The following is a 72,089-nucleotide window of genomic DNA, read 5'->3' on the forward strand; positions in this document are numbered from 1 at the left end:
ACTTGTATATTATAATATGAACCTGAATTAAAATGTGATTTATTGGATCCACCAGTAGAGGAACTGCGGTAGGTAGCTACGTAGGAGAAGAATTTGGCGGTCTAAAGTTGTTGTTTTGTTGGCCATTGGCTTAAACGTAAACGCTGTTGGCAAGATCACTGGCTATTATTATGTGTTTGGGTCCAATTTATCTAATTGGGTCTAGTCATGTATTTGGGTCCAATTATCTTATTGGGCCTGGTCACTAAATGACTCCATATTCCAAGGTCAAGGCCCGAGCCTCCAATCAAGTCAAGTCAACCAATAGTCCTTTGGTTCAAATTGCCATGGTCAGCTCATGACTATTTAAAGGCCCAATTACTCTCCTCTCATCATGTGCAAAGGTATAAAAGCCTTCAATTCATTCATTTGTAGATGACAACACAACAAAGCCTCAAGCATTAAATCTCTTGCATAGCTCTCTCTCTCTGAACACTGTTTGACTTCGGCATCGGAGGGGTCTTCCTCGGATCCACCCCCGAGGCCAGTTTACGTGTTTTAGTTGTGCTGGAAACCTACGGCCCAGCTTCAATTGGACCGGACCAGTCTTCAGCCACTTCAGCGGGCCTTTGGCAAGGCCCCATTGTTTTCATCCGAAACAATTTGACGCCGTCTGTGGGGAAGACTTTCAAAAATCTTTAAGCCAAATCTCTAATCAAAATCATCTTGCAATCATCTTAGTAGCAATGGCTAAGAACCGCAAGAGCAAAAGCCTCCGTCAAGGAGCAGGCGAAAAGCCTAAAACTCCTACACCATCACCCTCACCGGACCGGAACTCTCCCAAGGGTGCCAGTTCGGGGGGAGGATCATACAGGGAGGATTCCCTTTCTCCCGTAATTCACAACTCTTATCATAGGCCGAGTCCCTCTCGGTCTAGCAGAGGTCAGTCCGATCATAGGACTCATTCAGTGCCCCAAAGCCAACCATCGACCATCCGCTCTCATTCCCACACTCAGCCGAGAACCCTTTGGCGGGGTGATAAGTGTCATTTATGTCGCTATTTTTAAGAGTTTTCTAGTTATTTTTTCATAGTTTTTATATCTTTTTACTTGGTTTTAATAACGTTTTATTACATTTGTCATGATTGCGTGTGAAATGTCGTTATTGCTCAATTTTGGCTTTCCTTGCATATTTTAAATGCTTATGGCATTAGATTAAACTTTATTGGTTTATTCTTATGTTTAGGAACCCTTGGATAAGTTCATTGCTCAAGATTGAAGAAATATAAAACATAAAAGAACAAGTAATGAAGAAATGTGCACTTGATTTGCAATGATCAAACTTCAAACGCCTATATCTTTTGATCTACAAAACATTTTGGGGCAATTCCAATTGGAGATGAAATCTTATCTTGAGAGCTTTCCAAAGACAGGTCATATGCCCAATTCCGTTGTAAAACGTGGGAGATATGCTCATTTGAAGCTGAGCGGTTTGCCCAGTCCGATAGGAGCGGGCGCGCATCCTATGAGGAGCGCTCGCTCCAAACTTTCTGGAACGATTCTGCCATATTTTGCTGCAGCTAGGAGCGCCCGCGCACAAAAATTGGAGCGCCCGCTCCTCTGCACGCTGCTCGACTTTTTGCGGAGCTTCCTAGACAATTTAGTAAGGGGTATAAATAGATTTTTTGCTCATTTTAGAGGGGGGAATTCATATTTTCAGTAGTTTCAGGATAGTTTTAGGTTTTTAGAGAGAGAAACTCTCAAATTTTGGAGAGAGAAAGTGAGAGAAACAATGGTTTTCATGGATTTTGGATAATCAAAGGAGGAATTTGATGATTTGAAGATCTCCATTTTATATCAATGAGCATTTCTTACTCTCTTCTCTCTTTATGCTTTATTAATTGCTTTTTTAATCATGTTTGAGTAGATTTCCTTCTACTAGGTGTTGAGTGAAGCTTTGTTATGGTTAATTGAGTTATTTGAGATAAATCTGATGATAATTGTGTGATTAAATTGATTGAATTGATGATGGCATGTTGTTTGTTTTAGATTGGATTGATCTCCCAAGATAGCAAACTTAATTGCATGTTAGTTCTAGTTTGACAAGGGATTGTGAATTAGAATTTATATATTTGATTGCATTTTGGGTAAATTTCTTCTATGCACCTAGTCAATGAGGGATCTAGGCTAGGAATTTGAGAGATTGCTCTTGATGGTAATTAATTCCCATTTTAATTCTTTCTTTGCATGATTGATTATCAAATCGATTCCCATTAACTTGTTAATTGTTCAAAGTGGATCTTTGCCCCTAGTAGACTTTGTAATATCTTTATCTTTATATGTGTGTTAGTGTAGTTGTAGTGTCCACTATCCATAAACCGACTTCGGCGTAGCTTAAGCATTAGATCGAGAACAATCCAACATTACCGTTCCTTGTGGTTCGACTCCGAACTTACCACTAGACTTGTTTAGGGGTTAGTTTAGGATTATAATAAATTTTGTTTGGCCGTGAGGAGGTTAGTCAACGACATAATTTCCCCGCGCTCACGGGGCCCAGCTCGGAGGAGGTGGCGAGAGCGCTGGCAGTGCTCATGGAGGCAATGAGGGCACAAAATATGCCTCCACCTCGCGATCGAACTCCTCCGCATACCAGGCATCGAACTCATCTCCCATAAGCTTAACGTAGACCCAACGTGTCAACCAATTAAGCAAAAGAAGCGGAATTACTCCGCTAATAAGAATCGAGACATCGCAGTCGAGGTCAAAAAGTTGCTGGAGGCAGGCTTCATCGAGCCTTGTCAATATCCAGAATGGCTGGCAAATGTGGTGATGGTTCAGAAGGCCAATGGTACCTGGAGGATGTGCGTTGACTTCACGGACCTAAATAAGGCTTGTCCGAAGGATTTCTATCCCTTGCCGAGGATCGATCAGCTAGTCGATTCGACAAGTGGCCATGCCTTGCTTAGTTTCATGGACACATTCTCGGGGTATCATCAGATCTTCATGCACCCCGACGATCGAGCAAAGACGGAATTCGTCACGAACGCCGGGGTGTACAATTATAAAATGATGCCCTTCGGATTGAAAAATGCGGGGGCAACCTATCAAAGGCTGGTGGATCAAGTTTTCGCCGATCAAAAGGGCCGAAACATGGAAGTCTATGTTGACGATTCGATCGTCAAAAGCAAAAAATCTGAGGACCATGTTAAGGACCTGACTTAAACCTTCGCCACCTTAAGAAAGCATCAAATGAAGCTGAATCCGAAGAAGAGTGTCTTTGGCGTGAAGTCAGGGAAATTCCTTGGGTTCATGGTCAGCAAGAGGGGGATTGATGCCAATCCCTCCAAAGTCAAAGCAGCGCTCGACCTTCCTGAGCCGAAAACAAAGCGGGATGTTCAGCGGCTCACCGGAAGAATGGCAGCCCTCTCGAGGTTCATTTCCAGAGCTTCGGATAAAGGGTTACCTTTCTTCAAAGCCCTGAAACTCCCGAAAATAAAAGAGCTCGTTTGGGAGGAAGAGCAAAAAGAAGCCTTCAAGCAGCATTGGGAGCATCTGGCTCAACTCCCAATGCTGGCTAGCCCAGCAGAGGGAGAAACTTTGTATCTGTATGTGGCTGTTAGCCCAGCCACCATCAGTGCAGTGCTGCTGAAGGAAGAAAGCAAAATTCAGCAACCGATCTATTTCGTCAGTCACACTCTGACGGATGCCAAGACTCGCTACCCTCTACTCGAGAAAGTCGCCTTTGCAGTAGTGGTTCAGCTGAGAACTTTTGAGGTTCAGCTGATCTTGCCAAGATCAAATCAGTCATTGCAAAGCTGAGAACTTTTGAGGTTCAGCTGATCCCAAGGGGTCAGACTACTCAAGTCGATGCACTCTTCAAACTTGCCAGTTCAACTCTCACTGAGCTGAACAAATCTGTATATGTGGAAGTGCGTCGAGAAAGAAGTGTCGACGAAGCACCTGAAGTGTGCTGCGCTGACCCAGAGCCTAGCTGGATGGACCCCATCCTAACTTTCAAGCTTCGGGGAGAAATTCCCGAAGATAGAATTTTGGCCTCCAAGCTGAAGAGAACCAGCTCAAGGTTCATTATCTTCAGGGGGGAGCTTCTAAAAAAGTCCTTCTCAGCCCCATTGCTGAAATGCGTGGGACCAACAGATGCAGATTATATTCTACAGGAGATTCACCTCGGCATCTGCGGGAACCACATCGGGGGAAGGACCTTAGCCCACAAGGCATTGAGGGTCGGATATTACTGGCCCACCATGTTCTCAGATGCTAAGGAGCTGGTCCGGAAATGCGAAAAAAGTCAAAAAATCGCACCAGTTATCCATCAGCCAGCTAGGGATCTTCAGCCGATCCTTAATCCACTCCCGTTTGCCCAATGAGGACTGGATATACTGGGACCATTTCCAGATACTGTGTACCAGAAAAAATGGCTGATAGTCGGTGTTGAATACTTCAGTAAATGGATCGAGGCCGAAGCAGCCTCGAACATTAAAGAGCAAACTGTCAGAAAATTTATCTGGCAGAATATCATCACTCGTTTCGGCATCCCGAGAGTATTTGTCTTCGATCATGGGAGGCAATTCGATAACTTACCGCTGAAGCGATATACAGATCAGTTCGGCATCAAACTGGCATATTCAGCGGTATGCCACCCGCAAAGTAACGGACAAGCCGAAGCTGCAAATAAACAGATCCTAAATGCCCTCAAAAAGAGGGTGGAAGATCAAAAGTCCAAGTGGCTGGAGGAGCTCCAAGAAACCCTTTGGTCCCTTCGGACAACTGAAAAAGAGGCAACGGGCTATTCACCTTTTGAACTGGTGTATGGTGACGAAGCCGTTCTTCCAGTGGAAATCGGCTCTGAGAGTTTACGAGTGCACCACTTCTCGGCTGAGAAAGAGCAACTGATGAAGGAATCTCTCGATTTCCTCGACGAAGTAAGAGACTCAGCCCGAGACAGAATGGCTGCTTATAAGCAGAGAATCAGCAAATTTTACAACCGGAGGGTCCATGCAAGGCCTCTCAAAATTGGAGACCTTGTTCTTCGGAATGCTGCTGCAGTTCAGAAAGGCCGAATCCATGGGAAACTCTCAACTGCATGGAAAGGGCCCTATGAAATCTGTGATGAGCTTCAGCCAGAGACATACCGACTTCGACAGTTGGATGGAACTGATTTGAAAAATTACTGGAACGCTGATGTACTGAAGAAATATCATGTGTAAACCCTTCGGGGCAGAACAATCTTTGCAAGTACATTTTGAATTAATGAAAGGCCTTGGATCCACCATTTATATAAATATTTGCAACTTTTTATTCTTTCAAATTTTTCTTTGTTCTATCTACACTTTAAGGGTTTTTATTCAGCCTCGTCTGAAACCTTCGCCTCCGGGTAACTAGGTTTCAGATTGCTGACAAACTCGTCTTTTTAAAGAACACTGGTCTTTCAGCTGAAGTCAAACTTCAGTAAGACTTGTTCTCCAAAGACATGAGTCCATGGACAAGTCTGGGATATTGCCTTAACTGAGCCTTGTATCCCAGAAAGCCATTATCCAAAACATTGCCTTCAGTTGGCCCTGTGTTTCGGATATCCATTTTTTAAAGATAGAAAATCAAGGATAACAGCAACTGTTGGAAATTTTTTATTCAGCCTCGTCTAAAACCTTCGCCTCCGGGTAACTAGGTTTCAGATTGCTGACAAACTCGTCTTTTTAAAGAACTCTGGTCTTTCAGCTGAAGTCAAACTTCAGTAAGACTTGTTCTCCAAAGACATGAGTCCATGGACAAGTCTGGGATATTGCCTTAACTGAGCCTTATATCCCAGAAAGCCATTATCCGAAGCATTGCCTTCAGTTGGCCCTATGTTTCGGATATCCATTTTTAAAAGATAGAGAAACAAAACCCAACTCAATAATCCAAAGACTTGAATCTTCAGATTTCTGGGGGGCAAGAGGCACTACCAGTGCAAGTTTATGTTCAGCAGAATTCTTCAAGCCGAAAGCTCAGAAACAGTAAAACACTCAAAATAAGGCAAAGCAGTTGAAGAAAGGAACATCAGATTAATGATTCATGCTCAGAAGGGAGCTATAAGTTCAAATAAATTAAAGACTATATCGGCAGCCGCCCACAAGCGGAAAATAACAGCTGCCGAAATACGTACAGAAACAAAAATAAATTGTTTGTACATCAAGGCAAGCTGAAGCAAAAAGATAAGGCAAAAAGAGATTCAGAAAGCGGTGAGTCTGAAGTTAAGCACATGTTGATCCGCAAGATTCTGAAGACGACTTCCCGATTTCCTATGCTTCAGTTGGAGGATCAGGCTGATCAGCCGGGCCAAGCCCCGGGGCAGTCTCTGTTCCAGCAGCAGAGGAGGCAGGTTGGGCCCTTGCCTGAGCTTCAGCCTCCAACTCCTGCCGCTCAGCTTCCTCCTCGGCTTGTTCATCCTGAAGGATCTCATGCTCAGCAGGAGTGGCATACAGCATGTGCGGATCTTCGGGGTCCTGAGCCCAAAGCGCACACTTGGACCAATCCAGCGAGGGCTCGGCATGGAGAGCCAACCTCCGAGCCACCTTAAACCCATTTATGTAGCCCATCTCATACTCTTCTTGGGTATAAAGGCGGACTTGGAGTAAGGCTTCAGCGTCGGCCAACTTCTTTTGACTCTCCTCCAAATCCTTTTTAGATTTTTCTAACTCTTCTGAGAGTTTGGAGGAAGAAGTCTTCTGCTTAGTAAGCTCCATCTGGACGTTGGAAGCTTCGGTTTTGGCCTGGGTTGGCTCATCTCCCTTGACTCTCAGCTGATCCTCCAACTCCTTCAGCTTCTGGTCCTGGCTCTCAGCAGCAGCTTGGGCAGCAGAAAGGTGAACATCCCTAGCCTGTAGAGCCTCTTCAGCAGCCATCCTGCTGACTTCAAGAGCTTACAGCTTCTGCTTCACTTCAGCTTGTGCAGCAGCTCCTTCTTGAATTCGGCTCTCGATGGCAGCTTTAAATTTGGAGATGTCCACTCCCATTTGCTCCTGAAGGAATTTCTCCCCTTCCATCAGCGGTGGAAAAACTTCCTTCTCCATAGCCGAGCAGAAGGTTTGAATGGCTTCAGCAGCCCTCTTTTCATACTTTTCGCTCTGCTGCTGCTTCTCTTCAGCAGCCTGCTGCTTTAGCTCAGCAAGCTTCGCCTCCTCCCGAGCAATTTTTGCCTCCTCCCAGGCATGCTCCAGCTTGTCTTGGAGGGTGTCAATCAACTCTACAGTAAGAGTCTGATTGTGCACAACCTATTTGCAGGGGCACATCAGTTAAAATAAATAAAGTAATAAAAAAGGAAAGAGCCAGAAAGGAGAAGAAGTGCTGAACGAAAGCAAAGCAACTAAAAGGTTAAGTACCTGCATCAGCAAACGCTGGTTGTCTCTTGCAGGGTCAGGGACCCTTCGGCTGGATTCTCCCATCCCAGCCGTGGCCTTCAGCGACCACACCCTTTCTCGGTCCACTTCGGACATGCTAATTAAGTCGCCGAAGTAGCCTGCAGCCCCTTCACGGTTCTGGCCCCAAATTCGTTCCCAAACAAGTTATGGGACTGTGATGCGGGGGGCTGAGAAACCCAAATCTCCAGAGTTCAGCGTCTGGAATGAGGGGAAGGAAGAAGAGGGAACCTCCTGAATCTTCTCAGGCTCATCATGACCTTCTCCTTCGGCGGAGCCCAGTTGGTCTCCACCAGGGTCAGCAACAACGACCTTCTCTGCTTCATCCCCCAGATCAGGTTGACAAAGAAAAGCGTCAACCTCCCTATCAATATCATCTGAGAAGCCTTCAGCAATCGGCTTCTCAGATTCTTTAGCAGGGTGTCCCTGAACCCCCCCCCCCCTTCGGATCAGGAGTTCTTTGGTCCACCTCCATCTCTTGAGTTTTGGGAGGTGGAGGGGGGGTTTGAGGATGCAGAGCTTTCGGCGGAGGGGGAGCCCTCGGCGAGCGTCTACCTTCATCAGGCTCCCATATGAGGATGCCCCCGGTAGGCCTCATCCCCATCTGAAACTGCCAAGGCCCCAGCACGGCCAACCTCCTCCTTCTCTTTGCTAAGGGTTGCTCGTCCATTTCTTCAGATTCTGACGAAGATGGATCTTTACAACGAGCAGGCGTCTTTCCTTCTCTTCTTCCGCTCCCTTCCTCAGACTGCAGAAAGGGGGGGCAACAAAGTATGAGTAAAAAAAAAAAAAAAAAAAAAAAAAAAAAAAAAAAAAAAAAAAAAAAAACCAAGCAAGTTAGGAACTTACTGGAACCCTCGGCTGAACTCCAGGTGCAGGGATATCCCTCTCAGCAGCACCAGACGTCCCAACACCTCCTTCCAAGGAGTTGATTACTCGGGACACGTCAGCTGTTGTCTGAGCAGCATGTGCTTCCTCAGGTAATAAAGGCCGAAGGGGATCTCACTTCTCCCACCAAGGCTTCTGCTTGGTGTATTCGGCAGCGACTTCAATTTGAAGACTCGTTTCGTGCAGATGCAGCGGACGGTTCTTCGGAGCTGTGATTGCCGGAGCCCGATCTAGAATGACCTATTCGGCGTTCACCCCGAGCCGGTTATAATCAATTCCCGAGGTAGCTTCGCTCAGCTCTGAAAAGAACAGACGAAGGTTAGACTAAGGGAATAAGCATTCGGCACCAATGCCCATCCTCTTCAAAAATGTCGTATTGCAACTCAATTTGCTCGGCGAATCGGTAGGTTTCGGCATGCCGAACCCACCATGAGTATGGGGTATTTCTCACCATGGCGTCCTGGGTCGCGGCGTCCTGCCATTCAGCATGCCCAGGAAGCAGGTCCCAGAGCACAGGGGGAAAATCTTCAGCCTGCCCAGCATGTTCTCTCTGCTCAGGTTGCTCCGCCTCGCCGGCCTCGGCGTCCTGCTGAGGCGGCGCGGCGTTTAAAGGAACTGTCGGAATCCCCCTTTCCAGATCTTCACCGGCTCGTTCCCCGTTCCAAACGTCGGCGCGGTCACGGGGATCCCTAGACTGACCCCGTCGACCCGGCTGACGCCTCCTTTCTCGAGCCATAATCAAATTCAGAGAAGGAAAGAAGGGAGAAAAAGAATTTCCCTAAAAAAAGGCAAGAAAATCGAAAAAGCTCGAGGAAAATTACCTTCAAATTGGCCGGAATACGCCGGTCAAATCAGTGGAAGCGATAGATTTGAGTCTCGAACTCGGATTCGAGAATGGTACGCTGGAAATTCAAAGCGAAAATGGGTTTGCGAGAGAATTTGAGTGTATGTTGGTGAAGAAATGAGGTTGAAATGCGAATCAGCCCTTATAATTCCAGGAAGGAGAATCCCAAAGGTCGAAAAGTTCAAATTTCTCTTAAACGCCTCCTTAATTAACCGTTAAACACTCTCCCTCTTGATTAACCGCCCACTATCCACTCCACTTCCTGTTAATTATCCAAATTACAGTTATTTAATTAATAACTGTTTAAAAATTTAAATCTTTTGATTTAATTAAATCATTTACTTCCCTCCATTTCTTATTGGATTCAAACCTGACCCGTCATCCTTCCAAATCGGGTCTGGGGGGCAAGTTGTTTGGGTCCAATTTATCTAATTGGGTCTGGTCATGTATTTGGGTCCAATTATCTTATTAGTCCTGGTCACTAAATGACTCCATATTCCAAGGTCAAGGCCCGAGCCTCTAATCAAGCCAAGTCAACCAAGAGTCCTTTGGTTCAAATTGCCATGGTCAGCCCATGACTATATAAAGGCCCAATTACTCTCCTCTCATCATGTGCAAAGGTATAAAAGCCTTCAATTCATTCATTTGTAGATGACAACACAACAAAGCCTCAAGCATTAAATCTCTTGCATAACTCTCACTCTGAACACTGTTTGACTTCGGCATCGGAGGGGTCTTCCTCGGATCCACCCCCGAGGCCAGTTTACGTGTTTTAGTTGTGCAGGAAACCTTCGGCCCAGCTTCAATTGGACCGGACCAGTCTTCAGCCACTTCAGCGGGCCTTCGGCAAGGCCCCATTGTTTTCATCCGAAACATTATGGATATATTGGATAAAATAATGTAGAGATCAGTATATTGATCAAGGATTGAGTGGTTAAGGAGGCTGAGGGTAGTACTTTTTACTACTAAGAGCAAGTTTAGCCTCAAGTTTTAAGACTTGGATGTGACAACATTTTTGGTGGTCACCATTGAAAATGATGTCATCAAATTCTTGTTAAAACTCACTAAGATTTACACAAATTTATCACTTTAGCCCTAAGACTTAAATATTTGACATATTATATGCAGAAAAGTGTAATAAAAAAAAAAGGATAATAAAAATAAAAATGAAGTGGGTGAAGTGGGTCCCAATCTTGAAGAAAAATGGGTGAAGTGCTTGAGATTTTTGAAGAAAAATGGGTAAAGTCTTAAGTATAAATCTTAAGACTCAAAATGATGATGTCACTCCAAGTCTTAAGACTTGGGGCTAAACTTGCTCTAAATAGACTTATTCTCTTAACCTAAAATAAAGCGTTTTGATATAATTTGATATGGTTTGAATTTTACTGGTCCGATCTAATATGATTTGATGCAATGATTTGATTGAACTTTTACCTTATAAATTAATGAAAATCTTGTAAGATCGATCCATCAATGAAATAAGTTAAGGTTGTGTTTGGGAAGATAGATTTCATTTCAAATACATCATTTGAATTATTGAATTTGAGTATTTCAAATGACATGGTTTGCCTTGTCATTTGAAATCCTTACCTTCATGGGTTATTACTTGGTAGTTGTATAATTTGGGCAAATTCCTCATTTGAAATTCTTGGACATCCAAACACTATAATTGTCCCAATTCCGGAATTTCAAATGAAATTCTAGAATCCAAACACACCATAAAGGTAATGCGTCCTAACTTAAATCATTCAAATGTTATTGAATATCTATAATGAATAAGTTGTTTCATATTGTAAATAAAATCAAACTTTTAAAATATTACTCTATACTCCGTATGAAGAGTGGATTCATAATTAATCATCAAGGTGTTTTTGATTGTGACAATGTTAGGGCTAGGGTTTAGGATTAAGTAAGGGGTTAACCATACATGTATAATTTAACAAGGAAATTATTTTCACACTTGTAATTATTGTAATTAATACTCGTATTTATATGCGTCGATATGTGCGACAGTATAGTTGTATTGCACTACTGCTTGTACATAAAGTTTGATGCATATGAAGTAAATAAAAATATGTCAAATTGCGTTACCCAAGTCAAAAACAACAGAGAGATTCTGCAATTTTTGTTAGTATAGAGAAAACAATGTTACCCCCACACCATGTCGGCAGCAATGTAAAAACTGTATTGGAGGCTTTGGAGCACAGTTTTTTTAAAAAATTAATAATTATTTACTCCATATTTCACACTATAAGGGCAAAACACAAAAATCGTTCGATACAATGCTCATCACATTTTCAAGACAATAAAGACATCTCATCCACCTAAACGGCTTAATCCGGATTAAAATCAATGCCTAAATGGCGACACAAAATGATTTATGTCAATATTTTGATTGAATACAAAACACAATTCATTAGCTAGAGAGCCTCAAATCAAGCCACAAATAAAGACTAATGACACCGAATTAACCCAATACGGAGTAATTATCTTTACAATGATGATTAATATCAACTTTACAAGACCATAAGTCAAAAGAAGTATGAGGCACAACTTTTTCCTCTCAAATTCTAAGACAAGATTTATTCAAAAGATCTTTAATCAGATATTCATTCATTATTCAATTCCATGTTCATTTATGTAAAATTACCACACCTTTATTTTTAAGATGACTTCATCATTAGAAATGGTACCAAAATCCATAGATATGAATCATGACATTACTACTAAAACAGATCCATTTGCAGTACTGCTGACACAAAATAACTGCAATCTTGCTACACCCGCAATCCCCTTCTTTTTCTGTACAAGTTCACACTAATACGGAGTAACTCATATTAAAACCCTAATCCCAAATAAATACCAATATTTAAGTATACATCTTTCATAGTTGATTGGGTTGATCTGATGATATATTTGGGCGATCTTCAGCCTTTTTCTTGATGAATTCTGGACAACAAGAACACCCCTTTTTGGCTTTGCCTGTTCGATGAAATGCTAGATTGAATAATACTAATAAGATTACACATGAATATATCCCCTATTTTCACTACAAAGAGAGACATGTGAGGATAAGAGAAAAAAGTGCACAAACAAGGGGTAATAATAATGTGGGTTTTAATAAAGTTGAGTGTCCCATGGCTAAGCCAGCTAACCATGACCCATCTGCTAGCATAGCTGAGGTTGTAGTACCGGTTCCAGTTCCGGGTCCAGTTACCATTCCAGGTACACCATCGGAAGCTGATCCATATGCCATATCTCCTCCTGCGGGTTCAGTTGGTGTTGAGACCATTGGATCCGACCCTGACCCGGTAAAAACTGGAGGTGTCGTCATCATTGGAGTTGGGTTCATTGGAGTAGGAGTAACTGGCGTAGGAGCAGTTTCTCTTGCTGATTTTTGACTGTTGACAAATACAAACATCAATTCAATTAGACTCTACACATTACACATTACATAATGCATTGATTGAATGTTGTCAGAAATTAAACAATTTGTAAGGAAGAGTTTTCTTCATGTCCGTTAGCCTGTTACAAAAAATAGCTAATACGGGGTAGAGTATAAATTAATGACCCACATCCGACCCAAACCCAATACAAATCACTGGAAAGAAACCTGAATCCAGCAAGACCATAATTATTGTTTTGATACGATAACACGACTCAAACCCAAAACACTTGTTCTGTATTTAAACACGGATTCAACCCATTTGTCCTATTGTTAATAATTCTACTTCCAACAATTATTGGTGAGTGCATCATTTTGTGCCAACTTTAGACTTACAAAGTTACAAGCACATATAGTGTAGTCATCTTATAACATAGAGTAACACTCTCGACTTTGCAACAACTTGACTACGGAGTATTACACTATTTCTAAATTAAAAATAACTAAATTTTCATACACTATACTTCATACTTGTACTTCTTGTGAAATATTGTATGATTCGCAATACTCTATCAATTTTTTTCACTTCATATTAATACTTCTACTACATACGTGAATAATTGCTTATATTTATAATCAAACTTGTGAATTGGTATACTAATCAAACTATTGCAATTATAGTGAAACGTAATGAACATAATAACCAACAAAACAGCATTCACATTTTGCACAAATATAGGTAGTGAGTATCATATCATACCTTGGAGTAGAGGGGCAAAATGTAATGGTATAATCAGCTCCACTGCAAGTGAAAGTACTAGTAGGATCATCATAAGCATAACTATAAGACCTCGGACACGCCAACTTAAACATCTTCGAGTAAACCGTAGGCTTACACGTGGAAGGTGAACCATACGCGCCACTACAACAATACTCGGGACTCTTAAACGCCTCACACGCGCTCTTACACGCGCCGCCATTTCCTGCCTTAAGCTCAGTTGGACAAACTTGGTTCAAATCTACCACGCACCCAGTGTCGGCGCATTGACCCGACCCGCCACTAACCTCAACCAATATGGGTAAATTATACCCGTCAACCAAGCTGACGTCATAGAAGTCTTGACTACCTGTTCCTAAGGTGAACTCAGCTAGGGTTGCCGGAGGTTCGGCGCCGGCGCCATCGCACTCGACGCCGCCGGATCCGCAGTCTCCGGTTTCGCAGTAGCCAAGACCGGAGTCGGCGAAATTGCAGCCAGTTCGACCCCAGAACCGACCGGACCAACCGGTTGGGGCTTGGAATGACCGGGAAGTGCCGGTTGGGAGTTCGAAACCGGTTGATTCAAGCTTAGGTGTACCTGCATTGGCTAGGATTCCGGGCCATACTGTGTTTTCACAACTGTTGACGAATGTGAATGTTGCTCCTGAAACTCCTGTCAAATCCAAAGTTTGCAAATCGTTAAAAAGCTGGTAGAATGAGACACTGCAAAATCCGTTATACACCCGGCTGTACCATACTCAATTGAGCTTCGGAAGATAAGTTATAGTATTATAGGTACACTCGAGTGTATAATGGACACTATCGCAATATGTTGAATGGGAAAAAGTTAGCATTTTTAGTTCATTTGAAGATAAACAACTTGAAGTAATAAATCTAAGTGTAGTTAGAACTCTTAGAAGATGAAATAGGGTTAAAGTTGGTGTTTTTAGGAAGTAAATGGAAGAAATTAAAGATGACATTTTTGGTTCACTTAAACTGAGAAAATGAAAATGTACCTGTAAGATAAAGTGGTGAGATAGCAACATTGAGAATGAAGAATAACTTGAAGTATTTTAGTGGATCCATGTGTAAATCTTTGAAATAGCTCTGTTTTCCCCTGTTTTTCCTCTGTTTTTTTTCTCTGTTCAAGAAAGAGAAATGGAGGAAGAAATAGAGTGGGAAAGGGGGGAGTGAGGAAGTGGCTAATTGGGCAGAAAAATGGGGTGTTGAACACCCATAAAACAAACAAATTTACACCTCGAGTAGAGAGAGAGAGAGAAAGAGGGAGTGTCAGAGAAGAGAGTAGGGCACACTTGAGAAAATCTTATAAAATTTCATCTGCCTCTCACTCTCTCACTTTATTCCTTTTAATCAGATTTCTAATTTCATATTAATGTTTGTTTATACGAACTCATAATCATGCTACTTTAGTAGTAGAGTATAATTAATTAATAGTTAATACTTGATTTAGTTGCATCTGCCAAGAAGGTAGGGTTATATAGTGGCTTTTTTGCTCTGTCACTGTTCAGATGGGTTGGGTCATTTGTTTATTGGTTTAACCTTAACGCATTATCCCAACCCATATGGGCACCTTGTTTAACTGACTACAAGTCATACTACATAAAGAGTCCATTTGTATTGTGACTTGTAATTTTGTTGTTGGTGACCTAAAATATTTACATGACTCCAAAACATACATCCATACTTTGGGTCTTTGGGATGCATCTTTTTAGGGGGGCAAATTTACTCAAACTTCACAATTTGACCAATGCCTAGATCTAAGCTTGTTTCTTCATGTTTTATAAGCTAATACTCCATAGACCGTAGCAACTTAGAGTTAACTCTTCCTCCTTTTTTGTAACACTTTTTTTGGTGTGATTGCCTTATATCTTAAGTGAATGAGTGTCACATGTTCAAGGATGTTAATTCCTACATCATTGAGGTGGAAGCCAAAATTTTGTGGATTTTGTAGTTGGTTGTTGTGAGTACATGTACGCGTACAATGTAAATTCATATGCAGGGTATCTGTAAAACTTTTACGCCACAACTTCATTAATTACAAGCCTGTTTTAACTACTTTATACTCTGTATTAATTGTATCTAATATCTTCTACTACAATTTCATATAACATGCTCCAACAACTTTAGTAATTTCATACCTAATTTGGTGTAAGACGCTAGAGGGAGTGGTCCTTGTCGACGAATAAATAAAACAAGAGAAGAGAGAGTCGTAGAAATGACCAGATTATTGCACTACTGCAGGCTTTCAGCCTACAACTTGCGAAGAAAAGAGCTAGGGTGAATAAAGGGAGTGGCAATTTGGATCTTAAATATCTCTATCTCAAGAGGAAAAAGGTTGAGCTGTGCAAATTACTTTGATTTCAAATCCAACCAAAAATATACACCATTATTCTAAATCTCAAAGTAATTAATCATACTCAGTAGTATTTAAGGAATCAATAATGTGCTAATCAATGTCTATGACATGTTCTAGATAGTGAGCTAATAATCCTGTTAGCTTATGGATTACTCGGGAGTAGGTCACCGTTATAAGTTTTATCTAGTAATATAATGTACTACAAATTGGTGTTTAGTGTATAAAGTTTGATAATTATGAAACTTCCACCCTTCATGATATTGGGAAGTCGTTGCGTTTCATGCAATTATATACATCCACAAGTTATTATGATTAGATCATATGAGATTAAATTAATACAATCTAGTTTAATTAAGTGGTGCCAAGATATACATGCATGTGACCTCAACTTCGCATGTATAATACTGTCAATTTCTTATTATTGTTTGTCCTCTCACCTCATTTCACGTGAACGAACAAGCACAGCTAGAACAATTTTTATTTGGAATTGGGGCAACTCCATCACTTCTTCTACGTAGGCTAATTTATGGGTAGATGTAACAATATCCAATTCAACTTAGCAAATGTGCACTGAGTTGAACATTGTTTGAATACTAAAGCCATCATGTTGGCATGATCTCAAATACTCGTAGACCGTAGTACACTACAAGTCTTCAAAATTCCAATCTTTTGTATAAACGTTATTATATTTTATGTCTGAATTCTTATAACAACTCGCATTATAACTCATATGTAATACAATTACATTATTATTTGACTAGCTATCAATTATTAGTTCATTAATTAGTGAGTGTGACATGAGATATAAAATTATGGTTTAAGAAATTGTAGAAAATGAATCCAAGAACTGTTAGGTTTTGTTTAACTAGGTGATCAGGAATACTATGTGCTTAAAAAAGTGAAGAAGAGTAACTTGATTGGATCCGACCGTTGCTATGAGCCCTTTGCTAATAATGTTGTGAATATTTGACGGTTGTCTGATTTTTTTTCACATTTTTGGGGCTTATATATCAACTCATCAATATAGTGTCAACTCTGTCAAGTATTCAATCAAGTGTCAATTGTTATTCTAGAAAAACGGAATTCCAGCAGTGACAAGATGTATACGAGCACTTCATACATAATTAATGCATAATTGCAAGTATAAACAATTAGTGACTTAGGAAGTATAAATACTTGTATATTTGTTCGAAAGCAATAGGCCAATAGCACATCATCCTTTGTGATGTAAATATCCTTAGGGCCTGTTTTTGAATTACAAAACTGAATTGATTGGAGCTGAACTGAACTGAATTAAACTGCATTGAATATTTTATGAGAAAAGAAAATTAAAAACTTAACTGAATTGATTGGGTTGAAATGAAGAGAACAGACCCTTAATAAATACTCATGTATGTAGCTCTATGCGCCATGCAAAGTGGAGTGGTAGTTTTATTAGGCTTGTTCAATGTGATGTGATACCATAATAAGTTTTATGAGGCATTGGATTCTCTGTTGTATTCCCTTCATTTCCCAAATTTGAAGTGATCTATTTGAGAGATATTGAGCTAGTAAATTAGAAATTCTCAATTAAAAAAATAAAATAAAAAATAAATAATAATAATAATAATAATAATAATAATAATAATAATAATAATAATAATAATAATAATAATAAAATAGACTTTGACCTTCTCACTAGTTCATATCTCTGGTCTACAGCTCCTACTGAAACAATTGAAGGCGGGAGAAAAGCTTATTACGGAGTATAATGTGTTATAGAGGAGTAATTTTAAAAAGTTAACCCTAAAAGAAAACGGATTGTTAAGTACTATATAGTGAAGCATCTTAGTCTCAAAATGTTTTCATATTTAATGAAGTAAGTTAGTTATTGTGACCTTTTCAATCAAAAATCTCCTCAATTTAATCCAAAATTTACACAGGTAGTTCAATTTACAACTTGTATTTTAAAATGCAGGTTGCCTAATATAGTACATACTTCGTATACTACTCCGTATATGATTAATTAGCTACATATGCATGGGAAATGACATGATCATATATTGTAAAAAAAAAGCTTTTGCATGTGATAGAATTCCTCAAAATCTATATCTAGAAGAGGAGAAAAAGATCATTAATAATCAACTATAATTTCAAGAATATTTTGATAAACTCATTAGATTAGAATAATTTAATCATATCATAGATTTAATTAGTAAAGTATGTATATAGCTAAATATCTTTCTACGCCACTTTAGAAGGAGGACCAAACAAAATTTAATACCAAAACTTTGTTCAACAAAGAAGTTCAGCTTTTCCAGTGATAAAGGAAAGAGATAAAGATGTTAGTACAACACATTGATCGACAGATTCCCTCCCGCATTAAAGCAATGCTAATTTTTGCAATACAAGATGAATGTCAAACATCAATTTAGGAAAAGTATGTTAAATTATTTTGCAACCAACACTTTCGCTAATCTGAGCTAGATAATATTATATGCTTTCCTTCGTAAATTTCATACAACCAATGTAAGATTTTTCTTAATCGATAAAAACATAATTTCAGCCCGTACAAATTCGACATAACATGTTAGTATCACATTCATTTATTAAGGAGTACATATATGCAAACGTTTAAATGGACTGTTAAAGTTTTTTTTTTTTCCTTTATGCAAAGTTTGTATAAAGTAAAGCTAATAACTAGTTTTTACTGTGTAATTGTATATAGTGTAACATGCATAATGGTAAATTTAAAAGTATAGATTGAGCAATAATAATGGTGAAGCTAGGGTGTCCCATGCAGAATTCCAAATGTGTGGAATGCAGAATGCTTGACGATCAACTCAAGCACACAAAACCTGTAACGTATTGGACCCATTCACGTTATAATGTTACTACGGTGGCTTAACTTTATTTTCATGGATTAAACTCTCATAAACCACATAACAAAAAAGGAGGAAAGAAAAATTAACTTTAGAAGATCCTTATTCCTTCCCACGTGAACATGCATACTTGTTGGATTTAGTTTATGTTTACAGAACACACCACTAGAACCAATAATGATGCAAATAGTTAAGGAATAACTTTCATTTTGATGTCATAAACCAAGAATAGATTTTAGTTTATTTAACTTTCTTGTAATGTGTTCTAAAAAAAAAAAAAAAAAAACTTTCTTGTAATGTCTATGTTAACCTTTTTCTCACTTGCTTTGAAATTATTTGAATTTAGAACAAATAAATTAAGACGGACGAAGTAGTTATACAAAGTGCTCCATAGGTGATAGGTTTAAAATTAGGGATCTCAATTTCATTTTCCTCCATTTGTTTTCAATTCAAATACTCTATTAACCATTAAAAAAAAATTAGGAAAAATAAAGAGAAGGAAAAAAATTGTCTTGGAGGAAGCGCTCCACTTTGTTGAATTTGCAGTATTGCTTTTGCTACATCTTAAAACCAGCCTTTTACGCAATAAATCATGTTATTTTATGGGCATCTTTTCCTCTAAGGTAGGGTCACATTATCTTTCTTTTCTACATTTGGGTCCAGTTTATTCTTGCTTCTTTTCCAAATTGGGGCCATATGTTCTTGAGTTTGTCATCAACTATGTTAAACTACCCCTAAAATGGCTTTGGTTACAACTCTTACAGGTAGCATTTGGGCCATTGGCATCACGCACACTCAATTTGGGCCACGCCGGTTATAAACCGAGAAAAACAGATTATATTTTCATTTTTACAGTTAAGATGCTACCATGAGTATATATTTTTTTTTTCCTTGAGTAGGAAGAAGTTGTTTTGGTTGCTTATCAGAAAATTGTCCATAGAAATGGAATTCGCGGTCACAGGCTCATAGCAAATCAACCAAATGGAATCATGTTTTAAGCGTACAACCAACGACAAATCACAGCTCAAGTGTTCGATTTTGAGTCATAACCGAAGCTCCATCGCTAGTTTATCTGGAAGTAAAGCATCAAGTTATCTGGCCACAAAATTCAACTTGTAATAAGATTTTAGTACAATCACAAGCTTTGACAGCATTTAAGATCAGCTGGGGAAGAACCCCAACAGTAAAAGTTCTTCGAGGAATGGATATCTTTGCTGACATTGTTGAGCACAACATGGAATTACATTCTGTCAAAAACTAAAATATGCTCCTTAAATGAGCCGCCTATGGCAAGGGGGAAAAATGATATATACAGTTTCATTTGAGCAGTATTTCAGATTATACATGACATTGAATTGTTCATCTTTTCCAAGCATGTTTGAGCCAGGAACTCGGAGAGGAGGGCATTGAAGAGGGATGGTAAAAGGTGAAAGGAAATGGGTAAAACAATGGGGTCGAAAGACGACACCCACTTCTCTTCACTACCGGCCTGGAAAAATCCCATCAGTGTTAGTAAACAAGAATGAGATTCCAGAAAACAAAACGTACAACTACTATCAAGGTGCCAGCAATAAGTAGAGGAATAGTCGGACCTGAGGATACTTTGCTGCCTCTTGAATGCAAGTACATCATTGTTTTGTTCACCAATGGTAGTTCACCTGCCATTACTCTTCGTTTACCCAGCAATTTTAAGCTACAAAAATTTGTCACAGTTTTATTGTGAGAAGCAGCCATTACCAAATGCATCAGATCTTCATAGATATATTGTGTTGGGGGGAAAGCACAGTTAGCATGCAATCACAAAATATAGGTGTATTAGTTAAAAAAATTCCGAAGCTGTGCGTAGTTTAACTAATGAACCACCCTAACTGCAGTGTAACAATCTAGATCAATTGGTATGCGCATCATACAATAAATATATTGGAAAGGCAGAAGTAAATTAGTAAAATATTAGGGGAAACAATAATATGTAACATATCAGAGTTGACAAAGCTGATCTGTTTCCCAAACAAACAAAGATAATTTAAGAGTGACAATAGGATGCAGATCAAAGTGGTCGTATGCTGCAAGTACTTTAATTTAGACTTCAACAGATTCATTAAGTTGTATAAAGTATAAACAAGTGAAATTCCTAAGGTCTCAAAGGTGGACCAATTAATTAAAAGACTAATCAAGCACTTCACCCAGTAAACTTCAGCATTCTCTGAGCTGTTTAATGCCAAATCAAATCCAAAATTTAACTGATGCAATCTAACATCCAAATTAGATGACACATACTGTTGGCTAAAGCCTTTTCACAAGACATAATTCGAACACAAAATTTACAGATATCAGCCTATCATATCTTTGAATATTACTCCTCCAACCCATGATATATTTCACAGTTGGAATTAGAATGGAGACTCAGAAAGATTGTCAAGTGTTAAAGCTCCATGGTAAAGTGGCCAAGCTGTCAATGTAACACATTAAATCCTCTGATCAAGAGAGAAAATTTCCACTGATTGCTTGACCATTGGCATATAATGTGTATACCTATCCTAAGAAAAGCTGGTGGCCTAAGAACTATATTGGATTGTAGCAGAGGTATCTACGCGTATGAGGAGCCCTCTTTCTACTTGAAGAAATGACCTATTACTTCCCATCCTGTTTCTGCTCATATCAGCAACTTAGAATTAGATTAATTTAGTAGCGAAGCAGCAGTTTCATGGCTGATGACTCAGGAAGATATTGCCATCACTCAGATGAATGGGAATATGTGATACAGTTTCTAAGGGTCATAGAATTCTAAAAGATGAGCAATCAAAGGAAATTTTCATATGTTTGCAATTGAAATCAGCTTCTTTTGCTCTAGTGCATGAAGGATTGATATCATATTAATTTCAACTTCACCTTCTCTTCGTGAGTTGCAACAGGAGATGCATATTGCAGGGGTTGGAAAAACACTATCCTAATCAGTTTGTAAGTGTCAAGATAAAGAAAGGGGTTTGAGTGTTTTATTATAATTTCAGACTTTCAGTAAAAGCAAACAATGTATAGATCCCCCCCCCCCCACCTTTTTTTGGTCGCCTAGGTGAGATCTCGATTTTGTTCTTCCTGCTGCAAGATCAAATATGTTCATCTGCATCCTTTTCAGAAGCTGTTAGTTTTAGCATCCAGATTTTACCTAGGCCCTAAAGTAAGTTGGAGAGACTACTTTAGAGCTTTTTAAGAGCAATAATACTCTATTGAATCCCTCTCACCTGATAAAAAAGAAAAAGACCATATTTGTGGAGATTTTGAATAACATGTGAAACATAACAGTGATACTATCACTTAAGGAATTTCATGAAGACTATCAAAAGTGGTGAAAATATCTCAGGTTAAACCAATAGGAATAATTACAGAGCACTAAGAATTCAGCCTCAATGACAAGTTTGGCCTTAAAGAAGGCAGTGACAAATACTGAAATACTTGCATATGCTATCTAACGAGATAATTTTAGTGATATGGGGAAGGCTTATACGCTTAGTGCCTAAAAGTGATGATCAAAATAATATTTCAGCAAGGTTTTTTCATTAGTACAGGACTACAGGCTCTATCTGATATCAGCAATCATGCAGCTCTCTGTCGTAACAAAATAACACTGCTAGTGTAAGCAAGCATCCACCGGCCACCCACTACCTGTCTATCTTTACTACCTTTCCTCCTTTAGTTTACCAACCCATTATTCTTATTTCTATCTTCTTTATGAGTCAAAAGCTCATTCATCATTAGACTACAAATACTAATAGCAAATGGAGGCTTCACAAAAAACAACTAAATATTCTAAACTTGATTAGAAAGCAAATGTAATCTAGAAAATTAACATTCATTTTAAGGCAAGAGGACCACTACGGTGATGTAACTGATGATCAGTGGAGTCTTCTTCCTCTACTACTGAGACTGACCGACCTGGTAAGTTTGAACATTCTCTCCTCTTAACGTGTTAATGTTATTACCTTGCCGCCATTACATCATTTTACTTCTTCGTGATATAAGTTACACGGCCTAACTCCGGTTAACATCAAGGATCTACTTGAATTCACCCAGGAGAAGTCTATATTGTTGTCCAAGCGACAGGGGGGTTCGATTCTCATTGGGAAGGTTATGTACTTACAGACAGATTGCATTCTAGGGCGCTGTAGGAAGTCGCTATACACTACACACACATATAAGCCACTTCATACTTGGTACCAACGTCCACATTGATATGCCAACTCACAAATATGGTTCAGCAAACCCAAGTGGACTGCCACCACACTTACTAACTATCCTAAACTGACCCCAACAAGCAACCACATGAATTATTAGCACATTTTCAATCACTAATATCTTTCCCTTCACAAATCATAATTGTCATCATTTTAAATCAATTACAAGCAGCTCACATCAACTTAATAATACACATCAAACCAACTCAACCAACCAATCACAATTATCAACTACGGATTAACTTATTTAGTTGGTTAAAGTTTTGCGACGACTTAACATCAAATAAAGTAAAAAAAAACTTAACACCTAAGCAAACCAATAATACATGAACAAGAAGAATTTGAAAAGCAAAAGCAAGAAAAGAAAACCTAATTACCTTGTATAAGGAGGCGGGCAAAAGACGATAATATAATCAGCATTTCCGCAAGTGAAAGTACTCGTCTTATCATCATACGCGTAGCTATACGCGCGTGGGCAAGCCTCCTTGAAAAACACCGAGTACACCGACGGCGGACACGTGTCAGGCGTATTATACCCTTCACTACAACAATACCGTGGGTCCCCAAACGCTTCACACGCGCTTTTACACGCGACTGCAGTTTTCGACCTCACTTTCACACTCCCATTTCCACGCGCCGCCGCAACACTGAGCTCTCTAGGACACGCGCGGTTAATATCGACGAGACATCCGGTAGGGCTGCAATCGCCTCCGCGGCCGCCACGTGGCACTACGAGTACAGGAAGGTTGTAACCGTCAACGAGGCTGACGTCATAGAAGTCAAGACCACCGGCGCCGTTGAGAGTAAACTCAGCTAAGGTTGCCGGAGGAATAGCGCCGGCGCCGGAGCATTCCAGTTTACCGGAGGCGCAATCTCCGGTTAAACAAACCATTTTTCCGGCGGAGGGATCGCCGGAGCAGAGGGTTCGGGCCCAAAGTCGACCCGACCAGGATCTTGGGAAATGGAAGGTGCGGGATTTTCCGGCAGAGAGAGAGAATCCGGTGGTCGGAAGAGGAGGGGAGTTAGCGCCGGAGAGTAAGCCCGGCCAAACTGTGTGTCTACACTTGTTTACTAGTCGGAATTTGGCAGCAGAAATTGTTTGGGAGGAGAGAGAAAGGAAGAAGATGAAGAAGAAGACGAAGATGTTAGCCATTGAAAGAGGGGGATGAAGTAGTTTGCCGGGAAAAAAAAAGAAGATTTTGTAAAAAAGAATGATGAAGGAATTAAAGCTAGTTTTCCACTTGACTAATGTTTATTTCTGGTTTGTTCTTTTGATTAATTGCTTTTGGGTTCTTGAATCTTTTACCTGTTTCTTCTTTCTTTAGCTTTAATTTCCTTTTTTTTTATCATCTTTTCTTTAACCAGATTTATTTCAGAACTTATTGGTTTGATCTTGATTTAGGTAAATTCTTGTATTAGACGGTTAAGAATGAAGTAATAATTGCATTAAGATGAATTTTTTTATTGATCACTTGATTCTTTAATTTTGTAGAATTTGGTAATTACACTCGCTTCACTATACTAGTCAACAGAAGTCCAAGTCCTTCCCAAAGCAAGATTCACACTACGTTATTTTTAAGTCATATGATTGATTTTTTACAGTTGAAAAGTCATTTAAGTGGTCCATTATAGGGAGTACTAATGTAAAATTAAGTTTATCTAACTTGATTAGCTTATTATTTTCCTTTTGGATATTTGCTTCAAACATTTTAAAATTTTTGGAAAGGTTATTTTGAGGATTTGAGGGAGATTATAAATTCGTACTTGAAAACATGCTGACATACGAGTAATTGAGTACTCAATAAATAGAGTGATGGACAATTAAATATCCAACATTGAGTATAAAATTGTACAATAGGCAAATCATCAAACAACTACACAATAATATAACCAAAATTTATAATTGAAGGTTGGATGTTGATAACATTGAAAAGATTAGTGATGCAACTACGAGCATGTGTCTGATTTACTAAATTGAGCTGAGCTGAACTGAACTGAATTGTTTATGAGATAAGGAAATTAGGAACTAAACTGAACTAAATAGAAAATAAGCTAAATAGAACAGGTCCTACAAGTCAAATACAGTTGGTTAGTCATGAGAGATTACAATGAAATATAAAGCAATTGTATAGAAGAGTAGGAGCCCTTTAGACTAATAAAACTTAGAGATATACATAAATAGACTTGAACACATACTCCATAGTGCATATAGCTAGGAGGGAGAGAAAATGAAGTCTAACACATTAAAGTTCATGCACATGTGTTATTTTCTAAAAACAAAAGGTAGTAAGAAAAATAAATATTTGACTTCTTCATGAGGGGAAGTTTTAATGTATCGTTAAAAAATATTAACAAAGATAAAACAATTACAAAAATATTGCATGATTTTTAGATGATCTATTGCTCATTTTTTTTTTTCTTTATCGATATGATAAATGATAATCCACGTGTACAAGCATCATCACCGAAATTGATTTTGACCCCTCAAATATTGATTTTACCACACCTTTTTGTGAGTAAAGTATAGAAAAATTTGTACTCTCATAATGGGTGTGCCAAAACAATATTTGGTGTGCCAAAATCATTTCTTCATAATCAAGTATGAATAGATAATAGCGATCTTTAATTAAACCATGTTTCAAGAGAAATTAAGTTATGATGAATACATTTTTCATTTATCGGATTTGTGCCCCTCTATACAAGATTGGTGTTATTTTAGTAAGACTCATCATTCTAGAGACTAAAGCCAATATGGCAATATTCCTTAGAACTGTGCTTCATGTATCAAATGCATGTTACTTAGCCCTCCTTATTATAGAACAAAAGAATTTATGTAATCAACTTTGATTACTTCTGCTTACACAAGCTGTTGGGCTAGAAGCGAGAGTAGAGGTATGCAAATTGTAAGCAGTAACAGAACAAAAGAATATGCAAATTTGCCACTAACTTTGATCACAAGCTGTTGGGCTAGAAGCTTATAACTCTATAAGTATGCAGTAAGCCAGTAAGTTTTGATTGGTTGAAAATAAATAGGCCAGTATTTGGATCACAGAACTGGGCCACTGAAGTCCTGTGCTGTCTGAATGTGCAAAACAAGTCAGGCCCATATCAGATCCACCTCCAAAGTCCAAATGGGAGGAGCCAAAATATTAAAGTAGAACTAAAAACAGGGGCGTTCCGAGAATCGAACTCGGGACCTCTTGCACCCAAAGCATTTCTTTTTTGTTTGATGAAAAATTACATTTCTTTTTCTTTTTCTTTTCTTGGATTCTGCCTATTTGTTACTCCCTTCGTTTCACTTTGTTATTATTTTGGGGGTGAATAATTTTCATAATATGTGAATACTTAATGTAATTGGGTATTTGGGTGTTTAAAGAGTCACATGATTCTGATTGCTGATTGATTAATATATGTGCTAGTGGATTGCTGACATGACTAATTTTTCCAATCAATATTTATTATAACTGATTAAATTACAACCAATTCCGGTAATAGAACAGGAAAAGACAAAACATTATTTACAAAGATGCAATCAAATTCCAAATTACTAGAATTCCTCTTTTTTTTTAAAGCAATAGATTTCAAAGGGGACTGACAATGTGAAACGGATGGAGTATTTATTTTAGTGGGATTTCAATATAATCTTGACTAATACTTTATTTTCCTAATTAAAAAAAAAAAAAAAGGTGCATGTACTAAATTTTTTGCAAATTGTTAAGCTCACATGTAATTATAAGACAGAGGACAAGCATTTGATTGAAATTAAGAGCACAAACATGAAACATGGAAGCCCTTAGAAAAAGGGCAAAGCATGATGGTGTGTTCATAGCCTCAAAATTGACTTTTTATTATCCATACTCAATAAATAATAATGCTGCTACCATCTGTAAACACAGATATGTTAATGGAGCTGACCACCAATCAATGCATAAGTAACGAGTGAACGAACAAGCAAAAAGTGTTAACGAATAGATTACAACAATAAAGATTTGGAAAATTGACGACCCACATTTTTAGTAACTTCATCATCATCTTTAAGTCAAATGTTTCCAAAGTCCAAATGTTTCTTCATGTTGTTTGCTCTAAAGCAAAAGTTTATCTTTGATCTCAATCATTATTAGAACAATTATGTTTCACACTATATCTAGAACCAAAACTTTTGATCTTAAAAGGTTGTTTGAACAAGGTGTACTGTGCCAAACAAATCGATGTGTATTTGATTTTAAGTCTTATTTGAGTGATGAGTCATTATGTTTAAGACTCAAGACACATTTGGAATGGGAAATTGTCAATCACCTACTTATGATAAAATGATAAATGATTAGCAAAATGGTCACGTTAATATATTATTGGCATAAGGCATATGATTCAGGTACGTACAACGATAAGCTTTGTTTTTCTTAGCTTAGATGTCATATTCCTGTTAAAATGAAAAAGATATACTTCATATATATAGCATCAAATTCAAACTAGATTAGTAGAAAGATTCCGACCACACCAAACTTAAAATAAAAATAATCCTAGAACACATTAAATAAGGTGAAGAGAACATAGATATAATAGGTAGTGGAGCTTTATTTGGATAGTTTGTGAGGCATAATTGGAACATCTTATCAATACTCAATTAAGTAAATATATATCGGAGTGGACTATTAGTCATCAGTCATCACACCTTCAATCCATCATCATAGCCCATTGATCAAATTATATATCAAAGGCTTATAACTGTTATAGTTGTTACCCTTTATTTATAATGTCCTTGCATGTATGTATGATAGATGTGTTGGTTGCTCATCATGATCAACTTTAACGTGATACACAACAACATGCTTTTTTTTCAAAGATTTGCGAGCAATTTAACTATGGTGTGGGCGCCTCCATGGCATGCTTATTTTTCAGAGCAGCAAAACATAATAAACATTGCTTGTCGATTTATTTCATCATATCATATGAACTAAGTTAACTTTTGTGCATCCAAGGAAATTCAGTGGGTCAGAGTTAAATACCCTCATCATAAATTTACTCCAAATACGTATCAAATCAAGTAACTTAGGCAATCAAGTTTTACTGTTAGTGTATAAAATTCAATCATAGAGTTTCAACGCACTATCCATAAGATTAACCTTTTAACTGACTTGGTCATCAATTGACAGATATATAATAAAATAAAATAAAAAAAAAAACCATGACCATTAATTCAAAATTATATACTCCGTATGAATAGAGCTGTCAAAAGTTGACCCGACCTGAAATACCGACTCAAACCCGATTATTAACCCACCCATCTGAACCCGAAGAAATGGTGACCCAAACCCGATCTAAAACCAACCCTAAACCCGAGTTGACCCAAGTATGTGAGACTCGAATCCGAACATGAACTGACCTGGAGATGACCCGACCCGGATGTAACCCGTAAATTATTGACCTGAACCGAACACGACTTTAACCGAAATTTGCCCAAATTCGTTTTAACCCGTCAAAACCCGAATTTAACCCAACTTGTTACTAACCTGACTTGAATTCAACTCGACCCGTTCCTAACCCAACCCGAATTTAACCCAACCTATTACAAACCCGACCCGAAATCAACCCGACATGTTATTAACCTGACCTAATTCAACCCGACTTGTTTACCATGGTCCCTAATACCCCTCCAGAGTCCAATTGGGTGGGTGGAACCATCCAATTTGCCTTTAACACCAATTTGATGGTTTACAACTTTCACTGATTTCATTAACTCAAGCCTACTACGAACATTTATGACAACAAATAATGATTAATGGTCGTATATGGTTCCAAACGACATTATATGACCCCGAGATGTATTCCCTAGAATTTCAAAACTTTTAGACACCGGGCCCCGAAGACTCCAAAATTCTCAAAAAGCGTGGATATTCGCCTTCAATTTTTGAATTTTTTGACTTTTTTCCGCCCGAAAATAAAAATTACCGAAATGTTTAACATGGTCCATAATACCCTCCCGGAGTCCAATTGGGTAGGTGAAAGAATCCATTTGCCTTTAAACGACCAATTTACCGGTTTACAACTTGCATCAATTTCATTAACTCAAGTCTACCACAAACATTTATAACAACAAATAATGATCATATATGGTTCCAAACGGCATTATATGACCCCGAAATATATCCCCTATAATTTCAAGACTTTTCGAGATCGGGCCCCGAAACCTCCTTTCTCAAAAATTATGGATATTAGCCTTCAATTTTGGAATTTTTTTACTTTTTTTTGTCCGGAAAAAAAATTGCCGAAATGTTTACCATTATCCCTAATATCCTCTGGGAGTCCAATTGCGTGGGTGGAACCATCCAATTTGCCTTTAAACGGCCTATTTACCGGTTTATAACTTGCACATATTTCATTAACTCAAGCCTACCACGAACATTTATAACAACATAAAATGATCATATATGGTTCCAAACCGCATTATATGACCCTGAGATATATCCCTTAAAATTTCAAAACTTTTCGACACCGGGTCCAAAAACCACCTAAATTTCTCAAAAAGTGTGGATATTAGCCATCAATTTTGGAATTTTTTGACTTTTTTTTTATTGGATATAAAAAAAATGCCGAAATGTTTACCATAATCCAATACCCTCTGGGAGTCGAATTGGTTGAGTGGAACCATCCAATTTGCCTTTAAACGACCAATTTACTAATTTACAACTTGCATCGATTTCATTAATCTAAGCCTACCACGAACATTTATGACAACATATAATGATCATATATGGTTCCAAATGGCATTATATGATTCCGAGATGTATTCCCTAAAATCTCATCTTTTCGACACCGGGCCCCGAAACCTTCAAAATTTCTCAAAAAGCGTGGATATTAGCTTTCAATTTTGGAATTTTTTTACTTTTTTTCGCCCGGAAATAAAATTTTTCGAAATATTTACCATGGTCCCTAATACCCTCTAGGATTCCAATTGGGTGGGACCATCCAATTTGCCTTTAAACGGTCAATTTACTGATTTACAACTTGCACCGATTTCATTAATTCAAGCTTACCACGAACATTTATGACAACATATAATGATCATATATAGTTCCAAACGGCATTATATAACCACGAGATGTGTCCCCTAAAATCTTAAGGTTTTCGACAACGGGGCCCGAAATCTCCAAAATTTCTCAAAAAGCGTGGATATTAGCCTGCAATTTTGAAAATCTTTTACTTTTTTTCGCCCGAAAATAAAAATTGACGAAATATTTACTATGGTCCCTACTACCTTCCGAGAGTCCCATTGGGTGCGTGGAAGCATCCAATTTGCCTTTAAACGACAAATTTACCGATTTATAACTTGCATTGATTTCATTAATTCAAGCCTACCACAAACATTTATGACAACATATAATGATCATATATGGTTCCAAACGACATTATATGACACCAAGATGTATTCCCTGGAATTTCAAGATTTTTCGACACCAAGTCTCGAAACTTTCAAAATTTTGCAAAATGCGTGTAAATAGTCTTCTATTTTTGAATTTTTTGACTTTTTTCGTTCGAAAATAAATATTGCAAAAATGTTTACCATGGTCCTTAATATCCTCCAGGAGTCCAAATGGATGGGTGGAACCATCCAATTTGCCTTTAAACGGCCAATTTATCGGTTTACAACTTGCACCGATTGCATTAACTCAAGCTTATTACGAACATTTATGACATCATATAATGATCATATATGGTTCCAAACGGCATTATACGACCCCGAGATGTATCCCCTAAAATCTTAAGGATTTTCAATACCGGGCCTCGAAACCTCCAAAATTTCTCAAAAAGCGTGGATATTAACCTTAAATTTTGGAATATTTTGACTTTTTTCGTTCTGAAATAAAAATTGTTGAAATGTTTACCATGGTCCATAATACCCTCCCGAAGTCCAATTGGGTAGGTGGAACCATCCAATTTGCCTTTAAACGACCAATTTATCAGTTTACAACTTGCACCAAATTGATTAACTCAAGCCTACTTGTTTATGAAAACATATAATAATCATTTATGGTTATAAACGACATTATATGACCCGACTTGTATCCCCTAAAATCTCAAAACTTTTCGACACCTGGCCTCGAAACATCCCAAATTTCTAAAAAAGCGTGAATTTCAATTTTGAAATTTTTTTACTTTTTTTGCTCAAAAATAAAAATTGTCGAAATGTTTACCATGGTCCCTAATACTCGCTGGGAAAACGACCAATTTACCGATTTACAACTTGCACCAATTTCATTAACTCAATCCTACCACGAACATTTACAACAACAAATATTGATCACATATGGTTTCAAACGGCATTATATGACCCCGAGATATATTCCCTACAATTTCAAGACTTTTTGACACTGGGCCCCGAAACCTCCTAAATATCTCAAAAAGTGTGGATATTAGCCTTCAATTTTGGAATTTTTTGATTTTTTTTGCCCAGTAATAAAATTGCAGAATTGTTTACCATGTCCCTAATACCTTTTGGGAGTCCAATTGGGTGGATGGAACCTTCCAATTTGCCTTAAAACGACCAATTACCGATTTACAACTTGCACCAATTTCATTAACTCAAGCCTACCACGAACATTTATAACAACAAATAATGATCATATATGGTTCAAAACGGCATTGTATGACCACAAGATATATCCACTAGAATTTCAAAACCTTTTGACACCGGGCCCCGAAACCTCTAAATTATCTTAAAAAGTGTGGATATTAGCCTTCAATTTTTGAATTTTTGACTTTTTTTAGCCCGAAAATAAAAAATTTCGAAATGTTTACCATGGTCCATAATACCCTCGCGGAGTTCAATTGGGTATGTATAACCATCCCATTTGCCTTTAAACAACCAATTTACCGGTTTACAACTTGCACTGATTTCATTAATTCAAGCCTATCACGAACATTTATGACAACATATAATGATCATATATGGTTCCAAACGGCATTATATGACCCCAAGATGTATTAACTAAAATCATAATGCCTTTTCGACAACGGGCCCCAAAACCTCCCAAATTTCTAAACAAGCATGGATATTAGACTTTAATTTTGGAATTTTTTAACTTTTTTTCGCACAGAAATAAAAATTGCCGAAATGTTTACCATGGTCCCTAATACCCCCCGGGAGTCCAATTGGGAGGGTAGAACAATCCAATTTGTCGTTAAACGACCAATTTACTAGTTTACAACTTGCACCGATTTCATTAACTCAAGCCTCCACGAACAATTATGACAACAAATGATGATCATATATAGTTCCAAACGACATTATATGACCCCAAGATTTATTCCCTGGAATTTCAAGATTTTTAGACACCGGGCCCCGAAAACTCCAAATTTCTCAAAAAGCGTGGATATTAGCCTTCAATTTTTGAAGTTTTTGACTTTTTTTCGCCCAAAAATTAAAATTATCGAAATGTTTACCATGGTCTCTAATACCGTCCGAGAGTCCCATTGGGTGGCTGGAACCATCCAATTTGCCTTTAAACGACCAATTTATCGGTTTACAACTTGCACCGATTTCATTAACTCAAGCCTACAACGAACATTTATGACAACAAATAATGATCATATATGGTTCCAAACGGCATTATATGACACCAAGATGTATTCCATGAAATTTCAAGACTTTTTGACACTGTGTCTCGAAACCTTTAAAATTTTGCAAAATGCTTGGATAATAGTCTTCTATTGTTGAATTTTTTGACTTTTTTCGTTCGGAAATAAAAATTGCAAAAATGTTTACCATGGTCCCTAATATCCTATGGGAGTCCAAATGGATGGGTGGAATGATAACTTGTTATTTTGTATGATTTTAAAGTGATTTTGAGCCTTAGAATTGTGGGAAATCAATGCTTAGTTCACTAATTACTCTATTTTTATGCATTTTTTGTGTATCATATGCTTCACGGGTTTGCTAGTGTTTTGGTGCATATTTAGGTATAAATATGGCACTTTGAAGCTTTTGGACAAAGAAGAAAAGAAGTTGGAGACAAGAAGAGGAAATAAGGGAGCTATGGAAGAATGAAAGAAGCAAGGAAAAGTGTACAAGAGTGAAATAAGAGCATTTGGAAGGGTTTTGGAAGGATTTTTTCACTAAGGTCAACTTCAAATGACTATAAATTTTTTTCTACTCAAGTTTTTGAAGTGATTCAAATTGGAGATTAAATTTCATCTCAAGAGCTATCCAACGAATGCTTACATGCCTTATTCCAATGAGTAATGAAGAAGTTATGACCTTCCGAAATAAAGCTGTTTCGCCAGAAAAAGCTGCACGTCCGTGCCAATTCATGCACGTCCGTGTCAATTGATGCACGTCCGTGCAAGGTCAGGCAGTAGCTATTGTTCTCATTTTAACAGGTCTGCACGTCCGTGCAACCTTTGGCACGTCCGTGCCGACCTGTAGACGGGCCGATTCTTGGTTTCTCCGTCCTTTTACTTGGGGGTTATATAATATCCCTTTAGCTTCATTTGTAGGGGGGGGGATCTTCTTAGTTTATTTTTAGCTTAGGTTAGGGTTTTTAGAGAGAGAAACTCTCATTTTCTAGAGAGAGAAAGTGAGAAAATCTTGTTGAAAGCTTGGAATATGAAGAATTGAAGGAAGGAGACTTGAAGATTTGGATACTCCTTGCAATATCAATGAGAATTTCTTACTCTCTCTCCTATTTTGTTATTCTATTTACTTATTTTTGTATCTTTTCATCCTTAATTACTTGTTTATGTTAGATTAGTGTTTGTTTCATGTTCTTAGTTGTTAATTCCTTTAGTTTTGCAATTTATTATGATTTGTGAGTAGTTCTTTTACTTGGGATTGTTGAAATCATTGATGAATTCACAAATACTTGTTTGTATGTGTTGATTTAGCTAATGTGGGATGTTAATTAGTTGAGCTTAAGTGGTTTCATTGTTAGTTCTTGTAAGTGGCCATTGCTAGAACTATTTATCTAAGCTTTCCCAACGAAGGATCGAGAGATGAACTTGAGTTAGCTCCCTTATGCTTGATTGACCCGAAATGCCATGAGAATAGGAATTTCCGATCAAGGGAATGTTTATGTCATCGTGATTATGCTTTAACACTTGTTTTATGCTTTGTAACCACGAGAGTAGGTTGTATTCATGATTCAAGTAATCCCTCTAGCTTGAGAGAGTAGTTGGGTGCCTTAGATGACTTCCCCTAATTTTATCCCCAAATTGCTATGTCTTGTATGTTAAATTGTAGTTTGTGAACGACTTAATTGGTGGATACCTTCCCGAGATCCTCTTTATTATTGTTTGTAGTTTTTCTTCATAACTCATAACCCAAAAAGACTTGACTTAGCTTATCACAAATCGATATTTGTTAGTGCTCCCCGTAGTCCTTGTGGGATCGACCCTTACTTACCCTTTCTACCCATTAGAGAGACCAAGTTAGGTTTTTATCTTTGGTAGGCTCGACGACAGCTTATCATGGAACCATCCAATTTGTCTTTAAACGACCAATTTACCGGTTTACAACTTGTATCGATTTCATTAACTCAAGCCTATCACGAACATTTATGACAGCATATAATAATCATATATGGTTTAAAACAGTATTTTATGACCTCTATATGTATCCCCTAAAATCTCGAACTTTTTCAACACCGGGTCCCGAAACCTTAAGAATATCTCAAAAAACGTAGATATTAGCCTTTAATTTTTGAATTTTTTGACTTTTTTTCGCCCGAAAATAAAAAGTGCCGAAATGTTTAACATGGTTCCTAATACCCTTCGGTAGTCCAATTAGGTGGGGTGGAACCATCCAATTTGTATTCAAACGACCAATTTACCGGATTACAACTTGCACCGATTTCATTAACACAAGCCTACCACGAACATTTATGACAACATAAAATGATTATATATGGTTCCAAACGGCATTATATGACCCCCAAATGTATTCCCTAAATTCTCAAGACTTTTCGACATCGGCGCCCGAAACCTTAAAAATTTCTCAAAAAGTGTGGACATTAGCCTTCAATTTTGGAATTTTTTTACTTTTTTTCTCCAAAAAATAAAAATTGTCGAAATGTTTTCCATGGTTCTTAATACCCTCCGGTAGTCCAATTCGGTGGGTGGAACCATCCAATTTGCCTTTACACGGCCAATTTACCGGTTTACAGCTTGCACCGATTTCATTAACTCAAGCCTGCCACAAACATTTATGACAACAAAGTGATCATATATGTTTCCAAACGACATTATATGATCCCGAGATGTATTCCCTAGAATCGCTAAGTTTTTCGATACTAGGCCCCGAAACCTTCAAAATTTCTCAAAAAGCGTGGATATTAGCCTTTATTTTTGGAATTTTTAGACCTTTTTTTGACCGGAAATGATAATTGTAGAAATTTTAACCATGGTCTCTAATTAATACCCTTCGTTAGTCCAAATGGGTGGGTAGAACCATCCAATTCGCCTTTAAACAACCTATTTACCGGTGTATAACTTACTCTGATTTCAGTAACTTAAGCCTAACACGAACATTTATGAAAACAAATAATGATCATATATGGTTCCAAACGACATTAAATGACCCCGTAATGTATCCCCTAGAATTTCAAGAGTTTTCGACACCGGACCTCGAATCCTTCAAAATTGCTCAAAATGCCATCAATTTTGAAATTTTTGACTTTTTTTTCGAGCGGAAATAAAGTTGCCGAAATATTTTCCATGTTCCTAATACCATCCGGGAGTCCCATTGGGTGGGTGGAACCATCCAATTTGTCTTTAAACGACCAATTTATCGGTTTACAATTTTGTACGATTTCATTAACTCAAGCCTACCACGAACATTTATGACAACAAATAATGATCATATATGGTTCCAAACAATATTATATAACCCCGAGACGTATCCCCTAAAGTTTGAAGACCGTTCAACACCGGGCCCCGAAACCTCCAAAATTTCTCAAAAAACGTGGATATTAGTCTTTAATTTTGGAATTTTTTGACTTTTTTCGCCCGAAAATAAAAATTGCCGAAATGTTTATTATGGTCCCTAATACCCTCGTGGAGTCCATTTGGGTTGGTGGAACCATCCAATTTGCTTTTAAACGGCCAATTTAATTACCAGTTTACAACTTGCATGTATTTCATTAACAGAAGCCTACTACGAACATTTATGACAACATATAATGATCATATATGGTTCCAAACGGAATTATATGACCCCGAGATGTATCTCATACAATTTCTAGACTTTTCGACACTGGGCCCTGAAACCTTCAAAATTCTCAAAAAGCGTGAATATTAGTCTTTAATTTTGGAATTTTTTTACTTTTCTTTGCCCGGAAAAAAAAATTGATGAAATGTTTACCATGGTCCCTAATACCCTCCGAGATTCCAATTGGGTGTGTGGAACCATTCAATTTGCTTTTAAACGGCCAATTACAGGTTTACAACTTGCACCGATTTACCGGTTTACCGAACCCGACTTAAACTGAAATTGACCCAAACCCGTTTTAACCCGTCAAAACCAGACTTGTTACTAACCTGACATGAATTCAATCCGACCCGTTCCTAACCCGACCTGAATTTAACCCAACCTTTTACAAACCCGACCCGAAATCAACCCGACTTGTTATTAACCTGACCAAAATTCAACCCGGCTTGTTATTGCCCCGACCCGAATTTTACCATACCTATTACTTACCCAACCCAAAAATTCAACCCGATCTGTTACTAACCCAACTCGAAATTAGCACGAATTGTTATATCCGACCTAAATTCAACCCAAATTGTTTCTGACCCGATTTCAAATCACCTTAAATGCAATTTAGACCACCTTATTATTGTTGATCAAAGCATTTTGTCTCGGGAGGTCAAGGCGAACAAAAGAACAGAGCATCATCTTCAAATTTTAGAGTTAAATACGGAGTATAGTATATATTTGTTGTATGGTCAAAGAAGATAATTATCTTCCTAAATTATAGACTATGTTCCCTATTATATTGTCATACAAATTATAGTCAAAGGAAATAATTAGCTTGATAAAAATGATAATTATCTATTAATAGTTAGTTGAACTCGAATATAACCTGACTTGGAAATGACCCGACCTGATTGTAACCTTCAAATTATTGACTTGAACATAACCTGATGAATCCGAGAATGACCCGACTTGGAAAAGACCCAACCTGGTTATAACTCGCAAATTATTGACTTGAATCGAACCCGACTTAAACCCGAGAATGACCCGACTTGAAAATGACCCGACCTGATTATAATCCGCAAATTATTGACTTGAACCGAACCTGACTCAAACCCGAGAATGACCCGGCCTGATTTTAACTTGCAAATTATTGACTTGAACCGATCCCAACTCGAAGCCGAGAATTACCCTAACCTGTTTTAACCCGTGAAAAGCCGAATTAAACCCGACCTATTGTTCACCCGACCCGAATGTAACCCGACCTGTTATTAACCCGGTCTAAACCCGACCCAAACCCAATAAGAAGTATGACCCGACTCAAACATGACCCAACCCATACCCGACCCACGTAGGTTATGAAATTAATCCGAATTGACCCGATCCGAGTTGACCCGACCCACTCTTACCCGATCCAAACCCAACACTTTTACGCGAATTGACAGCTCTACCTATGATTTAAACGTGTGGGCACTTTTAATTCATATAATCTCGACCATTCATATGAGAACATTAGAAGACTAAACCACTGTTTAATATCTTTACCTTGGAAAGCATGTTCAAATAATTTGAATCACTTCTTGTAACATACTCCCTAGTCCCTACTCGATTGAGAATTGAGGGTATCACACAATTCGAAGTGTGTGGAAGCCCATATAATCTGATGATATAATCAGCTAGTGTAGCAGGACTGAGCATGCAGTGGGCACTGCTAAGCAAGACATTATAGTCTGAAATATCAGAGAATGTTAAGCTAAAAGTAATGCGTTAAAATCATACAGTATGTGACTAATTTATAACATTGTAACAGAATATAAATGTACAGACCTGTCATACATGCGCATACAATATATATGCACAAATTAACTAGCATTTCATTAGGGTTAGCCCGATATTTCATGAAATGGCAGGTTAAATGATTAATTTTTCTAGTGGGTAATTTCAATCAAGGGTATTTTCTTGAAAATGTGTATCCAGTGGGAATTACTTTTTAAGTTTCACCGCAAGTTATTCAATGAGTGGACTCGTTTAATTATATTAGGCGTTTATGTTGCAAACTTGCTAATTATTGTATATGTATAATTGTTATTAGTCAATGTTTATTTACATTAATTGTTGTCTTGTCACATAATTCACATTCTATATGTTGCATTGTGAACAAAGAAAAAAAATCAACTCTTAACACCATCTTTTGTTGGAACGATGTAGAAGCTACAACCATATATAGAAACTCAATACGTATAACTATATAAGGGCCTGTTCTGTTCCGTTGAAGTTCAGTTCAGTTCAGTTCAATTCAGTTCAGTTCAGCTCATCTCTTAATTTATGTTTAATGATATTGCTAATGATATAAAGCCAAATTTCATTCTTTTAAGCTCTTATTCAACGACGACAATAATAATAATAATAATAATAATAATAATAATAATATTAATAATAATAATACTAATAGTACTAATAATAATAATCAATAAATAATAATAATAATTATCAATAATTAGTAATAATAATAATAACAATAATAATAATATTGATACAATTCATTGTTCAAATGGTTCTATTGTTTGTTTGGGGCACTGCCGAACTAGTGACTGCAGGAGGAAGGAGAAAGTGTTTTTCTTTCTCTTTATTTGGGCTTAGAGCATCGTGGGTTAGGGTGTGTTGTTGGCTTTTTTTATTTTTTTATTTCTTTTTTTATATATATATATTATTTTATTTAAAATTTGTTTAAATGGGTTAGATACATGTAAGTTTTTTGTGTTCTTTTGTCCTAATACTAGTTTATTTTTGAATTAAATAGTATATGTGTTTAAAATGTTTAGAGGTTTCAAGTTTTTAATATATTTTCCATACATTTTATAATATATTTTCCATACATTTTATAATTATAATTATATAGTATATTTTTCGTAAATATTTTAATATGTACATTTGTATATACACATATGTATAGTAATAAATATCAATAAATAATCATAAATAATCAAAGATCATTAATCCGTAGTTAAAAATCACTAATTAATAAGTTCAGTTCAGCTCGGTTCAGTTCAGTTCAGTTCAACTCAGCTCGGTTCAGTTCAGTTCAGTTTAGTTCAGTTCAGTTCAGCTGAGTTCAGTCAATCGGAACAGGCCCTAAGTCCATCTTTCCACATCAAAATAAAAGTTATACCTAAAGCAGGTTAAAAACACCTAATATGGTATCCACAAGACCCCAATACAAAAACCAATATTATATGTTGAAGCATATAACCAAAATACAGTATATAGAATATTAGAATGAATGAAAAGAAACACTAGAACGCCAAATCTTTAGAAAGTAACAACAAAAGCTTAATGAGTGATGCTCTCTTTTACTAATTTTGAGAAGGAAAGAAATAGTGAATGAAACCAGTTAATAATTGATGGAATATCTTTTAATAGCAATGAAAATTATTAGAGTTTAATTAGTGATTACATTGCATAGTGCAACCAGTTAAATATAGGTTCATAGGGCATTCAACAGGCAAACCACTAGGCACTTGGAAGGGCATGCATGCCAAGGTTAAACTAATGTGTGTTCATAATGGACCTGTTTCATATGTTAATAGTATGTAGCATAGTTACAACATCAATGCAAAGTAATATCTCGATTCCCTCTCTCATATCACATGTTTAACGCTCAATAAATAATTAGAATCCGACGACTTCTCTATTTTACAGTTTGTGTATCACTTGTGTGTCACTTCTTTATCTTCCAATTAACTTCTGATTCTTTTAAAACTAATCACTATATATATATATATATATATATATATATATATATATATGTTGTAATTAACTTTCACAAATGTTATTGTTTGAAAAGTATTCTAAGAACATTGAGGATAGATTGATTTCAAAGGCATTAGACATGTGTAACAGTGTAAGCATATGTGATATGTGAATGACATAACCTAGCTAGTTCAAAATTGCGGTCAAAGAAATGTCAAGATTCTTATTTGTTTGGATATGAGAAATTGTATTCATGGTCAAATGTAATATGCAAATATGCTTTTAAAGTCTTTATCAAATGAAATCCAGTAGTTGAAGTTGAAGTAATAACCAAACAAAGCTTTGAACAACAATATAAAATGTGAGTAATGTATACACTTTTTTGGACAATTTTTCTCCTTCAAATTCACTACTGTTTTTCTTCCATTACTTTTTTGGGCATTTCTAGTACACACAAAATACATAGTGTTAATTTCTTTTTGTAATTTTGCTGACTGTATTTATTCCTAAATGCACTTTTCTAAGACCATATTTTCCAGCTTTTTTTTTGTTCATATAAATATTTTTGAAAAAATAAAATAAAATAAATGGTGAAATGAGCTTGTTTTCCTTTGCTGAAAAGCATTCAGAGTTGGGCTCTCTCACCACTCTGAAAGAATGGAATTCTGAGTCGAGAGTTGGGAGTTTGGGACCATGATTTCATCCACTCTGAAAATGCTTTTTGTTTCATTTTTTTATTTTTGTATTTTTGTTAGGGAATTGTTTCCTCATTTTCCTACAAAGTTTTCAGCTCGCATAAACTAGTTTATCTCCAACCCAATACTAGAGAATCTTCTTGGTCAAAGAAATGAGAAAAAAAAAACCTTCTATTTTTTAAAAATGTTTTAATGCACTATATTTACCCATTATGAATTCTAAATACATATTCAAATATTGATACAATAACTAATACAGAGTAACTTCTTACTTATGTGGAAAACCTTATATTAGCTACGATGTATTATAGAGAATTTAGCAACAACAGCCAAAAGGCGAATTGTTTGTTTGATGGACAACATGCAATAGCAAAATCACATCTCATAGTTCAAAGTACTCCACTTCTCAACCTCTAAACCTAGTGTGTTTTTTTATGCACATAAATTTTCTATACTATTCAATACCAACTTTACATTGGCAATGAAAAATTGCATAGAGAGCATCGCGATAAGCTTCTTGACAACATATAATCACATCATAAATGACTTTGATAAATTTTCACAGAATCACCTAACAGGTGCATTACAGTTACTATTTGAGGAATTATCACCGTCATTTATTAACCTATCAAAGAATTATCAAAATTGAGCATATCCAACCCCACATCAGACACCAATCCAAAAATGAAAAAAAAAAGGCATGCTTGATTCTTGAAAATTAATAGTAATAATTTGTTATAGTACTCTTTAAAAATAATACTAATTGAAAAAAGATAATTCCCTTTTGAAGGTAGAAAATGAAGATGATTATGTTATAGGATATTGGGCCGTGATGGGGAAGGCCAAAGTGGGGTTTACAAACCGAGTCCAGAAAGGATGGGGTGAAGGCCGATAGAAAGGGGCATGTGATTAAAGCAACTTTGTTATTCTTATAAAGCGACCACGCTCGTTTTGTTGCAATCATTTGGTCTACTTAAGAGTTAAGAGTATGTATTATTTCTACCCACTCCCTTCCTTATAATCCCTTACCTTTTCTTTTCCCATTTGACCCTTTTTTTATTTTCTTTATTTTGTCTTCCCTAGCTTTATTTTAGTTACCTTGTTCTTCTAACCCCCTTTTTATTTGTTCCCTTATTGTAATCTTTATAGTGGACTTCATGATTATCCTAATTAAGTTTTAGTAATATATATATGGAGTACTCCATTTTGTGTTTTTATGTTTAGCTAATGATGTCATTATTACGTATCATATTGTCTTATGTGGACGTTGGGAAGACAACTTAATCAATTTGGGAATACTTCAATATGATCAACATCACTTAATACTATAAGACACTTTAGTTAGATTTGTTTCAAAGAATATCAAAGTTTAAGGCTTCTTAAATCCTTATCATAGAAATCAAACATATTGATTGATTGTGAACAATGTGTAAAAATTCAAATACAATAACTTTTAGTTCAAATATACTTACAAGTTCATGTAATAGAGTACATAAGTCAAAATAAGTTAAAAGACAACGCCCATAATCTATTTTATTATTTTGTTCATTATTATGAATTTAGAATTATAAACGTAATATGTTTAAAACTAAAGATTGATGTTCTCATGGCTTTATCATGGCCATTGGATTTCTACCCCTAATGATTTTGACCTAATTAATTCATAGAAAACTATAGGGTCTGTTCTCATTTACTAAACCAAGTTGAGCTGAACTGAATCGAAGTGAACTGGACTGAGCTGTACTGAATTGATTATGATAGAAGGAAATTAAGAACTGAAATGAAATGAAATTAAGCTAAAGAGAACAGACCCTATGTGTTATGTGTGATTGTTAAACCTCTTGAATAATGTATATTTTAGCTTGAAGAAGCACAAACATATTCAGTAGTAGCTAAATGCCAAACTTGTTAGAAGTTGGTGATTTTTTAGAGTGAAAGTTAATTTTCTTGGTTACATACAAATTATGAAGTGTAATTTTTTTGTTGAATCCTATTAACTTGAATTGTACGTCATATAACTAAATGATATAATTATCAATTACTGAATTTATTTTTCTATAAGCATAGTTTATTACTTCAATGTATGAAGTATTTTATTTTCTTATACACTTCTTCAACATTGCAGATTATACAAGTATTTATTTTTGGTTAATCAAAGATAATAAGAGATGAGGGTACAATAATAACAGTAATATGCATGTTTAATTTAAGCAAATAAAATGAGAAACATAATGATAGGGCTCGGGAAGCGGGAGACCCGCTCGTGCGGAGAAACCACTCACGCTCACTTAATTATCATCCGAAATTTGGTATTACTCCCTATGATTATGTTTTTAAATTTTATGCAATGAGACAAAATTAATTCTTAAAAATCTCAATTTTATTTTATTTTTATTCCCTAAGTAAACAATCTTCGAACTAAGCTCGAAGACCGCAGTATTAGTCAAAACCAACGAAACCTTTACAGATTTAATACATACAATAATAATTAATAATATCACATCATATAATATATTGAATTTCTTTTAATGAAGATGCCCAAAAATGTTTTAGCAAAGACAAAAACTTTACACCTTTTTAGAAGGCGGATGTCTTGTATAAATACCTTGTATCCTAAGCATAAATTCCTCAACTCCATGCTATTTTCACCTTCCTAAATCCTAACCAAAACCCAACAAATATCTTTTATATTTTCTACAACACCACAAGTTACAAGAACAAAAAGGGGGATTTACAATAAGTTAGAGTAAAAAGAGAGAACAATACACATTTTGAAGGGACACTTTGTTATTAATATCAACATGGCTAATGGTGTAGACAAGGAGAAAGAAGTTGAGACTGTGATTATAGCCAACTACATTGAAATGGAGAAGGATGAAGCTAAGCCTTCGAGCTTCAAAACCGCCCTTTCTAACCTCCTTTGGCACGGTGGCTCCACTTATGACGCTTGGTTTAGTTGTGCCTCTAATCAGGTAACGTCCCTTTTCAATTCCCAGCATGGATAAGGTTGCGTACATCTGAACCTCTATAATAAAACTTCGATTTGTGTTGTTGTTGCAGGTGGCACAAGTGTTGTTGACACTGCCATACTCATTTTCACAACTAGGGATGTTATCAGGAATATTATTTCAAGTATTTTATGGTATTTTAGGCAGTTGGACTGCTTATCTTATTAGCATCCTCTATGTTGAGTATAGAACTAGGAAGGAAAGAGAAAAGGTTGATTTTAGAAATCATGTCATTCAGGTATGTATTTAATTAATGTCCATATATTATTCATTTTTAACAAAATTAAATGGTAGATTATATATATTAATAGTAATTAATTTAAATTTAATGAGATTAAATAATTTTGTTAATGCAGTGGTTTGAGGTGCTAGATGGATTACTAGGGAAACATTGGAGGAACGTTGGATTGGCATTTAATTGCACATTTCTTTTGTTTGGATCTGTCATTCAACTTATTGCCTGTGCAAGGTATCTTATTGCTTTAAACTTAGCTTGTATTTTACCTCCCTTTGGTATCTACCTACCTAATATAGTACTCTCTTAATTATATACTAATTGATGAGTATAAATTTGTCTGAGCCATGATTTATGGCAATAATTAAGTAGGGTTTGTAATTGATTATTACTAATCTCTTTTGATTTGAATAATATTTGCAGCAACATATACTATATAAATGATAATCTGGACAAGAGAACTTGGACCTACATTTTTGGGGCGTGCTGTGCTACTACCGTCTTTATTCCTTCTTTTCATAACTACAGAATTTGGTCCTTCCTTGGATTAATCATGACCACCTACACTGCTTGGTATCTTACCATTGCATCCATTCTTCATGGCCAGGTACTCCCATTAAAATTATTTGTCACATTATCAACTTGTTATATACGAAGTATGAACTTATAATTACCAATAAACTATGTATATATACACAAAAATCTCCTTTCTCGTAGTTAAAGTGTATTTTGAATTCAATTATGTCGTATAAATTATTGTTGTCTAAGGATATGCAACAATAACTTTCAAAATATTGTAAAATACGTACATCTATTACTTTTAGACACTGAAATTATGTTTATAACGCTTTTGTATAGAGTATAATAAAATTTCCACTTATTGTTTAATAATCCTATATAATACGAGTATATCATTATGCTTTCCCATCCTTGTCTACAATATGGAATCTAGCTAATTGCAACTCATAATCTATGTTACAAGTAAAGTTAATCAATAGTTTACTATGCATTATTTCTTATTATGTGACAAAGCAACACCTATCCTTGGCCGCCTTAGAAAAAGCTTAAGACAACGTTTCCATGTGATATTTCCATTACTAATCAACATGTTACCCGACCAATCATGTGCTTTGTCTAAAAGCAATCCCATTAATTAGGAGCCTAATTTCTAATTAGTAATTTTATTTTTCTTTTTTACAATGGAACTTATATATGCATGCTTTTACTTTCCATATGTCCTATTAACTTGTATTTTTTCAATCTAATGGTTAGTTAAACACTTAAACTTCTAATAATAATCTAATCTCCAACAAATTAATAAAGGTTCAACCAAACAATAGTACTTGGTATGTTTAATTCTAGAGTTTGTATAAACATTACAATGTTGATTGGTTACATACTTGCATGGGATACCATGCACTAGCCAAAACCCATGTGATCAAATCACGTGCCGCAACCTGCAATCGTTTTTGGATTAATTAGTTTTAACCCCCATGTATATGTCGCGATTAGTCTCTAATCTTGCGTAAAATCCAACCCAATGTAGGCAGTGAACATATATTTTACTACTAAACTATGCAAAATAACCTTGGTAATATAACTCTAATCGTATATTATATGGTGATTAAAAATATGATTAGGTGGAAGGTGTGAAGCACTCAGGGCCGACCAAGTTGGTGTTGTATTTTACAGGGGCCACAAACATTCTCTACACGTTTGGAGGACATGCTGTTACTGTGTAAGACAAACTCTCATTCTACCCTATTTTCTTGTCTTTCAAAAATTATAAAAATCCCAAATGTTTGACCCAAGGGCAAATCTGTCTTTTTAGTAGTTTTATATAAGGGGCAAATCTGTCTTGTATATTAAAAAAAAATAATGAAAATGACTTTTCACCGTTTTGTATAGACATTTTCTGACTATGTTATCATGTAATGACCAATCCTTATCTTCATTAAAAAAAATACTGGTAATAAAATGTCCATTGCAAAAACATAAGGTAAAAAGTAGGGGTAAAAAATTTACATGAATATAGTATGGCGTGCTAAGGAAAAAGGGTAGTGCTTTTGTTAAGTTTTTAACCTTTTGCTGAGGACAATTATTTATTTTCTGCAGATTCAATCTTAAATGTACTGTAGAAAGTAAAGGCTCTTTAACATTCAGGTTTAAAGCTTATTTAGCGGATTAGCTGTTACTTTTATCATGGTTTCAATTTACAGTACCAGTAACTTATAAATATGGGGTCCAACTAATATTCACCCTTGTTTTCATCCTTTGTTCACTTTTATTTTTACCTTCTGTTTGATAGGGAGTATAGAATATGCTATTGCTGAATCCTGATGACACTCAGATTTCATATTATTGAATTCTCTGCTTTTTTTTCAGATACAGCTAGCCAATTTCATATGTTTATGGGCTATTGTTATTTGGTTTTATTTATTGTTAAACTAACATTTTAATACGGGTTCTATTAGATTCAAGAGAAATACGAAGTGACATTATATTGTGAATATCAAAATAGTATACGTACATAAGTATATGTCTTGATGATGCTGATTTAGTATAAAATGGAATTCTAATAAGTACTCCGTAATATGTAAGGATCGGCGAACTAGTTTGATTGATTAAATTTTGGTTGGTGTAATGTAGGGAGGTAATGCACGCAATGTGGAAGCCACAAAAGTTCAAGGCCATATATTTACTAGCAACTCTATATGTGATGACATTGACCCTGCCCTCAGCATCAGCAGTGTATTGGGCATTTGGAGACATGCTTCTTGATCACTCTAACGCCTTTTCTCTCCTTCCTCGGTCTCCATTCCGTGACATGGCTGTCATCCTCATGCTCATCCATCAGGCATGGACATTTTCCTTGATATACTATCGTTGCTTCAAATAATTTAATTGATCTATATATGCCTTAATTAACCGTAAATTGATTTATATTGACAATTCTTAAAACATGTAACAATGCAGTTTATAACCTTTGGGTTTGCATGCACACCCTTGTATTTCGTATGGGAGAAGGCAATAGGATTGCATGATTGTAAGAGCATGTGTAAACGGGCAGCGGCGAGGTTGCCCGTGGTCATCCCAATATGGTTCTTGGCCATCATTTTCCCCTTCTTCGGTCCCATCAATTCCGCGGTTGGATCACTCCTTGTTAGCTTCACCGTCTACATCATCCCTGCCCTTGCTCACATGTTCACCTTCCGTTCTGCTGCTGCCCGAGAGGTATATTTCCATATGTTTTTTTTATATCTATATCGAAAGTATATAACTAATACAAAGTATAATTAATATAGAGAGTGTCAATAATATAATACAGTAACACTTTTAACCATAAAGGACTAGTGACAGAGTAAGTCGATATAAAATAATGTAAAACATTACAATTGTATAGAGAGCGTCAATAATATAATACAGTAACACTTTTAACTATGAAGGACTAGTGACATATTGGATCGATTTAAAATAAAGTGAACTGTTACAAGTGTATAATGTTTATGTTATGTTAGGTATATATGTAAGTATTTATATTATTGTACTAACGGAATGGCAAACAACGATTTATACAGAATGCAGTGGAGCAACCGCCCAAATTTTTAGGAAGATGGACAGGAGCATTTGCCTTTAATATTTTTGTGGTAGGATGGGTGCTTGTGGTAGGGTTTGGGTTTGGTGGATGGGCTAGTATGATCAATTTTGTTCACCAAATTGACACCTTCGGATTGTTTACTAAATGCTACCAATGCCCTTCACCAAAGGTTGCCAATGTCACCGCTCTTCCCCCTTCACCGGCTAACCACACCCACCACCTTGCTCATCGTCTTTGATCGATTTTGCTACGACATGATCAAGTCAATTACGTGCGTGCCTTACGAGTTAGTTCAAGGCCACCCAAAGTGGTATAGTGATTAGAGGCAATATACATGATGTGATGTCTTTGGTTTGCCATTAGCCTCGAGTCTTCGCCTAATACTCAAAAATGTGCCCAACAATGAGCTACTTGAGTTGTTAGGGTTAAAGGTGTATGGCTTGAGATGTTTGAGAAATGAGTTAGAAAGAGGAAATTTGTAGTTTAGAAATGTTTGTTATGATTTTGATAATCGCTTGTATGAAATTAAATATGAGTATGTAATTTTGCAATCAGTATTGTACTACTAGCTTCTCCATAAATGGATATGCTATCTGATCTTTGCTCACCTACAATCTTAATTGCTTGAATTAACTACTCCATCTAGCCACTTTTACTCTTATTAAATCATATTTAAATAGTTGATGAGCTAAAGTACTTCATTTAACTTGTATGATACGGGGTATAAGAAGAATTTCGAATGTTGAGTATTAACGTAATTAAATCCACCAATTTATCATCTTTATTTCAATAGGATTTTTTTAGTTTTAGTAAAAAAAAAAAAAAAAAAAAAATCGAAGGATTTTTGTAGTTTCCTGTTATTATTTTGCGAATTCATGAATTCTCGTGAGGGCAACATCATACATCATAAGGGCCTGTTCCGATTGACTGAACTCAGCTGAACTGAACTGAACTGAATTGAGCTGAATTGAATTGAACTGAACTTATTAATTAGTGATTTTTAACTATGGATTAGTGATCTTTGATTATTTATTACTATACATATGTGTATATACAAATGTACATATTATTATTATTATTATTATTATTAATTATTGATTATTATTATTATTATTATTATTTATTGATTATTATTATTATTATTATTTATTGATTATTATTATTAGTATTATTATTATTATTGTTATTATTATTATTATTATTATTATTTATTGATGATTATTATTATTATTATTTATTGATGATTATTATTAGTATTATTATTTCAATTATTATTGTTATTATTATTATTATTATTATTATTATTATTATTATTTATTGATGATTATTATTAGTATTATTATTTCAATTATTATTGTTATTATTATTATTATTATTATTTATTGATTATTATTATTATTTATTGATTATTATTATTATTATTATCATTATTTATTGATTATTATTATTATTATTATTATTATTATTTATTACTTATTGATTATTATTATTATTGTTGTTGTTGTTGTTGTTGTTGTCGTCGTCGTCGTTGTAATAAGAGCTTAAAAGAATGAAATTTGGTTTTATATCATTAGCAACATCATTAGACGTAAATTAAGAGCTGAACTGAACTGAACTGAAATGAACTGAATTTCAACGGAAGAGAACAAGCCCTAAAATTGTGGCTTAATAAAGTAAAGAACATGCAAGACCTTTTAGTTACAACGAAAAGTGTTTTCTAGCCATACTGTTATTATTACTGGGTCGAACTAGCTGGCCCATAAAGTTTCATTAATTGCGTTGGTCTCTATCAATGGGCTTCAACTCAACGAAGTAAAAAAAATGGGCTTTCAGTAGAACGCCCAACTTTTTTTTTAACTTGTATGATACGGGGTATAAGAAGAATTTCGAATGTTGAGTATTAACGTAATTAAATCCACCAATTTATCATCTTTAATTTCAATAGGATTTTTTTAGTTTTAGTAAAAAAAAAAAAAATTCGAAGGATTTTGTAGTTTCCTGTTATTATTTTGCGAATTCATGAATTCTCGTGAGGGCAACATCATACATCATAAGGGCCTGTTCCGATTGACTGAACTCAGCTGAACTGAACTGAACTGAATTGAGCTGAATTGAATTGAACTGAACTTATTAATTAGTGATTTTTAACTACAGATTAGTGATCTTTGATTATTTATTACTATACATATGTGTATATACAAATGTACATATTATTATTATTATTATTATTATTAATTATTGATTATTATTATTATTATTATTATTTATTGATTATTATTATTATTATTATTTATTGATTATTATTATTAGTATTATTATTATTATTGTTATTATTATTATTATTTATTGATGATTATTATTATTATTTATTGATTATTATTATTATTAGTATTATTATTTCAATTATTATTGTTATTATTATTATTATTATTTATTGATTATTATTATTATTATTATTATTATTATTATTTATTACTTATTATTATTATTATTATTATTATTATTGTTGTTGTTGTTGTTGTTGTTGTTGTTGTTGTTGTTGTTGTTGTTGTTGTTGTTGTTATTGTCGTCGTCGTCGTTGTTGTCGCTGTTGTTGTCGTTGTAATAAGAGCTTAAAAGAATGAAATTTGGCTTTATATCATTAGCAATATCATTAGACGTAAATTAAGAGCTGAACTGAATTTCAACGGAAGAGAACAGACACTAAAATTGTGGCTTAATAAAGTAAAGAACATGCAAGACCTTTTAGTTACAACGAAAAGTGTTTTCTAGCCATACTGTTATTATTACTGGGTCGAACTAGCTGGCCCATAAAGTTTCATTAATTGCGTTGGTCTCTATCAATGGGCTTCAACTCAACAAAGTAAAAAAAATGGGCTTTCAGTAGAACGCCCAACTTTTTTTTTTTTTTTTTTTTTTGGGAATGTATATATTTTAATATACTACCTCCGGATCATATTATATGCAACTTTGGGATATTATTTGTGAGACATAAAAAATTCCAAAGTTGCATATAATATGATCCGGAGGTAGTAGCTTATTCTCTCTTCAAAAAAAAATTAACAAAGTACAACTACGAGTATTTATTTATTCAAATACTCGTTAGATACTACTCCATTTCTAGGCATGAGGTTAAGGTTGAAACATTCCAAACTCGATGTATAAAGGATTTCCCTAATTCTCCTCTCTTATGAAAAGTCTGGTCCTTACAAAAAAAAAAAAAAGACGGAGTAGTAAGTTACCAGTAATAAAAACTGTTACTTGTATGCTGATAGTCAATTAGTAAAAGTGTGAAACTAACCCTTTCTGATATGTTCAACTCTGAACTCTCCAAGAGTCACATACGTTCATGTGTTACATTACAGGGTCCTGCACTCAAGGTTAACCTTGAGAGTTAGATGCTTAGAGCTATTCCACTCAAGGTTAGGCAAATATCACATTGGTCACCAATATATTGGGTATTCACTATTCGATTTACAAGAGTGGTTTAACCTTTAGTGAATGGCTCAGATTGTCATATTTAGCTTAAGTTCAAACAATTTTGATAAGTAAAAATATTTTATATTAGTAATAATCAATTTTAATACAAGTAGGATCATTATAAATTACAGTACTACTTATGTAAAACATTAAGCTAGCCCTTGCATCAGCATTTTAAACCCCATTTATTGTTATAGTACTTATCATGGACATATAATATGAATTGATTAACATGGTAACAGCATATGATGTTTGGATCAAGACTATTACTCTATTATTGAAAATTTGAAATCCAATCCAACTTAAATCCGAACTAAATTATCTTACTCTCTTGAAAACATGACAAAAGAGGTTAGAAAACCTAGGTCATTTATTTTTACTTAAAAGGGGAGTTATATCAGGTAGTAACACTTTGGAACTCTTGAATACACGACAGAGAAGATGTGACAAATCAGCTATAAATTGGAAATCCAATTTCATTCCAGAACAGGGTGCTCAATCACACAGTAAGTAAGAAGAGCATCTTATCTGTTTTTGATGCGTGCCACTATTAATGGACTAGACCCATCTCTACTTTTATTTGATCCCACACCATTATATTCACTTAACACTTTTTTTTTTTAAATAGCATCAATTATTATTATTGTAGGAAGAATCAGCATTATTTTCTAAATTTGTTTTTGTTAGTGGACCAACTCAATCAAAAGGTTTCACACGAGAGCCGTTTGGGCTAGAAGTGTGGATGCAGCATGGGTCCTCCTTATACCCAACGTTTAATATTCCATTTGAAAGTGGGGGTGGATGAGATTCGAACCCGTGACCTTTGTGTCACGCTGGCTCCGATACCATTTTAGTGGACCAACTCAACCAAAATCTTAAGCTGATGGTTGAGGCCCAGGAATATGTTTTATACTCTATCAGTTTTTTCATTTAAAAAATAAAAAAACTATATCGATAAAACATTGTTACAAAACAATAATTGGGTATGGTTAGGATGATAAATTGTTTCATTCACTTTAATAAGGGGTGAGGATGTTTCAGTCAACACTTTAATTACTACCTCCGTTACAGATTATGTGCAACGATTTAACATACACAAACTTTTAAAAAAATCGCGTGTACAATAATTATTGTACATCCATTATAAAGATAACTTAAAGTGATTAATAATTACCCCTGAAATGAATAAAAGTTACCCCAATTCAAATAAAAATTATCTTCGCTTTATTAGTAAAGAATCACATTTTAAATGACTAAAAATCAATTATTAGTGATTGAATGTAATTAAATTACCTTTATAAAACTTTTCTTGTTCTTGATTTATATAAAAATTGTATTATGTTTAAAGTTACCCAAAAAAAGATAAAACCCTAAAATTAGCTAAAAGCTACCCTTATACTGCTCGATATACACTAATATTAGTGTAAACCGGATGTATACAAAATTTTTTGTTTGACATAAAACAGAGAGTGAACATGTCTAATCGTTGCACATAACCTGTAACGGAGGTAGTATTTTACTTTGTATATTTTTTAATCAGTGTCTTATTAAATTTATTTTAATGAATTTTTTTTAATACTAACATCTTATGGTTTCTATAAATTACTAATAGTTAATGTATACATTAAAAATCAAAATAAAAATCGAAAGATACTTCGTAATAAAAAGAGTGGAGGAAGTATCAAAATTGAAATGTTAGAACCAATTAGGAGCTGCTAGAAATTGAGTGGGCATCCCATAGTTGGTCAGCGGCCCAGTGCTACATACTAAACTATGGGCAAAAGGATTCGAACACTACACTACTACACTACAAACTACAAAATGAGTGGGCATTCTAGCTAAGTTGTTCGGGAGTATTCATCTTTAATGATACCTTGGCCTTTTATAGGAGTAGTGACCTAGCTGATTCTTTTCCCTTATCCATAAACTAATTAAAATAAACAAAAGAAAAATACTGTAAATAAACTTAAAACTTCAATTTTATTTGAGATGTGACACTTGTCAATTGTCATGAGCTCTTCTTGATGACCAATCATCTCATTAGTCATGACATGTTTGACAACCAATCATCCAATAACATCATTTTTTGTCATCATCAAACAAACCCTATGTAATTAACATCAACCTTCATTGATTAAGAGTAGCAATAGCTTTAATACAGTACATGTAAACCTTGTATTTTATCCGTTTCATAAATACTACCTTCGTTACTGATTATATGCAACGATTTGACATAAAGCAGAGAAGGAAAATGTTTAATCGTTGCATATAACTTATAACGGAAGTAGTGTTGGAAATAAATAAAGGAAATTCAAAGGTTCAGATATGGGCGCCCGATCGGGCGCGAGAAGAGTCGTAAAATTCTGGAGTTCCGCCGCCCGATCGGGCGAGCCCCACCCAATCAGGCGCGAGAAGCATCTGTAAAAAGGGAGTGTCTACCCGATCGGGCGCGTGTTTATCTGTTGGACTCCAACGGTTCCCTCGGATTCCTCTTCTTCTTTGATTTCTTGTAACCCCCCATTTAAGAGGTTGATTATAGTGTTTTTAATCAACATGGTATTTCTGATTTCTCTTTTTGGTTCATAGAAGATTCCTCCATGATCTTTCATCTTCTTTATTCATCTTTATAAATTGGAGGATGTTTTCTGATTATGACATACACAAGAAAAAGAAACAGAACGACAACCACGGGCTAGCAACAAGATATCCCTCACCACATTCTGAAACGCACATGGCATTGTGATACCTTTCTTCATATGGTGAAAAAGCTTTAGATTATCCGTCTCAAGAATGAACTTATCGAACCCCGCTTCCATGGCAATCTTTAAGCTTGCTCTCATTGCCATTGCCTCACCAATATCAACATCCATCTTTCCTGCTTCTGTCGAGCAAAAGGTCACAACAGCATCACCCATCTCATCTCTTAGCACACCACCCATTCCAAGCACTTGATCACGAAAGGCAGCATTTGTATTTAGCTTAAAAAGCCCTGCAGCAGGGGCTTTCCACACCTCTGATGACAGCAGCCCCTCTCTTGCAGCCTTCTCCCTAGAATTAGCCATCTCATACTCCCCAACCAAACTCATTGCCTTGTCTAAAATATCAGATTCCCTCCTCTCTTTTTTATCAAAAACCCACAGATTTCGCCTAAGCCATATACCCCACGCAAGACTCCAAAAAACATCCCACCATTTGTTATCTTTGATTTTTTCTTGCATCAATACACACCAGCCACGAAAGCTATCAACTTCCAGAACACTTGTGTCGATTCGGAGAGCAGAATGTCTCCATAAAGAGCAAATGGATGGGCATAAAAGAACCATGTGTGCAGTAGTTTCATTTCCTTCCCCGCACACAGGACAACGAGGATCAACTTGCATACCCCTAGCTGATAAACGACTCATCACAGGCAGCCCCTCCCAAACACATCTCCACGCAAAGAGTTTAACTTTGGGTGGAATTCCAGCCTTCCACACATTCTTCCAGTTGAAAGGAGCCAAAGTAGAAGACGTAGATGCTTTTCCCCTTTCCTCCTCTTCCACCAGCAGGTGGTAAGCGCTCCTAACAGTATAAGATCCATCTTTAGAGTGGTGCCAGGACCATCCATCCTCATCATCAAACATAGGAATGGGAATGCTACTTATCTCATCAATTTCAATTTGAGTAAACAAACTCGAAAGAGCCTCCAAGTCCCATCTTCTATTTTCCCATAATTCATTCACCATCCTTGGAACACAATCCCCATCCCCTCTAGTTGAGATAACTCTAAAGCTTGGAAAATTAGGAACCCATGGGTCCTCCCATATGCGGATACTGCTCCCTTTACCAACAGTCTTAAGAGCACCTTTTTCAATCACCTCTCTCGAGCTCAAAATTGACCTCCAAGTAAAGTTTATATTCGGACCAATTTTGGCACCAAAAAAATCAGAATTTGGGAAATATTTCCCTTTCAGAACCCGAGCCATGAGTGAGTCCTTGTTGACCACGATTCTCCACGCTTGTTTAGCTAGCATAGCCTTATTGAAAACCTTCATATTTCGAAATCCCAGCCCTCCCTGATTTTTTGCTCTATATAATTTATCCCAAGCAACCCAACTCATCTTCCTCTCCTCCCCCTTCTGACCCTAAAAGAAACTCCTACACATTTTTTCCACCACGTTAAGAATGCTAACGGGAATAGAAAAACATTGCATCGCATATGTTGGTATAGCCTGCGCTACAGATTTGATAAGAATCTCCCTCCCTGCTTGAGACAAGTAATTTTCTTTCCACCCCTTTAGCTTCTTCCAAACCCGATCCTAAATACTCTGAAAATTTTATTTTTTAGAACATCCAATGTAAGTCGGAAGGCCTAAATATTTATCATGTCCATCGACAGCCTTAAAAGATAACTTCATCTGAAGCATATTTTTCTTCTCACGATCAATGTTTCAGCTAAAAGACACCTCCGATTTTTCCATATTCAGTTTGTGGCCTGACGCCGCCTCATAAGTAGAAAGAATATCCAAAACTTTCTCAGTTTCATCCTCATTGGCCCTTACGAACAACAAGCTATCATCTGTGAAAAAAAGATGTGATATGGGTTCCACGTGTCTACCAATTTTAACTCCATGAATGAGTTTGTTCCTTTCGGCATCCCGAAGAAGGGCAGATAGCCCCTTGGCACACATAATGAACAAAAAGGGAGATAGAGGGTCCCCTTGACGAAGTCCCCTACTAGGCTTAAACTGTCGAGAAGGTTGGCCATTCACTAATACATCAAAAGAGGCCGATGACACGCACTTCATAATGTTCATTGCAAAAGACACCGGAAAACCAAATTTCAACATCATTTTTTCCAAGAAACCCCATTCAACTTTGTCGTACGCCTTGCTCATATCCAACTTCAACCCGAGAAAACCTTTCTTACCCTTCTTTTTTTCCGCAAGTAGTGAAAACATTCATACGCCACTAAAATGTTGTCAGTGATTAATCTACCCGGAACAAAACCACTCTGAGACTCACTAATAATAGAAGGTAGGACTTTTTTTAGTCTATTTGCAAGCACCTTTGACACAATTTTATAGAGTACATTATACAAACTAATAGGCCTATAATCAACAGGAGACACACATTCTTTCTTTTTTGGAATTAGAACAATGTGTGTCTGATTAATAGTACCTAACTCACTACCATTATTCAAAATGCTCAATGAGTTTGCAATCACATCATTACCAACAACATTCCAGTATTTTTGGAAAAAAATAGCAGACATACCATTGGGTCCCGGGGCCTTTGTAGGGTGCATTTGGAACAAAGCATCCCGAACTTCTTCACCAACGAAAGGGGCATTTAACTCAGCAAATTGGGAAGTTGAGATTGCCGAGTCCACCTTCTCAACCACAGCATCCGAATCACATTGGCCACCCGACGTAAAAAGGTCATCAAAGTGTCGAACCAGAACTTTTGAGATTTGCTCTTCCTCCCTGAAAGTGTTCTCAGCCGCATCATCAATTTTCCGTATGTGGTTCCTTGATTTCCTTTGACTTGCTTTTGTGTGAAAAAATGCCGCATTTTTGTCACCATTTTTAAGCCAGTCTTATCTACTCCGTTGTCTCCAATACAACTCCTCTCTTCTCTCAAGCTCGTCCATTCTTCCATCCAGAGCTCGCATTTGAGCAATAATCTCATCAGTTTGAGTCTCACTCATAAGGCTCTCCATTCTAGCTCTGCAATCCTTCAATTCCTTCACAACGTCACCAAATTTTTTTCGGCTCCAAGCACTCAAATTCAAAGAGGTATGAGCGATTTTAGAACATATATCCCCACTTCCACCACTCCAAATATTTGCCACAATATCACCACAAGTCTCATCTCTCAACCACATTTCCTCAAAACGAAATTTTTTGATTTTTTTCTTCTTTTTGATATTTCCCACCCCCTCATCAATACAAAGAAGAATTGGTAAATGATCAGACTTCCGTTTAGCCAAATGCGACACAAAAGATCCAGTAAAGAGGTCTTTCCACTCTTTATTTGCTAAAAAACGATCCAATCTCTCTTGCACATTATAATCTCCCCCTTGATTGTTGGTCCAAGTAAAATCATGGCCCACATATCCCAAATCTGCCAAGTCGCACGATGCTAAAGCTCCCCTCAAAATCTCCCGCCCTTCTTCTCACAAGACATGAGCATTAAATTTAAGTCACCCCCACAAAGCCAAGGAGCAGTGGAATCACCTCTCAAGTTTTCCATTAACAGACGAGTCTTGTGCTTGTTTTCAGCTTCCGGATGTCCATACACTCCCGTAAATCTCCACCCTTGCTTGTTTGACATTTTAACCCAAGAATCAATATGGTTCAAAGAGTAAGACTTCACTTCCACCTCCACCATGTCTTTCCACAACAAAGCTAGACTACCACTCCGCTTACGACCTTCCCCATCACAACTTACAGCAAGTAAGTTAGAGAAGTGAAGCTTATTTTTTACTTTCTCCATCTCATTTCTTTTCAACTTTGTTTCCGATAAGAAGAGAATTTGGGGTTTTTCAAGGATGATTACATTCCTCACCGCACTAATTGCCGAGGGGCTCCCCAAACCTCGACAATTCCAAGATAAAATGTAATTCATTGTTCACCGAGAGCCCATGTAGTGGGGCCCGCCACATTCACATTAGCTTCCTCAATTCTTCTCTTCTTAATTTCAGCATACTCTTCTTCATCATGCATTATCATATCACCACTCTCCTGCTCCTCCTCCCTAATTCCCCTTTTAGCTCCTACCATACATCCCCCTCCCCATCCTTTTTCCTCCCCCCTTTATTTATCACTACCTTTCTTAGACCTCTGCCCTTTTCTTCCTTCTCCACCCTTAAATCACTAGTATTTTTTGTATTCCCCAGCCCCTCCATACTCTCCTGCATATCCATCATCATCCCCCCCTCTATAATATTAGTATGCAACATACTCTCATTATTTGTCACCTTAACTTCCTCCTTTTCATTCACTTCTTCTCCATTTTTATTCCCACCCCTGCCTACACTCCCCCCCATTAAGTTTTTTTCCTCACCCTCCTCAATCATAGCAGTCCCAACAGTACGCAACACCATCTTTTTACTACTACTATCTAAGACTGCAATAAGTTCAGCTTCTTTTTCTTTTACAATTCTTTCCTTTTTCACACTGCTCATGTCACATCCGGATCGCTGTACATCTTCAAAGCTGCAGCACTTTTAATCCGATCCACCCAAGTCTTCTCAACTTCTCGTTCAGCCATGTCTAGTTTAACTTTCTTTCTTGGAGAAGCACGAAGCCAGGGGCCATATTGATACACCATTTTAACAGTATCCTCTTTCTCTTGCTCTTTGTGTTGACACTCCCTCTCTGTATGCTCGAATCTCCCACAAAAGAAACAAAAATCCGCCAAACGTTCATACTTGATATCCACCCATCGGGATTGATTTTTACCCATGGCTAGGAACAAACCCCTCCTCAACGGGTTTATTGATATCTATTTGCACCTTAATGCGAACACACTCTCCCCACCCCAATGGATCAGAATCATCTGCCTCCAAGAAACCCCCCAAAAATTATTTAACAAGTTCATCTCCCATATTCGACATCAGCAATCGAATACAAGAAGGAATCTAGAAAAATTATTGAAAATCGATCACTCAGAGAGAGAAGAAAAACTGGAAAACGCACTCACAAACCCTAGCTTGGGACTCACTCACCCTAGAGAGTAGAGAGGGACTTTTAGGTGGAGTATTATAACACCGTATAAATAAATACTTTAGTTTTGATCAATATTAATATAAAAATAAAATAGACAAACTATTATGATGGGGTGTTAAATAACACAGAGATTATACACTACTTTGTAATAATTGTTTAGTGGTGTCAAATAATTTGGGTTGATATTTATTAACATTGACTATAGTCTATACTCTATAGTAATTGTAGTAAGTAAAAAGAAGGACGAAGACACAGTTTTTGGGTCACACACAAAAATAGGATATGGTCGCACCTTGTTTGCAGCAGTTGAGGGGTGGTGGCATACTGACATGCATTCATAGTTCCCCCAAATTGATAGGGTATATTTGTCTTCTTCCCTTTGACCAGTCTTTCATATCCATTTTTCCTTGTCCTTTCAAGATTTTCTCCAATCTTCCGTATTTTCTTCTTCCTTTATTACGGAGTATTCGTAGTTTATTTAGTGCATATGCTATCTGTTTTTCAAATAGTGGTTACATTACTTACATAAGTAAATTTCAGCACAGTTTATTTATCCTTTTCGTTTTCATACTGTTACGCTTTGACCAGTCACATATTTGTCTTCTAGATACATGATATATACACGACATAAACATGTACCAAGAAATTTTTGTAATTTTAAACAATCTGTGGCATAATACAGTTGACACCCCAAACACCATGGAAGTAGTTTTAATGAAATTTTTGATGCTTGTAATAAAATATTATTACAATGGTAAAACGTGATACAATCCTTATCTCTAGTCTCTCTCATTCCATATTTCCATGATTCTTTACAACACTCCTATGGGACTCATGATTTAGAATGAATGTTTCTTGTTCTCAATTCAATGGTCCTACGAACAAATGGCATGATACTAGTAGTGATAAGATGCCCATTATTTGGAAATTCCCTCTAAATTAGATATTTTTTCTCTCATTACACATAGTATATAACGGAGTTAGTATTTAGGGCCTGTTCTGTTCCGTTGAAATTCAGTTCAGTTCAGCTCAGCTCAGCTCAGTTCAGTTCAGTTCAGTTCAGTTCAGCTCTTAATTTATGTCTAATGATATTGCTAATGATATAAAACCAAATTACATTCTTTTAAGATCTTATTACAACGACAACAACAACAAAAATAATAATAATAATAATAATAACAATAATAATTGAAATAATAATAATAATACTAACAATAATAATCAATAAATAATAATAATAATAATCATCAATAAATAATAATAATATTAACAATAATAATAATAATAATAATAATAATAATAATCAATAAATAATAATAATAATTATCAATAATTAATAATAATAATAATAATAATAATAATAATAATAACAATAATAATATTGATACAATTCATTGTTCAAATGGTTCTATTTTTTTGAAACATATTTCTAATGTTAATCTCATTGAGAAAATTAGAGTACTACACAACTTAAACTAATTTTCATAGTCAGTTAGTTCTTCGTCTTCTTCTTGTCCACCAAACTCCTCCATTACCTCAGCATTCCTCTGAACTGACTCCCATATCTGATCAGTTATTTCTTGTCGTACAATATCCATAGCTGCTTTTCTGTTAGGATCGTAAATAGTATATGTGTTTAAAATGTTTAGAGGTTTCAAGTTTTTAATATATTTTTCATACATTTTATAATATATTTTCAATACATTTTATAATTATAATTATATAGTATATTTTTCGCAAATATTTTAATATGTACATTTGTATATACACATATGTATAGTAATAAATATCAATAAATAATCAAAGATCACTAATCCGTAGTTAAAAATCACTAATTAATAAGTTCAGTTCAGTTCAGTTCAGCTCGATTCAGTTCAGTTCAGCTCAGTTCAGCTCGGTTCAGTTCAGTTCAGCTAAGTTCAGTCAATCGGAACAGGCCCTTACTGTTATACTACCTCCGTTACATGTTATGTGTAACGATTTAACGTAAAGCATAGATGAAAAATGTCTAATTGTTGCACATATAACCTGTAATGGAGGTAGTAGTAATTATCAAACACACATGCTTCCACATTAGCTCCATACTTTGCTCGTGTGTAACAAACCTTTTGATAGATTGTTAGGACTCGCCTAGGAGTCAAAGTGTGTCACTCTTCGAAAAAAGTTTCAACAACAACAAACCAATTTCAAAATCAAAACTAACATTTTCGAAGCAGAAAATTAATTAGAGAAGAATATAATACTTCCCTAGAAAATGGACTATCTAGTCTTTCCGTTACATCAAGCATTCAAGTTTATTAATATACTCTTCAACATAGGAACCTCAAGGGAAGAGCTATTGTATGTGGTACAAATTCCAACCTAGACAGCAGTATTTCAAAATCCAAATTATTTGCTTCTTTCAAGATGAACAATTATTTGATTATGCCAAATTGCCAATTACATAAAACAATGTCTTTATTGGCTTACCACTAATTAAGCAAGGTATTTTAGGCAATAAAGTAATTGAAGCTTACCGATAGTACAAATTCTTAAATAAACCTGGTTCACACTAATTTATTGTGGACCACTAACATTAGAGAAAGTATGGTTGTTTTATTAATAAAAAAAAAGATCACTATAATAAAAAAAAAGGTCACTATATTGAAATAAAAATTTATTTTGGTAATATATATGCCTAAGTGGTTATTTTTGTAATGAAATATTTTATATACTGATCAATATGAATAATAAAGGCCACTATGTTAAAATTAGGGTAATAGCGTCATATTTCAAGTTCACAATATTATTAAACGTTGTAGTAGTTTTAATAAAGGTTACTAGGTTAAAAATAAGGTTACTAGGTTAAAAATAATGGTCACTATGTTCAATATAATGTCAGTTGCGTGTGTATAGACCTCGGGTTACAATAATATTATTGTGGACCAGGTCCACGCAAGTCTTTTTGTACCAATAGGAGAGACTAAAGTTTTGAGCCATCTGCATATTTTTCTTTGGGTCAAGATTAGTAAAACAAAACCCGGCCCAACTTACATGGATATTCCATTTCCAACATCAACGTTTTTTTAAAAAAAACAGTAAAAAGACATTGAGCAAAAAATGTGCTACGAATATTATTCATTAACAAAATCAGAACGAAATCAAGCAATTAATCCAAAACAAAGGAAACAAATAAAATAAACGAGGAACAAAATATTTAAAAAGAAAAAAAAAAAAGGGAAGGAAGTATATTTCATTAATATTGACATTTTTCAACAGAGATCAAAAGGATGACAAAGCACAATCTCATCTAAAATATCCTGTTAAAACACATCTCCATTCTTGATTTTTTTTTTCTTCAAAAGTAGATAAAATTTAAAAAGACTCCTACTACCCTTCTTATCATACCCTAATTCACCATAGCCGACAAACTAGTTGTAATAATAAAAATTAGAGAGAAAATACATCTTAAACCCCCACAAAATATTTTCTCCCAAACCCCAACTCAACCCACAGACATTTTTCATTAAACCCTATAACAAAAACCAACATACTTAATTAACAACCATAACAATAATAATAATAACCTTAAAACATTTAAATTCATCATCATTCATCAAGGAGCAGCAGTACAGTCCCTAGCAAAGTGTCCATCACCTCCACAAGAGTAGCAGTTCCCACCACCACCACCTCCTCCTCGGCCACCGCCGCCTCCGCCGTACCTTCCTCCACCTCCGCCGCCACCACTAGGACATTCCCTCGCCATGTGTCCTGCCTCACCACAGCTGTAGCAGTTTCCACCACCGCCTCCTCCGCCATACCCACCGCCTCCTCCTCCATACCCACCACCGCCATACCCACCGCCTCCTCCGCCGTACCCACCACCTCCATATCCACCACCGCCAGATCTCCTTCCTTCACCACCACCGCCATACCCTCCACCGCCACCACCGCCGCCTCCGCCGCGACGAGTGGAGCCTTGGATGGGGCCTTCATTAGGACCAGTGACATCAACAGCCTTAGTACGACCGTCGTCACCAGTTGAGATGATGAACTCAACCTCTTCACCGTCACCGAGGGAACGGAACCCCTCAGATCGGATTGATGACTGGTGAACGAAGAGATCTTCGCCGCCTTCAGAAGGGGTGATGAAGCCGAACCCCTTGGTGTCATTGAACCACTTGACAGTACCCTTGAGCCTCTCTCCTCCTTGGTCCTCCATTTTTGAGTAGACTGGTTTTCTTTCTTACTTTCTCTCACTAGAATAAAAAAAGAAAGATGAAGAAGATATTTTAGGTGTGAGAAAGAAGGAGGAAGGGGTGTGGGGGAGGTGAGGGCTACTTATATTGGCAAATGTTTGGCGACTGGCTCTATCCTAATGCCACGTATTTTTTAATTTTAATTTAATAAAAATGAGAAGGGGGATGGTCATTTTCCTGGGTGAGTGTTTCTATGTTGTGGGGATCCAACGGTTGGGGATAAGAGGTGGTGATTGAATGTGGGCCGTTGGATTGTGGGTATAGGAGGAGGAGAGAGAAAAGGGGGAAACGGGCAGGAGGGGAAAGGGGCAGGGGCAGGTTGGGTAGTTGAAGTTAGTAAATGAGAAATGGGGGGTCACGGTAGTTTTAGTGTGCAGGAGTTATTAGGTGAATAAATTTTGGACTACTTTTACGAGGAAAATGTTTTCAAGATAAATTATGTACCAAATTCAAAAGGGAATAGGGGATTGTATAAATAAATGTGATACGTTAATAATGTGCCATCTTTATGAGCTTTGTACTTCTAACAAACCAAAGAGGAGAGTACATTTTTTCATTTAATTTGAATTGAATTTTTAAATACCAATAGAAAAACAATTTAAAAATCAGTGGAGTATACAAAAAAGTATAATCTTATGGTTGTTTAATGATTAATTACATAAAACTAAACGAGTGGAAGGATCGTCAGTTCTTCCGTCTCCCTTAGAATAATAAGGGTTCAAAGTTTAATCTTAGGGAATATTCTAATTGGCTAAGCTGAACTGAACTAACTTTATTGGAGCTGAACTGAACTAAACTGAGAGAAGGAAATGAAGAAATGAGTTGAACTGAACTTATTGGAGCTGAAATGAATTGAACTGAAAATAAGATGAAGAGAACAGACCCTTAATCCGTCTTCTCGGGTTCGATAAGGTCTCATTCAGTTAACATGAAAAATAAGTTCTCGTATGAAGTTATATTTTTTTTTTTTTGAAGGGGGGAGATTAAAATTCATTAATAATAAGTCATACGGCACTTACATAAAAAATCGTAATCGAACAATACAAAGACAAAAGAACCAATTACAAGTTCGAAATAAAGGAAACTACAATTGCACGCGCAAAATGACTTTATGAAATACCCTTGGCTCATATAACGCTGTCCTATGCAGCCTCTTGCAAGGGGGTCTGGCAATATGTTGTAGTTTCTGACGTGAACCTTCATTGACTCAGAATCCCGTACTCCTCGACCAGAAATCAAACTTGGTGCCATACACTTCACCATTGACAATACAATCTCTGATTCAAACACGGACCCCAGCTTGGAAGCATAACCCTTCATCCCAAACCAACAGAAGATCAAACCAAAACCCCATAGCCAAAAAAACCCGGTTCAAAACATGCACCAGAAGATCGGCACACCGATCTGCACACCCCATAGCACACAAAACACACCACACAAGAAGAAAAAATAACAAACCCTAAAGAACAACACACACAACGACTAAAATAAGAAACAGACAGAAAATTAAAAACGAGAACTACAAACGAAACCCTAGCAAACGACCCCGCAGCCAATCCGAGAACCACCATCCAAGCACCGACGTTCACCAACCCAACCCACAAACCACCGTACAGGAAAGCCCGACCCGCCCGAGAAGCCCAAACCCCACACAACCCTGAACCGCGGCAACGACGGCTGGAAACACCAGACTGAGAACGGCCCTACGCGAGGGACTTAGAGGGAGATAACTCTCCCTTCCTGTTCTCCTGCAAAACGTCGCGACGAAGTTATATTTCATAGGAAATGAAAAGTAATTTCCCTAATGAAGTTCTTATACTCCGTAAATTATTTGGATATAACAATGAAAAGTTAAAATTCCCATGGATTTTAATTGAAAACGGGCCCAAGGGAACTCTTGCTAATTTATTTCCTACTCCCTATGTTTTGACGAAGTTGAAATTAATGTCCCCCTCCCTTTTTTGTGTCAAACAAATAACTATTCAACTTAGCAATTTCTATGATTCTTCACTTCCCCTATTTTATTTTGTTAGCCAAAGCATTAAGATTTTCATTTTGTAGAATACATTACAATAAAAAAAAAAAAAAAGAAAAAAAAAGGAAATGCACAAGTCACAATACATTCACAGTTTTTGAAGCTATAAATTCAAGGAATTCAAATAAACTTTTAACAAAACCTTGAATTTAAAGAAACCTTCCTTATCAAAGGAGGCAAGAAAGGAACGCCCTCATCCAATTTCCTACCACACTTTTGGTCGCTTTAATATTTCTCCTTTTGAATATTATCATCCTTATGTTAAATCAAAATAAAAAATTAATATTAAAAATAAGTAAGATTTATTCAAGTTAACTCGTAAATTTAGTGGCAGGCAGCCAGGCACCAACCAGCAACAGTGGGCCTGTTGCCAGATAGAGGACTACGTCTAAAAGTGGGCCGGTCCATAATCTCATAATCGATCATGTTCGAAACCAGATCTTGCATGCAATACTGTCTAGTGTCTAGACTGTCTACCATAATATTGTCAACTTTTCCTTTGTTGAATAATGGAGCCACAAAAGTTAATAGGGTTATTTGACCCCAATCCTCATTATCCATGTTTTGAGTATAAGTTATCTTCGTCTAAACTAAGATATTATCATCTTTATTTTATAAATTGTGATTTGGTTAGGCTTAAGTTATTGTAGTTTGGTATGATGTGATACGATCTCATGTATTGAGTTTTGAGTAAACTTTGATATGATATAGATTAACTCGTGTTTTTTAAGAAACGGATCCTGCTAATTTTGAAAGGATAACAAATCTAACCATAAATATATTTAACCATCAGTAATTAAAATAATGTACATTATATAAAAAAATACGATAATTACCAACGTACAAGTATATTGAGATGGATCTAAAATGGTCAAGAACCAAGATAGGCTATGTAAATAGTGACATACTGTTGTTCCAAAAAGAGTGTGTGCACCAAATCACCTAGACGTACACCAAGTAGACAAGTAGCATCTTTTTTTTTTTTTTTTTTTGACAGACAAGTAGCATCTTATAAATAGCCAAAATAATCTAAAATCTTGATTAGTCCTACAAACAAAAGCCTAGCTTAGAGAGTTAGAGCACAAAAGTGAGCTTAATAGTATATTGACTAGCCCAAAAGGCCCAACAACACTTTAGTATTGGTCCAATTCCAACGACATCATAGAGTTATAGACTCATACTGGCATGATGTGAATTGCTTGAATTCCTTCTTCATTTATGTTGTCCAACATAATCATTTAGCCCTGTTCTTAAACATAACATCTTTTTTCCTCAAGTCATCTCAATTTCAAAGTATCCTTACTATGTCTATACAATTATACATATATTCTGATGAAAGCGTTTTAAAAGTCGCATTTCCAAACTACTAGTTTTGGTTACACGTTGCTTAATTGCATAAACAGCCAGAATAGGAAGAAGGTTTACGTGATTGCATTAGTGCGTAGAAAACATTACGTTTATATTCCTAAAAATCAAAGAAAAAGCAAAAAGGTAAAGTTAAAATAAAATGACACATGATAAATTTATTAATCAAATGACAATTATACTCTGTGCTATACATCCCAAAATTCCCATTTTTTTTTTTTTTTTTTTTTTTTTCTAATGTTTACTTTTTCAACTTATATATTTACTAGAAGCCACTTAAGAATTCAAGAGGAGATTACTCTAGTTTAAGGTTAAGAATACAAGAAAAACATTGAATGATGAATTAAGGGGTTAATTCATTTAGTAATGCAACTACAAAAATGATTACAAAAGCCAAAATTTAAAGCTAGCCAACCTTTTGTGTATACACACCCCTGCTCTTGCACCATGAAGGTTAAAAAAAAAAAAAAAAAAAAAAAAAAAAAAAAAGACGAAATCTGAAAACCTTGTTAGGAAACAACAAGTTTATCAAAATTGTAAACTAATCACTGCACACAATGTAACCAACAAAAGGTAGATGTTTCTTCGAAAGTGAGTAAAATTAAGCCTCTAGAATCTAGACCCTCTTGATTGGTAAAGTTCAAGCCTACTCTTAGCCTCTGGTAGAAGATCATCAACTTGAAGATCTTGCATAATATGGCCTTGTTTGGTTGCCCATTCTAGTACTATGAGCACCTCCTCTTGTGCTAGCACCTCGCTATCAGGTACATGAAGAGCAATGTAACATAACAATATCAATGCCGGTATTTGAACTACTTGTTCACCAAAATACACCAGCTGTATCAAATGCTTAACACCACTACCTTCTATGATGGACTTACAATGCACAACACGGAGGTAGTTTTCTGAACAAGCGAATTTGAGTAGTGCTATTACCGCCTCTAGCATTATCTCTGTCTCCCTTTCGTCGATGAGCTTGACTAGGGGATCAATGATCCTAGTCTCCGTGGCTCGATATGTCCTTGCTAAATTCCCTATAGACCTGATGCAGGGAACCAAGAGTTCAGAGCTAGCTTCTGTGACAACCTTAAGGAGTTGATCTACTACTGCTTTTGCTGCAGGGGATGTAGGCTTAAAGGCGGTCCTCCTTAAATCTGTATTTTCCTCTGCTACACTTGTGATTTCCATCAATGCCATTGCTGAATTATACTTAACCTCTTCCTGGCCTTTCTCTAGCAATACCGCGAAACACAGCAAGGCCCTTGACTCTGTAATGCTACGGCAGATAGACACGTTCCCTTTGGCCAAATGCCAAAGGGCTCGCGCTGCCATAGCTTTCATCTCGGCCTTAATCTCAGGGTCCTCAAACTCTCTACCCTTAATACTGCCCCCTGCCAATAAATGCTGCACATGATTCTGATTCTGATTTTTAGCATTCTTATTACAACCACTACCACTTCCTGCATCCCCCTTAGAAGTCCGCCTCACCATTGTATCATTAACCACATTCGCCATCTGAGTCTCCCCCTGCATCTTCCCTACCGGCTTCATCTGATTCGTCATCTGCTTCTCATCCTCATGATCAGTCTTCAGGCCACCACAACTGCCATTTCTCGGCGAAGTTTCTGACCCCTCTTTACTATCCATAACAACAGAATGAATCGACATTTTCTTACGCTTAGCAATAGCATACTTGCTATGCTCCTCAATAGTCTCAAAAGCCAAATGACTAACAAGCAGCCTAATCACATTATTCTGAGCAAAATGATCCTGACATTTCGGATAATGAGCAGCCAACTCCGATACCGCCCACGCCACCAACGCTTGAACCTTCATCTGTCCATCCTTAAGCATCTTAGCAAAAACCGAACATACACCCGCATTAACAATTTGTTCCACACTTTCTTGATCCCTCCCTAGGAGTCCAATACATCGAGCCGCGTTCTCTTGACCTTCCGGTTTACCCTCCTTAGCCAACTTCAAAAGCGGTCCAACCCCTCCTTCCTCAATAATCAGCTTCCCATATCGTTCATTATCCCTAGCCAATGACACCAACGACGCAGCCGCATCGGACCGGTCATCCAACGACCCCGTCGAAAGATTAGCCAGTTGTTCCCAAATCAAACAAAGGATTGGCTCATTCGCCGCAATGGGTGGCAACCCAAGATACCCAATATCATCATCATCATCATTTTTAGGGGCGGACACACGTAGGAGCCATGAAACATCACCTATAGAATTGTCAAGTTGAGCTATCATCTTACGAAATGCTGCATTAGGGATGATAGTAAACACACGCTTAAGAAGCGACCGTGTTCGACATTTGTCCACGAGAGCAAGTGCTTTCTCGAGCACTTGCTCCGTGTCGTCGATGATGCGGCGCGTTGGTCTTTCATAGAGATCATTGGCAGCACGCGCCGCTTGACGGATTAAGTCCGCTAGCTTCTTTGTCTTGCCTTGTAATTCAAGACATTCTGGTCTGAATTGTATGGCTTCATCTGCTCCTTTTGTTATTTGGTCTGCTAATTGCACCGGCCTTGTTAATATTTGCTTCACTATCTCCCCCATTATTATTCCATACAAATATCAAACGTAACAATTTTTTTATTTTCTAATATATGATAACAATAACAACAAATGCAACTATGGTTCTAATTGATCTTGTGTCGTGTGATAGAGAATATACGTTGAATATTAACCGGATCGCACAAAACTAACGAACTAAATGAAATTAAAGCCCCTCCTCCTTCAAATGCTAGGAAGGGCTAATTTTTCTACACCCTTCTTTTGGATGTTAATTTGTTAAAAGGAAGAGAGGAAAATGTCTTGGTTTGTTTTGATTTCAATGCATTTTTGTGGGGTCATGGTAAAATCTAATTACACTTTCTAACATTTTATTTGTTCATCATTTTTTTTTAATGAAAGAAACAAAATTTAATTAAATTAAAATTACCTCAATAATTGAAGAATTGGTTGATAGATGAAATGGTGGTGGTGGTGAAAGTGGTGGCTATGGTGGACAATCAAGATGGAGGAGAGAGAGAAGAGGTTGAAGGTGAGTTTGTTTGTGAAAAAAATTTGTGGGGCTTTTTATTTTTAAATGGCTAAACGTGATTCTCTCTATCTCTCTCAAACAAATTTGTTACCTAGTATGATTTTTGACTATTTATGCTAAAAACAAAATTGTTTTCTGTATCTTTATTTACATCTAATTATTTGGATTTTTTGAGCTCTAGAGTCTTTGATGAATAAAAACGGCTATGTATAGGAAGTTAAAAAGCGAAGAGCTTGGCACATAATCTTGTTTGCATTTAGTGCACATAGAGTGTTATATTTTATTAGTGCTAATTACTGTATTTTTTTGTTCTAATTATTATACTCGTATTATTTGATCTTAACTACTTTTTTGGTGTTTCACCTGGTCCACCCTTTGGGCTAATCCGGATTCGGGGATCAGTTGTGGGTGTTTACTGTTTAGGTTACAATCCCCTTCCAATTATTGTTGCGAGGGATCGAACACGGGTTCTTCCTACCAAGTGTAGTCCCAAATTCCCAATCAGCACTACACCAACATCCAATTAGTAGCTTTAACTATACATGTTTGCATAAGTATATTATATATTTTTTTGAATAGTAAGTATATTATATATTAGTACTAATAAAAAGTCAAATTGTTACAAGTATTATCTAGAATACAAGAAAAAGTAATAAAAAGTCAAAAGATTCGACTTAATATTTGTCAAATGCGTATTGAAAAAACTGAATATGGTCAGAAATTTCTTATCTTCATCAAAAGATACAAACTAAACTTAACCGAAACATGGGTGCACAATACAAGACGGGTTGAGCAATTGGTTAGTTGCAACCATTCAAAAGGCTGAGGTATTCTGTATTCAACTATTCATCAACATAACAATTGAGTCTACTCTTACACGTGTAAACAACGGCCCAACAAATGGTGTTGCATTTTGGGAGTGATATCATCATTGAATGTGCAATGCACGTGAATGATCAACGGTCGTCCGGCGTTACTACAATCTTTCCGGATTCTGGTTCTTTCAGGTTGATTAATGATTTAGGGTTGATATTCTTTCGCCAATTACTCATCGTATATAATAGACACATTAAGAATGTTGCCATCTCCTAGTATTCTATCTAAACCATTTTGGTATACAACAAAAAAAATGTAACTCAAGTTCAATAGTAGTAAGCCTGTACTATTAGTAGGTGTTTTTCTTAGTTACAGTTCTTATTAGGCTATTAGCACGCAGACAAGTGAGAAGCTATTTTATGGAATTAAAATGGACTGTTGTGCATTATGTGCGAACTTAGCTTATACAATAATTGTAGGGGTTAAAATCTAAGGCTAGAATTGCAAAAAAAAAAAAAAAAAAAAAAAAAAAAAAAAAAAAAAAAAAATTGTCTCATGGACTAATTGTAACCAATATTAGAGGGTGTGGTAATTAACAACAAAAAGGCACATCACTAGATTAAGACTGGGGTCGTGACTAAGATTAGTCCAAACCAAAATTATTAATGTTAGCTAGATGTTAATTATTTAACAAGCTCTTCTAATTAGTTTGTACAAAGCTTAGGTTACTAATAAATCGTGTGGATACTATATTAAAGAGGATACTAGTATATTATCTTGTGGATACACATTATATCTAAGATTTGATGGGCTTGTTTCTAAGAATCCAAGCAAGGGAAGATGATATAAGATGTTAATCAAATTTAAATCCACATTGTCTATACTTTTTGAAACGATTAACACAAGACAAACAAAAGAGTATAGAAAAGATGACACGGGAACAAAAGTTATAAAGCTTATACGAAGTATAACATACTCGTATAGTCGTATGGCTTTCTGACATGTAATCACATTGAGGTGAAACCAAACTTACCATTCGCTAACTTGCTTCCTTTGGGTGACATTGCATCCAATAATTCAAGCAGAAGAATACACAGGATATAAATGTAGGCGTTGTACACTTATGCTTCCTAAAGGTTACAACGACCAATTTAAGCAAGTTACAATAACATCATTTGATCAAAAAAGGAGGGCATACAGAAGGAATAAATAAATAAATAAACATAAGGCTGTTAAGTACCAAGTGAAAATTACGCATCATACATACTTGTTACTTTGTTAGTTGTTAGTGTACTTAACATTCATCACTGTGTAAGACTGTGAGCACTCTACACTCTTCAGAAATAAATTACAGAAATAATTGTACTAAAGGTTGTAGCTTAAGACAAAAGGGTTTAATTATGGGACTTGTTATTCATCGCCCGCAAATCTCTACATAAAGCCCACATTTTATAATTTTTTGACAAATTTGCCCTTTTTATAATTTTAACGGAAGATAAATTTTTCGCACTAAAAAAATGTGGAGCAGCACCGGATCGCCGAGGATCACCGGAGAATCGCCGTCGTCATCGGAAAACGAGGTTCGTAACGCATCGTAAGGACGAAATGGTGGCTGGCGCCTAGCCAAAAGGCCATGCCGTGGTTGTGGCGCCTAGCCAGGACGCCGCCACCGTGGTCACGGCGCCTGGTGGAGAAGCCTCGACCATAGTAGTGGCGCGTGGCCAGGACGCCGCAGCCACGGCCAAGGCGCCTGGCCAGGACGCCGCCACCATGGCGGCGGCGTCCTGACCAGGCGCCCTGGCCGTGGCTCCGGCGTCCTGGCCAGGCGCCAGTAGGGGAATATTTTTTTTTTTTTTTTTTTTTATTTTTTAATTTAATCCCTTTTTTTTTTTTTGTTTGTTTTTGTTAATTTAATCTTAATGTAATTATATTTATACGTTATATGTTATTGTTACAGGATTATGGTGGAGACGGAAATGATTACAGTGGGATTTTTGTACATGATGGCCTGTTCGAAGATGCTCAACAAGCGATTGATTGGGCAAAACAGGTTGCAATTAGATCAGGCTTTTGTTTAGTAGTAGCAACTCATAAATCTCAACGGGATGGTAGAATGGATCGCATTTTGAGATGCGACCGTTATCGCAAAAGAGAAGAACGAGATTTCAGTAAAGCGATTCGGTTT

The 72,089-nt window shown here is 36.3% G+C and overlaps 5 protein-coding genes across 5 annotated transcripts; 1 reads left to right on the forward strand and 4 right to left on the reverse strand.

The window, feature by feature from the left end:
• Nucleotides 1-11,954: 11,954 nt before the first annotated feature.
• LOC110739440 (thaumatin-like protein 1) lies at nucleotides 11,955-14,613 on the reverse strand. Its single transcript, XM_021919897.1, has 3 exons — nucleotides 14,281-14,613; nucleotides 13,268-13,937; nucleotides 11,955-12,523 (listed from the first exon to the last, which is right to left on the reverse strand). Exons 1-3 carry the CDS (start codon nucleotides 14,348-14,350, stop codon nucleotides 12,172-12,174), a joined length of 1,092 nt encoding a protein of 363 aa, XP_021775589.1. The 5' UTR covers nucleotides 14,351-14,613; the 3' UTR covers nucleotides 11,955-12,171.
• A 5,042-nt stretch (nucleotides 14,614-19,655) lies between these two features.
• Nucleotides 19,656-24,193, reverse strand: LOC110739448 (thaumatin-like protein 1b). Its single transcript, XM_021919906.1, has 3 exons — nucleotides 23,109-24,193; nucleotides 20,095-20,195; nucleotides 19,656-19,991 (listed from the first exon to the last, which is right to left on the reverse strand). The coding sequence occupies exons 1-3, from the start codon at nucleotides 23,882-23,884 to the stop codon at nucleotides 19,984-19,986; spliced, it is 885 nt and encodes a 294-aa protein (XP_021775598.1). The 5' UTR covers nucleotides 23,885-24,193; the 3' UTR covers nucleotides 19,656-19,983.
• Nucleotides 24,194-42,950: 18,757 nt separating this feature from the next.
• On the forward strand, nucleotides 42,951-47,843 carry LOC110739459 (auxin transporter-like protein 2). Its single transcript, XM_021919911.1, has 8 exons — nucleotides 42,951-43,334; nucleotides 43,423-43,608; nucleotides 43,727-43,839; nucleotides 44,029-44,212; nucleotides 45,246-45,343; nucleotides 46,255-46,462; nucleotides 46,582-46,839; nucleotides 47,184-47,843. The coding sequence occupies exons 1-8, from the start codon at nucleotides 43,164-43,166 to the stop codon at nucleotides 47,439-47,441; spliced, it is 1,476 nt and encodes a 491-aa protein (XP_021775603.1). The 5' UTR covers nucleotides 42,951-43,163; the 3' UTR covers nucleotides 47,442-47,843.
• A 13,763-nt stretch (nucleotides 47,844-61,606) lies between these two features.
• LOC110739470 (glycine-rich protein 2-like) lies at nucleotides 61,607-62,695 on the reverse strand. Its single transcript, XM_021919919.1, has one exon. It carries the CDS (start codon nucleotides 62,594-62,596, stop codon nucleotides 61,991-61,993), a length of 606 nt encoding a protein of 201 aa, XP_021775611.1. The 5' UTR covers nucleotides 62,597-62,695; the 3' UTR covers nucleotides 61,607-61,990.
• Nucleotides 62,696-66,086: 3,391 nt separating this feature from the next.
• Nucleotides 66,087-69,572, reverse strand: LOC110737814. Its single transcript, XM_021918164.1, has one exon. It carries the CDS (start codon nucleotides 68,599-68,601, stop codon nucleotides 66,643-66,645), a length of 1,959 nt encoding a protein of 652 aa, XP_021773856.1. The 5' UTR covers nucleotides 68,602-69,572; the 3' UTR covers nucleotides 66,087-66,642.
• Between the last annotated feature and the right edge of the window lie 2,517 nt (nucleotides 69,573-72,089).

This window comes from Chenopodium quinoa, unplaced genomic scaffold, assembly GCF_001683475.1.
Source record: "Chenopodium quinoa cultivar QQ74 unplaced genomic scaffold, ASM168347v1, whole genome shotgun sequence".
NCBI classification, from domain to species: Eukaryota; Viridiplantae; Streptophyta; class Magnoliopsida; order Caryophyllales; family Amaranthaceae; genus Chenopodium; species Chenopodium quinoa.

Coding starts and splice junctions, on each gene's coding strand:
- LOC110739440 (XM_021919897.1), bottom strand. CDS start 14,350: ATGGATCCACTAAAATACTTCAAGTTATTCTTCATTCTCAATGTTGCT. Junction 13,938..14,280: donor CTCACCACTTTATCTTACAG/GTACATTTTCAT, acceptor TGGATTTGACAG/GAGTTTCAGGAGCAACATTC. Junction 12,524..13,267: donor TTTTGCCCCTCTACTCCAAG/GTATGATATGAT, acceptor ATTTGTCAACAG/TCAAAAATCAGCAAGAGAAA.
- LOC110739448 (XM_021919906.1), bottom strand. CDS start 23,884: ATGGCTAACATCTTCGTCTTCTTCTTCATCTTCTTCCTTTCTCTCTCC. Junction 20,196..23,108: donor TGCCCGCCTCCTTATACAAG/GTAATTAGGTTT, acceptor AAATTTTTGTAG/CTTAAAATTGCTGGGTAAAC.
- LOC110739459 (XM_021919911.1), top strand. CDS start 43,164: ATGGCTAATGGTGTAGACAAGGAGAAAGAAGTTGAGACTGTGATTATA. Junction 43,840..44,028: donor CAACTTATTGCCTGTGCAAG/GTATCTTATTGC, acceptor TAATATTTGCAG/CAACATATACTATATAAATG. Junction 44,213..45,245: donor CATCCATTCTTCATGGCCAG/GTACTCCCATTA, acceptor AAATATGATTAG/GTGGAAGGTGTGAAGCACTC.
- LOC110739470 (XM_021919919.1), bottom strand. CDS start 62,596: ATGGAGGACCAAGGAGGAGAGAGGCTCAAGGGTACTGTCAAGTGGTTC.
- LOC110737814 (XM_021918164.1), bottom strand. CDS start 68,601: ATGGGGGAGATAGTGAAGCAAATATTAACAAGGCCGGTGCAATTAGCA.